Source organism: Panicum virgatum, chromosome 2N, assembly GCF_016808335.1.
Source record: "Panicum virgatum strain AP13 chromosome 2N, P.virgatum_v5, whole genome shotgun sequence".
In the NCBI taxonomy this organism is placed as follows: Eukaryota; Viridiplantae; Streptophyta; class Magnoliopsida; order Poales; family Poaceae; genus Panicum; species Panicum virgatum.
The window spans coordinates 31,014,415-31,086,503 of NC_053146.1; the positions used below are offsets into that span (position 1 = coordinate 31,014,415).

The 72,089-nt window shown below is 46.2% G+C and overlaps 1 protein-coding gene across 1 annotated transcript; it reads right to left on the reverse strand.

Annotated features, from left to right (window-relative positions):
• Positions 1–20,073: 20,073 nt before the first annotated feature.
• LOC120662529 lies at positions 20,074–20,635 on the reverse strand. Its single transcript, XM_039941660.1, has 2 exons — positions 20,483–20,635; positions 20,074–20,394 (listed from the first exon to the last, which is right to left on the reverse strand). Exons 1-2 carry the CDS (start codon positions 20,633–20,635, stop codon positions 20,074–20,076), a joined length of 474 nt encoding a protein of 157 aa, XP_039797594.1.
• Positions 20,636–72,089: the final 51,454 nt, after the last annotated feature.

Sequence of the window (72,089 nt, forward strand, 5' to 3'; positions counted from 1 at the left end):
TCGACCACGCCGCCGAGCTTCGTCCGAGCGCCGCCCGGACCTCGACGCCGGCCGCCCTGCGCCGCGCAATCAGCCTCCCCGCGCCCTCGGTGAGCCACGCCTCGGTCCGTTCTATCTTTTGGCACTAGTTTTTGTGGATCCGAAGCCCCAGCACCCCCAGAACCCCGTTCGCCGGCGATGCTCCGCCGTGCACACCCGCCACCGCCGCCACACACGCCGTTTCGAACCCCAATCCACTGCTCTGAGCGCATATGTGCATTGCGCGTGCCACGGGCTTGCCCCACGACCAAAGCCGGCCCGAAGTGACCCCTGGAGCGCCGCCTAGACCTTCTCCGGCGAGTTCCCCTGCGCGCCGCCGCGGGATTCCTCGCCGGCGTTGACCCGCCGCCGCCCCCACGCGCCCAAATCCTCCCAGCCGCCCGATCCCAGAAGCACGGCCCAGATTAGATCGGAGCCGCAGTAGATCTCGGCCGCCGGATCCAGATCCAAGCGCCCAGATCTGTAGATAACGGTTCGGCTCGCTCTTTTGCTAAAGAACCCCTGAAGTTTTCTGCAATCAACCCGCAGTCCTGAGTTATTCAAAAATAATTGCAGTTTGACCCATGTTTTTACTCGGACCCCCCTGACCTTTTTAGTTTTAGCACCCGCAGTCCAGTTAAGGTTGTTTTGCGCGTTAGCCCCTGGATCTTTTCAGTATTTATGTTTAGGCCCTCGGTTTTAGCAGAAAAGCCCCTGAAACTCCAGTTTTCTTACAAATAAGCCCCTAGAACTTGTTTTTAGCCTAGAAAGTGCGTTTTAGCTCCGTTTTTAGCGTTCTTTATGTCCACGCGATCGTTGTAACGTGTAGAATAGTTCTAGAATAGTTTTGTGCGCTGTTTTCATGTATTGTTGTACTGTTTCTTAGTCTTTGTTAATGTTTGCCTGTATGCTTATTTTGTGCATTGTTTTGGCCATGTGTTCGTGAGTAGACGTTGATCCATCTGAGGAGCCTCAGTACCAGTACCCGGAGCAGCCGTCTTCGGATCAGTTTGAGCAGCAGCAGGAGCAGTACGAGGAAGGCAAGTATAACATGAACAACCTATCACTTTAAATACAATTTCATACTGCATTTTAATACTGTATGCCTTTAAGGATTTCCTAGCCACTTTATATCCTTTATATATACCTTTGGGTTGCATTTTGGTTAGTTGTGCTAGGTTGCTGCGCTATAACACACTCTGGTCCTTTTAATTAACTTGATTAATGGTTTACTTGAACTTAATTCTGAGAGTGGCCCTCTGTGTGGATGAGTGGCTCACGTCTCGTTAAAAGATGTTTTTTGTAGAAACATGGTTTAGGGGGCCAGCACGGTGCTTACTGCCTGGTTGGCCACTCTCCATAAGGACCGGTTCATAGAGCGACAACCTGGGACAACAGCGCTACCACAAGGCTAGAATGGGATAGACTTGGCGTAATAACTAGATCTTTTTGGTTTGGAGTAACTTACCTGCGGGGCAAGAGTAGTAAGCTTCAATGGTCCCTGCTCCTCCGGCTTGGTCTGTGCTTGGATTGCGCTCCTGTGCTTGTACCCCCGGAGGTGGGCCCCATCGTCGCCGACCTAACTCTCGCGGTTACGCCTTACCAACGAGATTCTTTTTAAAGGCCTCGTAGTGAGTCGCTGGCCATCTCACCTAAGGAAGTGTGATGAACAACTGGCGTAGCTCACGACTTGTGGGTAAAGATGTGCAACCTCTGCAGAGTGTAAAACTGGTATACTAGCCGTGCTCACGGTTATGAGCGGCCCAGATCCTCCTTTTGATTAGTGAAGTTATCTCCTTCCGACGAGGGAGGTGCTTCTCGGGGTTTACCTTGGTGGCTTGGTTTTGGTTTGGTTCTCAGTAGTAGTATAATTAATTCTGATTAATTGCTATGTAACTGGGTCAATGGTAATTCATCAACTAGTAGTTAATAGCTTTAATAAAATTTGGCCAACACTTAAGAGCTAATGCAGTTGAGTCAGCCAGCCTAGAGCCTCATAGTTTGTGTTATACTTGTTGAGTACAAGTTGTGTACTCACCCTTGCCTCTTCTCTACTTTTTCCTCTTGGCTACGCTACTGCTGCTCAGTTCCTGCCGACTCGAGGGAGTTCGTCCAGCGCTACCAGGACTACGAGGACTTCTAGGTGCTTCGTCTCCCAGTCGACGTCCCTGTGGCGCCCTGCTTCGGCTTCAGAGAGCTTTATCGTATTTTGTACTTCGCTTCCGCTGTATCAGACATTTTTGTCATTATTGTAATAAATAACATTCGTATTTCGATTTATTATGTCTCATTCGTGATATGTGCTATGATATACTGTTCATTCTGTTGTATATACGTGTGACTTGATCCTGGCACGTATATGATTGCTCGGTTTATGTCCTTTTATAAACCGGGTGTTACAGAGTGGTATCAGAGCCGTATCGACTGTAGGACGAAGCCTAGATAGAACTGGTCGAGTTTTAGGACTCCTTCTCTCCAATCCTTGACTGCTGAAACTATTTTACTATTATACCCCTTGACTTCTATGACTTTTTACCCGTCTTGCCTTGATTTCTCTCTCTGAAGAATAGTTTCGTAGATTTTGGCCTGAATCAGTCATCTGACCACCATGAGTTAGCTAGGTGACCCTTTTATAATAATACGATAGCACGTTCTGCGACGCGTTGTGTTAGTCGAGTCTTTTGCTAAACTCGGCTAAGTTGTGAAAATTGTCTGCTTGTTATTATGCTACATGTTTGATTTGGATTTTTGAATGATTGCATAGCTTAGTAGTTTAAATTTGTTTAAAGAAAATCACTCAGATGTTAAAGTTAACTAATTAATAAAATGACTTAGATCGTTGGGGGTAAAACAGTCAACTCTATCCTGTCTACTTTATCATGGCTGAGTCTTTTTCCGCAAAGAGTTATCATATCCATCTGAATTTACTCCTGCAATATCCTTACTCGTGAAATCTTTTGTTCAAATCAGATGGTGAACACCAGGAGCACCGGTTCAGGTTCTGGCCAGCAGCAGGGTCAGAACAACCAGGGTACTGGGATCCCGATGCCTCCGCCTTTGACTCCGGAGCAGTACTTCCAGCTCCAGATGCAGATGATGGCTACCCTGAACAACACTGTTCAGGCTCTTCAGCACGCTCACACTCAGCCTCCGCCTCCTCCACCGCCGCAGCCTCGCGACAGGCGTGCTGAGTTCCTGAGGGGTCACCCGCCGACGTTCTCTCACACGTCCGACCCTCTTCAGGCTGACGACTGGCTCCGTGCAGTGGAGCGTCAGCTGGACATCGCCCAGTGCGATGATCGTGAGCGCGTCTTGTACGCAGCAGGACAGCTGCGAGGGGCAGCTTTGGACTGGTGGGAGTCCCACCCGGTCCATGACCGCGAGTCTCTCACCTGGCTCCAGTTCAGGGAGCGCTTCCGCAGCCACAACGTCCCCGCGGGCGTTATGAAGATGAAGCAGAAGGAGTTCCTTGCACTGAAGCAGGTAATCTTAAGAATAATCATTCAGTGTTTTCTTTTGAGCTAATGCCCCTTGTTCTATCCTTATGAATCTTGAGTTAATTTTCCGATATCCATCTATCTTTGTGAATTCAGGGGACTATGTCGGTCACGGAGTATCGTGATCGCTTTCTTCAGCTGGCACGCTACGCCCCTGCCGAGGTTGCGGATGACCGCAAGAAGCAGGAGCACTTCATGGAGGGTCTTGAGGACTACCTCCAGTACGCGCTGCTCAACCTCCGCTTCGACGACTTCAACCATCTGGTTGACAGTGCGCTCAACACTGAGCGTAAGCACTTGGAGATGGAGGACAAGAAGAGGAAGGTTGTCCCCGTTGCTTCCGGCAGCAACACTCGTCCTCGACTCCAGCAGCCTCAGCCGTACCAGCAGCAGTACCGGCCTCCTCAGCAGTACCAGCAGAGGCCACCGCAGCAGTACCCGCCTCGACAGCAGCAGGCAGGTCAGGGCCCGAGGTTACCAGCACCTCCGGCTCGTGCTCCACCAGCTCCACCGGCACCGCAGGCTCCACGTCCGGCAGCTCCTACCGGACAGCAGGCTCAGGGACCTCCTCGCACCTGCTTTCACTGCGGCCAGCCGGGGCACTACGCCAACGCTTGCCCCCGGAAGGCGCAGGCGGGACAGCAGGGACGCCCAGCTCAGCCCAGGGCGCCAGCACAGGGCAGGGTGAACCACGTGACGGCCGAGTCAGCGGCCGAGGCTCCCAACGTGGTCATTGGTACGTTCATGGTTAATTCATATCCAGCTACAGTGCTTTTTGATACTGGTGCTACGCATTCCTTCATTACTCAGTCTTTTGTCGAGCATCATGGTATTCATACTAGCACATTAAAGAGGTGCCTGTTAGTATCTTCACCGGGAGGACAGTTGAGGTCTCATACTTACTGTCCGAGAGTCAGTGTTTCTCTGAGGGGAGTAGAGTTCTGTACTGATCTGATGGTGCTAGACACCAAGGGCATTGATGTCATTCTGGGAATGGAGACTCTGGCCAAATGGGGAGTTCGGATAGATTGTGCTCAGAGGACAGTCTTGTTATCAGCTTCCAGTGGCCAAGAGGTTGTTATCAGTGCAGTAGAGCCTTCTGGATTTCTTCATCAGATGGAGGCTAGACCCACGGACGGTATTCGCGTGGTGTCTGAATTCCCGGATGTCTTTCCGGATGATCTGCCAGGTATGCCGCCTGAACGCGCCATTGAGTTTTGTATTGATCTCTTGCCTGGCACAGCTCCTATTGCAAAGCGGCCCTACCGTATGGCGCCTATAGAGCATGAAGAAGTTAAGAAGACTATTGATGAGTTGCTAGCCAAGGGCTATATCCGTCGCAGCTTCTCTCCTTGGGCTTTTCCGTTGCTGTTAGTAGATAAGAAGGATGGCTCGAAGAGGATGTGTGTGGATTATCGGGAGCTGAATGCAGTCACTATCAAGAACAAGCATCCACTGCCCCGTATTGAGGATCTCTTTGATCTGCTTCGAGGTGCTCGTATATTCTCGAAGATTGATCTTCGTTCGGGTTACTTTCAGCTGAGGATCCGTCCTGGGGATATTCCGAAGACGGCATTCACCTGCAAGTACGGGCTATATGAGTATACAGTCATGTCCTTCGGCTTGACTAATGCCCCGGCTTTCTTCATGCACCTGATGAACATGGTTTTCATGGACTATCTGGATGTCTTCGTGGTGATTTTCATTGATGATATTCTGATCTTCTCCAAGACAGAAGAAGAGCATGAGGAGCATCTGAGACTCGTATTGCAGAGATTGAGAGAGCATCAGTTGTATGCCAAGTTCAGCAAGTGCGAGTTCTGGATTGACGAGGTTCCATTCCTCGGTCATGTTATCTCTCAGGGAGGCATTGCTGTCGATCCGAGCAAGGTGAAGGATGTGCTCGAGTGGGAGACACCGCAGACAGTGAAGGAAGTCAGGTCTTTCTTGGGCTTAGCAGGATATTACCGGAGGTTCATTGAGAATTTCTCCAAGATCGCGAAGCCTTTGACTTCTTTGCTAGAGAAGAATGTGGCTTTCGTATGGACTGATGAGCGTCAGATGGCCTTTGATGAGCTGAAGAAAAGGTTGACTACGGCGCCAGTCCTGACTCTGCCAGACCAGACGAAGAGGTTCACGGTATATTGTGATGCTTCGAAGGATGGTCTTGGGTGTGTTCTGATGCAGGAGGGCAGAGTGATAGCTTATGCTTCACGGCAGCTACGCCGGCATGAGCTGAATTATCCTACTCATGATCTTGAGTTAGCCGCAGTTGTGCATGCTCTGAAGATTTGGAGGCATTACTTGTATGGGCAGCGATGTGATATCTACACTGATCACAAGAGCCTCAAGTATATTTTCACGCAGAATGAGCTGAACATGCGACAGAGAAGATGGCTAGAGTTGGTCAAGGACTATGATCTGGAGATTCACTATCATCCGGGCAAGGCCAATGTTGTAGCAGATGCTCTGAGCAGAAGGAGTTATGTCAACATGGCCGTGGCTTTCCAGATGCCTCCAGAGTTATGCGAGGAGTTCGAGCAGTTGAGTCTGGGCTTCTTGCATCATACCTCCAGTGCAGCATTTGAGGCAGTACCGACTCTAGAGGCAGAGATCCGGCAGCATCAGAAAGATGATGAGAAGCTGCAGGAGATTCGTGAGTTGCTCAAGAAGGGCAAGGCCCCACATTTCAGAGAGGATGATCAGGGTACCTTGTGGTACAAGAACCGGATCTGCGTGCCGGATGTGCATGATCTTCGGAAGTTAATTCTGAGTGAGGCCCATGATACAGCTTACTCTATTCATCCGGGCAGCACGAAGATGTATTATGATCTGAAGGAACGTTTCTGGTGGTATGGGATGAAGCGTTCAGTGGCAGAGTACGTGGCTATTTGTGACACCTGCCAGCGTGTCAAGGCTGAGCACCAGAGGCCAGCAGGTCTGTTACAGCCTTTGAAGATTCCAGAGTGGAAATGGGAGGAAATCACTATGGACTTCATTGTTGGATTGCCTCGTACTCAGAAAGGGTACAACTCCATTTGGGTAGTAGTGGATCGTCTGACGAAGGTTGCTCACTTCATTCCAGTGAACACTACTTACTCCGGTGCTAGACTTGCAGAGTTGTACATCTCTCGGATTGTCTGCTTGCATGGTGTGCCGAAGAAGATCATATCTGACAGAGGGTCTCAGTTCACTTCTCGTTTCTGGGAGCAGCTCCATGACTCGTTGGATACGAAGCTGCGATTCAGTACGGCTTATCACCCTCAGACAGATGGGCAGACAGAGAGAACCAACCAAGTGTTGGAAGATATGCTGAGAGCTTGTGCCATTCAGTACGGTACTAGTTGGGATAAGTGCCTGTCTTTTGCTGAGTTCTCATATAACAACAGCTATCAGGCCAGTCTGAAGAAGTCACCATTTGAGGCATTGTATGGCAGAAAGTGCAGGACTCCTCTCTATTGGGATCAGATCGGTGAGAAGCAGCTCTTTGGTCCTGAGATCATAGATGATGCAGAGCAGATGGTTCAGGCTGTGCGAGAAAATCTGAGGATTGCACAGAGCAGGCAGAAGAGCTATGCAGATGGCAAACGGAGAGACCTGACTTTCAGTGTCGGTGATTATGTGTATCTGAAGGTGTCTCCGATGAGAGGAATCCGCAGATTTAATGTCAAAGGGAAGTTAGCACCTCGGTATGTGGGGCCATTCAAGGTGCTAGAACGGAAAGGCGAAGTTGCTTATCGCCTGGAGTTACCTCTCAGCCTCTCAGGAGTTCATGATGTCTTCCATATATCTCAGCTGAAGAGATGTCTGCGAGTACCCGAGGAGCAGGCACCCCTGGATGGAGTCGATGTCCAGGAGGATCTGACTTATACCGAGCATCCGGTGAAGATTCTGGAGACATCAGAGAGGGTTACTCGGAACAAGCGCATCAAGATGTGCAGAGTTCAGTGGAGTCACCACAGTGAAGCTGAGGCTACATGGGAGCGAGAAGATGAGTTGAAGAAGACATATCCAGATCTCTTTGCTAGCCAGCCCAGCTAAATCTCGGGGACGAGATTTCTTTAAGGGGGTAGGGTATGTAACACCCTAATTTAAATTTCAGTATTTATTAATAAATTTAATTGGCCTTATTTAATTTTCTAAGGTTTATTGTGTTTAGTTGGCATTTAATCTAATTTTTGTTCCTAATTAATTAAAATTTATCATAGGTTTAAATTGTTGTTGCATTCATGCTGGTGCATGGCTTTATTTTGTTTGATTTGAATGCATAGGAGTTGAATTCAAATTCTAGTTTGAATTCAAATAGATTTAAGTGGTGTTTGAAATAGAAAAGTAAACCAGAAAATAGAAACCCGAAACCAGCCCGAACCCAGCCCAGCCCAACCCGTTTCCTTTTCCTTCTTCCGTTCGGCCCAGTCCGGCCCGTGGCCCACCCAACACTTCCCCCCCGGCCTGCCCAGCCGGCCTCCCCGCGGGCCCAACGCGCGCGCCAGTTCTCAGCCCGCTTCGCCCCCCCTCTCCCCGGCCCATCCCCGCGCCTGGCCCCAGCCAGCGCCCACCCGCGCCTCGCCTCTCCCTCGCTGCAGCCCGGGCCCGCCTGTCGGTCCTTCCCCTTCCCCCCCCGCAACCGCCGCTCGCGCAGCTCGCCCCGCCCGAAATCTCCGCCGGGATCACGCTGGGCACGCACGCCCAGGATCCCCGGCCTGCCTCCTTTAAACCGCCCCCAATCGTCTGCGCCCACACCTCGCCTCGCAATCGCCGCCCCTAAACCTAGCTGCCGCCGCACCGCCCCACTCCGCCGTGCCGCGGCTCTGCGCCACCGCGGCTACGCCGCTCCGCCACACCGGAGCCCCGGCCGAGGAGCGCTCCGGCTCCGCCTCGACCTCTGGGGCGTCTCCGGGCCCGCTACACCCCACCACGACCCCCGCTTCGACCACGCCGCCGAGCTTCGTCCGAGCGCCGCCCGGACCTCGACGCCGGCCGCCCTGCGCCGCGCAATCAGCCTCCCCGCGCCCTCGGTGAGCCACGCCTCGGTCCGTTCTATCTTTTGGCACTAGTTTTTGTGGATCCGAAGCCCCAGCACCCCCAGAACCCCGTTCGCCGGCGATGCTCCGCCGTGCACACCCGCCACCGCCGCCACACACGCCGTTTCGAACCCCAATCCACTGCTCTGAGCGCATATGTGCATTGCGCGTGCCACGGGCTTGCCCCACGACCAAAGCCGGCCCGAAGTGACCCCTGGAGCGCCGCCTAGACCTTCTCCGGCGAGTTCCCCTGCGCGCCGCCGCGGGATTCCTCGCCGGCGTTGACCCGCCGCCGCCCCCACGCGCCCAAATCCTCCCAGCCGCCCGATCCCAGAAGCACGGCCCAGATTAGATCGGAGCCGCAGTAGATCTCGGCCGCCGGATCCAGATCCAAGCGCCCAGATCTGTAGATAACGGTTCGGCTCGCTCTTTTGCTAAAGAACCCCTGAAGTTTTCTGCAATCAACCCGCAGTCCTGAGTTATTCAAAAATAATTGCAGTTTGACCCATGTTTTTACTCGGACCCCCCTGACCTTTTTAGTTTTAGCACCCGCAGTCCAGTTAAGGTTGTTTTGCGCGTTAGCCCCTGGATCTTTTCAGTATTTATGTTTAGGCCCTCGGTTTTAGCAGAAAAGCCCCTGAAACTCCAGTTTTCTTACAAATAAGCCCCTAGAACTTGTTTTTAGCCTAGAAAGTGCGTTTTAGCTCCGTTTTTAGCGTTCTTTATGTCCACGCGATCGTTGTAACGTGTAGAATAGTTCTAGAATAGTTTTGTGCGCTGTTTTCATGTATTGTTGTACTGTTTCTTAGTCTTTGTTAATGTTTGCCTGTATGCTTATTTTGTGCATTGTTTTGGCCATGTGTTCGTGAGTAGACGTTGATCCATCTGAGGAGCCTCAGTACCAGTACCCGGAGCAGCCGTCTTCGGATCAGTTTGAGCAGCAGCAGGAGCAGTACGAGGAAGGCAAGTATAACATGAACAACCTATCACTTTAAATACAATTTCATACTGCATTTTAATACTGTATGCCTTTAAGGATTTCCTAGCCACTTTATATCCTTTATATATACCTTTGGGTTGCATTTTGGTTAGTTGTGCTAGGTTGCTGCGCTATAACACACTCTGGTCCTTTTAATTAACTTGATTAATGGTTTACTTGAACTTAATTCTGAGAGTGGCCCTCTGTGTGGATGAGTGGCTCACGTCTCGTTAAAAGATGTTTTTTGTAGAAACATGGTTTAGGGGGCCAGCACGGTGCTTACTGCCTGGTTGGCCACTCTCCATAAGGACCGGTTCATAGAGCGACAACCTGGGACAACAGCGCTACCACAAGGCTAGAATGGGATAGACTTGGCGTAATAACTAGATCTTTTTGGTTTGGAGTAACTTACCTGCGGGGCAAGAGTAGTAAGCTTCAATGGTCCCTGCTCCTCCGGCTTGGTCTGTGCTTGGATTGCGCTCCTGTGCTTGTACCCCCGGAGGTGGGCCCCATCGTCGCCGACCTAACTCTCGCGGTTACGCCTTACCAACGAGATTCTTTTTAAAGGCCTCGTAGTGAGTCGCTGGCCATCTCACCTAAGGAAGTGTGATGAACAACTGGCGTAGCTCACGACTTGTGGGTAAAGATGTGCAACCTCTGCAGAGTGTAAAACTGGTATACTAGCCGTGCTCACGGTTATGAGCGGCCCAGATCCTCCTTTTGATTAGTGAAGTTATCTCCTTCCGACGAGGGAGGTGCTTCTCGGGGTTTACCTTGGTGGCTTGGTTTTGGTTTGGTTCTCAGTAGTAGTATAATTAATTCTGATTAATTGCTATGTAACTGGGTCAATGGTAATTCATCAACTAGTAGTTAATAGCTTTAATAAAATTTGGCCAACACTTAAGAGCTAATGCAGTTGAGTCAGCCAGCCTAGAGCCTCATAGTTTGTGTTATACTTGTTGAGTACAAGTTGTGTACTCACCCTTGCCTCTTCTCTACTTTTTCCTCTTGGCTACGCTACTGCTGCTCAGTTCCTGCCGACTCGAGGGAGTTCGTCCAGCGCTACCAGGACTACGAGGACTTCTAGGTGCTTCGTCTCCCAGTCGACGTCCCTGTGGCGCCCTGCTTCGGCTTCAGAGAGCTTTATCGTATTTTGTACTTCGCTTCCGCTGTATCAGACATTTTTGTCATTATTGTAATAAATAACATTCGTATTTCGATTTATTATGTCTCATTCGTGATATGTGCTATGATATACTGTTCATTCTGTTGTATATACGTGTGACTTGATCCTGGCACGTATATGATTGCTCGGTTTATGTCCTTTTATAAACCGGGTGTTACACTCGCAAACACCTCTTCAGCTGAGATATATGGAAGACATCATGAACTCCTGAGAGGCTGAGAGGTAACTCCAGGCGATAAGCAACTTCGCCTTTCCGCTCTAGCACCTTGAATGGCCCCACATACCGAGGTGCTAACTTCCCTTTGACATTAAATCTGCGGATTCCTCTCATCGGAGACACCTTCAGATACACATAATCACCAACACTGAAAGTCAGGTCTCTCCGTTTGCCATCAGCATAGCTCTTCTGCCTGCTCTGTGCAATCCTCAGATTCTCTCGCACAGCCTGAACCATCTGCTCTGCATCATCTATGATCTCAGGACCAAAGAGCTACTTTTCACCAATCTGATCCCAATAGAGAGGAGTCCTGCATTTTCTGCCATACAATGCCTCGAAGGGTGACTTCTTTAGACTGGCCTGATAGCTGTTGTTATATGAGAACTCAGCAAATGACAGGCACTTATCCCAACTAGTACCATACTGAATAGCACAAGCTCTCAGCATATCCTCCAACACTTGGTTGGTTCTCTCTGTCTGCCCATCTGTCTGAGGGTGATAAGCCGTACTGAAGCGCAGCTTCGTATCCAACGAATCATGGAGCTGCTCCCAGAAACGAGAAGTGAACTGAGACCCTCTGTCAGATATAATCTTCTTCGGCACTCCATGCAAGCAGACAATCCGAGAGATGTACAACTCTGCAAGTCTAGCTCCGGAGTAAGTAGTGTTCACTGGAATGAAGTGAGCAACCTTCGTCAGACGATCCACTACTACCCAAATAGAGTTGTACCCTTTCTGAGTACGAGGCAATCCAACAATGAAGTCCATAGTGATTTCCTCCCATTTCCACTCTGGAATCTTCAAAGGCTGTAACAGACCTGCTGGCCTCTGATGCTCAGCCTTGACACGCTGGCAGGTGTCACAAATAGCCACGTACTCTGCCACTGAACGCTTCATACCATACCACCAGAAACGTTCCTTCAGATCATAATACATCTTCGTGCTGCCCGGATGAATAGAGTAAGCTGTATCATGGGCCTCACTCAGAATCAACTTCCGAAGATCCTTCACATCTGGCACACAGATCCGGTTCTTGTACCACAAGGTACCCTGATCATCCTCTCTGAAATGAGGAGCCTTGCCCTTCTTGAGCAACTCACGAATCTCCTGCAGCTTCTCATCATCTTTCTGATGCTGCCTGATCTCTGACTCTAGAGTCGGTACTGCCTCGAATGCTGCACTCGAAGTATGATGCAAGAAGCCCAGACTCAACTGCTCGAACTCCTCGCATAACTCTGGAGGCATCTGGAAAGCAACGGCCATGTTGACATAACTCCTTCTGCTCAAAGCATCTGCTACAACATTGGCCTTGCCCGGATGATAGTGAATCTCCAGATCATAGTCCTTGACCAACTCTAGCCATCTTCTCTGCCGCATGTTCAGCTCATTCTGCGTGAAAATATACTTGAGGCTCTTGTGATCAGTGTAGATATCACACCGCTGCCCATACAAGTAATGCCTCCAAATCTTCAGAGCATGCACAACTGCGGCTAACTCAAGATCATGAGTAGGATAATTCAGCTCATGCCGGCGTAACTGCCGTGAAGCATAAGCTATCACTCTGCCCTCCTGCATCAGAACACACCCAAGACCATCCTTCGAAGCATCACAATATACCGTGAACCTCTTCGTCTGGTCTGGCAGAGTCAGGACTGGCGCCGTAGTCAACCTTTTCTTCAGCTCATCAAAGGCCATCTGACGCTCATCAGTCCATACAAAAGCCACATTCTTCTCTAGCAAGGAAGTCAAAGGCTTCGCGATCTTGGAGAAATTCTCAATGAACCTCCGATAATATCCAGCTAAGCCCAAGAAAGACCTGACTTCCTTCACTGTCTGCGGTGTCTCCCACTCGAGCACATCTTTCACCTTGCTCGGATCAACAGCAATGCCTCCCTGAGAGATAACATGACCGAGGAATGGCACCTCGTCAATCCAGAACTCGCACTTGCTGAACTTGGCGTACAGCTGATGCTCTCTCAATCTCTGCAACACGAGCCTCAAATGCTCCTCATGCTCTTCTTCTGTCTTGGAGAAGATCAGAATATCATCAATGAAAATCACCACAAAGACATCCAGATAATCCATGAAAACCATGTTCATCAGGTGCATGAAGAAAGCCGGAGCATTAGTCAAGCCGAAGGACATGACCGTATACTCATATAGCCCGTACTTGCAGGTGAATGCCGTCTTCGGAATATCCCCAGGACGGATCCTCAGCTGAAAATAACCCGAACGAAGATCAATCTTCGAGAATATACGAGCACCTCGAAGCAGATCGAAGAGATCCTCAATACGGGGCAGTGGATGCTTGTTCTTGATAGTGACTGCATTCAGCTCACGATAATCCACACACATCCTCTTCGAGCCATCCTTCTTATCTACCAGCAACAACGGAAAAGCCCAAGGAGAGAAGCTGCGACGGATATAGCCCTTGGCTAGCAACTCATCAATAGTCTTCTTAACTTCTTCATGCTCTATAGGTGCCATACGGTAGGGCCGCTTTGCAATAGGAGCTGTGCCAGGCAAGAGATCAATACAAAACTCAATGGCGCGTTCAGGCGGCATACCTGGCAGATCATCCGGAAAGACATCCGGGAATTCAGACACCACGCGAATACCGTCCGTGGGTCTAGCCTCCATATGGTGAAGAAATCCCGAAGGCTCTACTGCACTGATAACAACCTCTTGGCCACTGGAAGCTGATAGCAAGACTGTCCTCTGAGCACAATCTATCCGAACTCCCCATTTGGCCAGAGTCTCCATTCCCAGAATGACATCAATGCCCTTGGTGTCTAGCACCATCAGATCAGTACAGAACTCTACTCCCCTCAAGGAAATACTGACTCTCGGGCAGTAAGTGTGAGACCTCAACTGTCCTCCCGGTGAAGATACTAATAGGCACCTCTTTAATGTGCTAGTATGAATACCATGATGCTCGACAAAAGACTGAGTAATGAAGGAATGCGTAGCACCAGTATCAAAAAGCACTGTAGCTGGATATGAATTAACCATGAACGTACCAATAACCACGTTGGGAGCCTCGGCCGCTGACTCGGCCGTCACGTGGTTCACCCTGCCCTGTGCTGGCGCCCTGGGCTGGGCTGGGCGTCCCTGCTGTCCCGCCTGCGCCTTCCGGGGGCAAGCGTTGGCGTAGTGCCCCGGCTGGCCGCAGTGAAAGCAGGTGCGAGGAGGTCCCTGAGCCTGCTGTCCGGTGGGAGCTGCCGGACGTGGAGCCTGCGGTGCTGGCGGAGCTGGTGGGGCACGAGCCGGAGGTGCCGGTAACCTCGGGCCCTGACCTGCCTGCTGCTGTCGAGGCGGGTACTGCTGCGGTGGCCTCTGCTGGTACTGCTGAGGAGGCCGGTACTGCTGCTGGTACGGCTGAGGCTGCTGGAGTCGTGGACGAGTGTTGCTGCCGGAAGCAACAGGGACAACCTTCCTCTTCTTGTCCTCCATCTCCAAGTGCTTACGCTCAGTGTTGAGCGCACTGTCAACCAGATGGTTGAAGTCGTCGAAGCGGAGGTTGAGCAGCGCGTACTGGAGGTAGTCCTCAAGACCCTCCATGAAGTGCTCCTGCTTCTTGCGGTCATCCGCAACCTCGGCAGGGGCGTAGCGTGCCAGCTGAAGAAAGCGATCACGATACTCTGTGACCGACATAGTCCCCTGAATTCACAAAGACAGATAGATATCGGAAGATTAACTCAAGATTCATAAGGATAGAACAAGGGCATTAGCTCAAAAGAAACTGCTGAATGATTATACTTAGGATTACCTGCTTCAGTGCAAGGAACTCCTTCTGCTTCATCTTCATAACGCCCGCGGGGACGTTGTGGCTGCGGAAACGCTCCCTGAACTGGAGCCAGGTGAGAGACTCGCGGTCATGGACTGGGTGGGACTCCCACCAGTCCAAAGCTGCCCCTCGCAGCTGTCCTGCTGCGTACAAGACGCGCTCACGGTCATCGCACTGGGCGATGTCCAGCTGATGCTCCACTGCACGGAGCCAGTCGTCAGCCTGAAGAGGGTCGGACGTGTGAGAGAACGTCGGCGGGTGACCCCTCAGGAACTCAGCACGCCTGTCGCGAGGCTGCGGCGGTGGAGGAGGCGGAGGCTGAGTGTGAGCGTGCTGAAGAGCCTGAACGGTGTTGTTCAGGGTGGCCATCATCTGCATCTGGAGCTGGAAGTACTGCTCCGGAGTCAAAGGCGGAGGCATCGGGATCCCAGTACCCTGGTTGTTCTGACCCTGCTGCTGGCCAGAACCTGAACCGGTGCTCCTGGTGTTCACCATCTGATTTGATCAAAAGATTTCACGAGTAAGGATATTGTAGGAATAAATTCAGATGGATATGATAACTCTTTGCGGAAAAAGACTCAGCCATGATAAAGTAGACAGGATAGAGTTGACTGTTTTACCCCCAACGATCTAACTCATTTTATTAATTAGTTAACTTTAACATCAGAGTGATTTTCTTTAAGCAAATTTAAACTACTAAGCTATGCAATCAGTCAAAAATCCAAATCAAACATGTAGCATAATAACAAGCAGACAATTTTCACAACTTAGCCGAGTTTAGCAATAGACTCGACTAACACAACGCGTCGCAGAACGTGCTATCGTATTATTATAAAAAGGTCACCTAGCTATCTCATGGTGGTCAGATGACTGATTCAGGCCAAAATCTACGAAACTATTCTTCAGAGAGAGAAATCAAGGCAAGAAGGGTAAAAAGTCAAAGAAGTCAAGGGGTATAATAGTAAAATAGTTTCAGCAGGCAAGGATTGGAGAGAAGAAGTCCTAAAACTCGACCAGTTCTATCTAGGCTTCGTCCTACAGTCGATACGGCTTTGATACCACTCTGTAACACCCGGTTTATAAAAGAACATAAACCGAGCAATCATATACGTGCCAGGATCAAGTCACACGTATATACAACAGAATGAACAGTATATCATAGCACATATCACGTAAAAAGACATAATAAAGCGAATACGAATGTTATTTATTACAATAATGACAAAATGTCTGATACAGCGGAAGCGAAGTACAAAAATACGAGAAAAGCTCTCCGGAGCTGAAGCAGGGCGCCACAGGGACGTCGACTGGGAGACGAACACCTAGAAGTCCTCGTAGTCCTGGTAGCGCTGGACGAACTCCCTCGTGTCGGCAGGAACTGAGCAGCAGTAGCGTAGCCAAGAGGAAAAAGTAGAGAAGAGGCAAGAGTGAGTACACAACTTGTACTCAACAAGTATAACACAAACTATGAGGCTCTAGGCTGGCTGACTCAACTGCATTAGCTTTTAAGTGTTGGCAAAATTTTATTAAAGCTATTTACTACGAGTTGATGAATTACCATTAACCCAGTTACATAGTAATTAATCAAATTTAATTATACTACTACTGAGATCCAAACCAAGACCAAGCCATCAAGGTAACCCCGAGAAGCACCTCCCTCGTCGGAAGGAGATAACTTCACTAATCAAAAGGAGGATCTGGGCCGCTCATAACCGTGAGCACGGCTAGTATACCAGTTTTACACTCTGCAGAGGTTGCACATCTTTACCCACAAGTCGTGAGCTACGCCAGTTGTTCATCACACTTCCTTAGGTGAGATGGCCAGCGACTCACTACGAGGCCTTTAAAAAGAATCTCGTTGGTAAGGCGTAACCGCGAGAGATAGGTCGGCGACGATGGGGCCCACCTCCGGGGGTACAAGCACAGGAGCGCAATCCAAGCACAGACCAAGCCGGAGGAGCAGGGACCATTGAAGCTTACTACTCTTGCCCCGCAGGTAAGTTACTCCAAACCAAAAAGATCTAGTTATTACGCCAAGTCTATCCCATTCTAGCCTTGTGGTAGCGCTGTTGTCCCAGGTTGTCGCTCTATGAACCGGTCCTTATGGAGAGTGGCCAACCAAGCACTAAGCACCGTGCTGGCCCCCTAAACCATGTTTCTAAAAAAAACATCTTTTAACGAGAAGTGAGCCACTCAAGCCACACAGAGTGCCACTCTCAGAATTAAGTTCAAGTAAACCATTAGTCAAATTAATTAAAAAGGACCAGAGTGTGTTATAGCGCAGCAACCTAGCACAACTAACCAAAATGCAACCCAAAGGTATATTTAAAGGATATAAACTGGCTAGGAAATCCTTAAAGGCATACAGTATTAAAATGCAGTATGAAATTGTAATTAAAAGTGATAGGTTGTTCATGTTATACTTGCCTTCCTCGTACTGCTCTGGCTGCTGCTCAAAGTGCTCGGAAGACGGCTGCTCCGGGTACTGGTACTGAGGCTCCTCAGATGGATCAACGTCTACTCACGAACACATGGCCAAAACAATGCACAAAATAAGCATACGGCAAACATTAACAAAAACTAAGAAACAGTACAACAATACATGAAAACAGCGCACAAAACTATTCTAGAACTATTCTACGCGTTACAACGATCGCGTGGATATAAAGAACGCTAAAATCGGAGCTAAAACGCATTTTCTGGGCTAAAAACAAGGTTCAGGGGCTTATTTGTAAGAAAACTGAAATTCCAGGGGCTTTCTGCTAAAACCGAGGACTAAAACGTAATTAAAGCGTAGCTATAGGGGCTAACGTGCAAAAACACAAGGACAGGGACGGCGGGCACTATTTCCGGAAAGGGCAGGGGCCTAAACATTAAAAACAGGACCTGTACGTAATTATTTTTGGAAAAGGCTGGACCGCGGGTTGATTACAAGGAAGGTGGAGGTCTCTTTAACAAAATCGCCGGGGCGAACCGTTACGCGTGGTTTTCGGCCGCTGGATCGCGATCCGGTGGTCCAGATCCAATCGGATCGGATTCTAATCGTGGGCGTTGATTTAGGATCTAGCGGTCCAGGGCAAAGGGGGCGCTGGGCGGCGGCGCTCAGCCGCCGGAGCAGAGCTCCGCGGCGGCGAGCTCGCCGGAGCTGGCCGAAACGGCGTTCCAGGGGGTTATTCGAGACGCGGTTTGGCTTGGGAGCATCCTCTTGGTATGCGCAATCCACCTGTGCGCTCAGGGCAGTGGATTGGGGACCGGGGTGTGGTGCTCGCCGATGAGGGCGGCTCGGGGCGGTGAGCCTCGCCGGCGTGGTGCAATTTGGGGTCTTCAGGGGGTTCAAGGCTACCAAGACTTAGCACAAAAGAGAGAGAGAAACGGGATTTGGCTCACCAGGGGCTTGGGCGGTCGGATTACGCAGCGCAGAAGACCGGTGGCGAGGTCCGGGCGGCGCAGACGACGCGGAGCTCGGTGACGGAGATGACGCAGAGGTGTTGCAGGGGTCGTAGCCGGGGGCAGAAGCTCTGGGAAGTTCCTGGCGGTCCCGGCGGAGTCGAAGCGCTGCGCGAGCGGGACTCCGGCGCGGCGGAGGGGCGTGGCCGCAGCAGCTCTGCTCCGGGCGGAGCAACTTGGAGGCGGCGGCTGGGGTTTGGGCTGCGCTGCGGGGTGGGATAGCGGCGCAGAGGGTCGCGGGTGCCAAATAAAGGAGCCCCGGGTCTCTCGGCGTGCGGGTCTGGCGCGGGGCTCGCCGGGGATCTCGGCCGGAGATCGCGGCGGGGCGTTACGCGCGCGCGGAGACGGCGAGCCTGACCGCTGGGGTCGGCCTGTCAGCGGCTGGGCGAGTGCGCGCGGTGAGCGATGGTCGGCTGACGTGCGGGGCCCGGTTGTCAGCGGGGGGGGGGAAGCGCGCGCGGTGCGGGCGAGTCGGGCGTGGGAGGCGGGCGCGCTGGCGGCGCTGCGAGCGGGCCGTGGGCGCGTGCGCGTGGAGGAGAGGAGTGGGCCGCGTGCTTGGGCCGCCAGGGAAGGAAGGGCAGGCCGATGGGCCGCGGGGAAAGGTTTGGGCCGGGTTTTCTGGGTTTGGTTTTTGCTTTGGGTTTTCTTTTTCCTACCCTTATCCTTTCTAAATCTAATTCAAACAAAGTTTGAATTCAAATTCAAATTTGAATTCAAACCACACTCAAATAAAAGTATGCACCAGCATGAATGCAACAAAAAATTTAAACCTATGATAAATTTTAATTAATTAGGAACAAAAATTAGATTTAAATGCCAACTAAACACAATAAACCTTAGAAAATTAAATAAAGCCAATTAATTTATTAATAAATACTGAAATTTAAAATTAGGGTGTTACACTGCTAGGTAGAGCAAGAGGGGCTCGCAGGGATCCGGCGCGATGAGCACCAGAGCAGAGGACAAGAGACTATTCAGCCGGTCGAGGGCCGCCTGCACCTCCTCTGCCCAGACGAAGGTGTCCGACTTCTTGAAGAGTTTGTACAGTGGCAATCCTCGTTCGCCCAGTCGGGCGATGAAACGACTGAGGGCTGCGAGGCACCCGGTCAACCTCTGGACGCCCTTGACGCCGCAGATGGGGCACATGTTGGTAATGGCCACGATTTTTTCGCGGTTGGCTTCGATGCCACGCTTGGACACCATGTATCCGAGGGGCTTCCCCTTTGGGACCCCGAAGGTGCACTTCTCAGGGTTTAACTTGATGTTAAACCTTTTGAGGTTGGTGAACGTGGTGCTCGGGGTTGTGACCTAGTCGTCCGCGCGCGGAGTCTTGACGACGATGTCATCAACGTAGACCGCGACCGTTGCCCGGGGCGGCTCCGCCTGGTCGGGGTAGGTTGGCGGGCTAATCTGGTCGGAGAAGCAGGCCTGCATGCAACGTTGGTACGTTGCGCCCGCGTTCTTAAGCCCGAACAGCATGGTGATGTAGGAGTACAAATCGAACGGGGTGATGAAGGATGTCGCGAGCTGGTCGGATTCCTTCATTGCTATCTGGTGATAGCCCGAGTAAGCGTCTAGGAAAGACAAGTTTCGCACCTGGAGGTGGAGTCGATTATTTGGTCTATCCTAGGCAAAGGAAAAGGGTCTTTGGGGCATGGCTTGTTCAGGCTGGTGTAATCAACACACATCCTCCATTGACCATTTTTCTTCTTTACAAGGACTGGATTGGATAGCCAGTCGGAGTGGTAGACTTCCTTTATGAAGCCCGCGGCTAAAAGCTTAGCTATCTCCGCTCCTATGGCCCTATGCCTCTCGTCATCGAAGCGGCATAGTCGTTGCTGGACGAGCTTGGATCTTAGAAAAATACGGAGCTCGTGCTCGGTGACCTCCCTTGGGATGCCCGGCATATCAGACAGCTTTAGGCAAAAGTGTCCTTGTTGGCGTGGAGGAAGTCGACGAGCGCGAGTTCATATTTGGCCGACAGCTGAGAGCCGACCCGGACCATCTTGGTCGGGATGTTGACCGCGACTAACTTGGTTTCCTCGATCGGGACAAAGGTAGGAGCCTGGCTAGGCTTGCCAGGGTCGGGGTGGCAATCGGCGGTGGAGGCACGGAGTTGGCCGAGCTCCGCCGAGTTTGCGGTAGTGGTGGTGAGGTCAAAGTACTCGCGGCTGCTGACGTAGGCCTGCTCGGAGGAGCCGCTCACGGTGATGACACCATTTGGTCCCCGCAACTTGAGCTTGAGGTAGGTGTAGTTGGGCACCGCCATGAACTTGGCATAGGCGGGGGTGCCCAAGGATGGCATGGTACGCCCCCTTCCAATCTACCACCTCGAACGTGAGGGTTTCAGTGTGGTAGTTGGCCTTGCTCCCGAACGTGATTGGCAAGTCAAGATTGCCGAGGAGGTAGGCCTTCATGCCCGGCAGGATGCCATAGAAGGGGAAGAGAGAGGCCCGCAGGCAGGCCCGCGGGTTCCCCATGGCATCGAGGGTGTCGATTTAGAGGATGTTGAGGCTGCTACCCCCGTCCATCAGCACCTTGGACAGATGCAAGTTGCTAACAACGGGGTCGACGACGAGCGGGTAGCTTCCCTTTTGGGGGACGCTGACCGGATGGTCGTCCTTGTTGAAGATGACTGGCCACTTCAACTTCCTGGGGATGGCGTTCCCTGCAGAACAGACCTCTCAGAGGCATACCTTTTGTTAGCACTTGGAGCAGTCGTCCTCCAGCCCACCGATGATGACGAGGCACCAGTCCACCTCGGCGAACGGCTCCTTCGCCAGCTTCTCCTTGTCCTGATCGGCGGGTGGCCGCTTGTCGTGGCCGTCGCCTCCGGGCTTGCCGGTCTTGCAGAGTAGGCGCCTTATGAGGTCGCAGTCCTTGAGCTTGTGCTTCACTGGATAGCCGTGGTTGGTACATGGCTTCTCTAGCATCTGGTTGAAGTGGTCGCTCAGGGGAGGATGCCTCTCTTGCCGTTCGGCCGCCGCGACTTGGTCGGCGACGGGCAGTCGGCGGTTCTTCTTGTTCTTTCTCCTGTCTCTGCCCGCGGGGGGCTCGTTGGGGTTGTCTCACTTCGTTTTTGCTGCGGGCTGGTCCCGCACAAAGATGGCTCCAACCACCTCCTCACCGGAGGCGTGGTTAGTGGCGATGTCCATGAGCTCGCGAGTGGTGCGCAACTTCTGGCACCCTAGCTTGTGAACCAGGGTCTTGCAGCTCGTCCCAGTGAGGAATGCGCTGATGAAATTGGCGTCGACGACGTCAGGGAGCGAGTTGCACTGCTTGGAGAAGCGCCGAATGTAGTCCCGCAGGGACTCACCGGGCTCCTGCTTACAACTCTTGAGGTCCCAAGAGTTGTCGAGCCGGACGTACGTGCCCTAAAAGTTTTCGACGAAAACCTTCTGGAGGTCTGCCCAATTGCCGAGAGTGTCGGCAGGCAAGAACTCCAACCAGGCGCGGACGTTCTCCCCTAGGCAGATGGGGACATATTGAATGACAAACTGGTCGTCATTTGCGCCTCCGGCCCAACATGCTAGCTGGTAGTCTTCCAGCCATAGACCTAGGTTCGTCTCCCCGTGTGGCGGAACCACCCAAAAGACTGGGCCCGGGTGCACTGATCTTTGTTGCTAAGCAACTCTGACCCAATTTGGCACGCTCCGGTAGTTCATCGAGTGAAGCCTCAATAAAAGCCACGCTATTCTAGGATTGCGCAGACAACACTCACACGAAGGTGAGCCCAGAGATTACAACACAGAACATCTCATACATCTCAGAGTTATTGCAGCAGAAGGTAAATTTATTACAAACTATGTTCAGAATAGTAAAGTACTACAGAGTTCCAACTACTCAAATTATTCAAGCGTCATTATCTCAGCGGAAGCAGTAAAAGACATGTAATGAAAGGAAGCGACGCATCAATAAAGCCCGTACGAGAAACGTCACTCAGCAGGAGGGTGATTAGCACCAGCTGACGGGCCATCCCACTCAACAGACCAGCCCGGAGACAGAGTACAAGGCCAAGTCAGACTCGCAATCATATCTTCAAAGCTAGTACCTGAAAACAGTGCCACAAGCAAGGCTGAGTATACTAATACTCAATAAGACTTACCCGTCACCGGATATAACATAGTCCAATAACTAGACATGCAAGGCTTTTTGGTTTGTGGGTTTGTTTTGCCAAAAATACTACTAAGAGTTGATCCTTATTTCAGATTTTAATTTAGCCACTTTCTAGTTGTCTTAACCATTCTAAGTTTGCAACTATCTCTACTCAAACATGGTAGAGCAACCATTTAATCATACAGCAGTATTATCAACATGTTGTTCCACTTGTTACTCTGTGTGACCGAAAACATTAAACAATCTCATGCCGTGAGAGGCAGACGATTCTGAATCGAATTTCAACCTGGCCAGGGGAACCTAAACCACACGCATGGGGATTGACTTCGCTCCCACCCACGCTACTGTTCCCCTTTCTTTCCAGTCTGTGGATCTGGATCACCCTCCCCGACTACAGAGTTTGACCACTCTGCACCCGTACATCTGGACAAAAATAAAACCTACTTCTACCGAGAGGGTGACTGATCATTTCACTCGCCAGTCCAATCAGGTACTTAAGCTTACCGATTACTATATTTCTCGGTATGTGACTAGTACTTTCAAACACTTAATGAAATGAGCCACACACCACAACCTTAACCATTTTGACTACACCAGCGGGGTATCACAACTACACAACCCCGCCCGTTGTCCTTATATTTCAGCAGGAATTTAAAGTCAGTCAAATCCTATATGCTCGCAAGAGGCAGGAAACCACTCGACTTCTACCGTTCCTAATTAGCAGGGCAACTAGTCGATAAAAAGATCTGGATATCAAACATTGGTACCTAGGGATCATGCATCTAAGGTTTTCGATCAACGCCTAGAAAACGTAAATGCACAACAAAATTATTACAGTAGATATGAATAGTTAGATGAATAATAACGCTGAAAATAATGGGATTATGCACCGGGGCTTGCCTTCCTGGGCACTGTTAGGCTAAAAGTCCTCTAGGGCTTGGCCCAAGTCTTGAGCTAAGTTAGTGCAATTCAAATTAACCTCCGAAGCAATAAGAGAGTCCGCGGGAACCAGCTCGTAATCTCCGTCGTCGAGATTAACCGCGTCTATATGCAATGCAAGATTCTCATGGTTACAATAGGATAAAAGATTTCTATCCTTCATGATAAAGTTGTAGTCCAACAAAATTAACTTAATGATCTTTGTGAGTTCAATTAATGGACAGTCATTTATGGAGTAGTGATCACCACTATGTTTCTTCATGAATGAGTGTGTGGGTTGGTTTTCATTTTCAGCATTAAAACATAGCATGTTTTCACAATTTCATAACAGAAAATCTACTCATGATCTAGTGATGAAAATTTAATGTAGAACAACTCAGATAATATAGCATCCACTGTATAAATTTCAGTATCTAACCATGAAGCATTTAATCATGAAAATTTATGCAAACAGGTCACTATAAAAACTTAACAAATTTTCATAGAATGATTGACAGGGTTTCTGGTGCTACAAAATTTACAGGAGAATCTAGCTATCATCTACGCAGTACTGTAAATTTTTCAGATTTTATTTCCTTAGGTATCAGGGGTTATAAAATTTAAAAAATCATCAAGCTATTAAACAAGATAATTTCCACATAGAGTTATACAAGGAATATGGATCTCAAAATTTTACCATAAACTAGATATGGTCTAAAAAATTTCATAAAAATTATCAAGTATTAATTCTAAAAGATAAATTAATTGTGTATTTAACTTTACATAAGCTTGCATATAAATTCAAGATTGAAGATGACCAGTACTGCATGTGCAATTTTTATCACAGTAAGAATCTGCTTTGACTAAGAACATGTAAAAAATCAGGATCAAATATGATGTATTTTACCCAGATCAAAAATAGCTATCCTAGTCATGATTTAGTAAGCATGATTTATCATTGAACCAAAACTCAGTAAATATAGCCCAAACATTGCAGGCATGATTCCAGAACTAAAACAAGGCTCCAGAAATAAATCTAGATTTTTCTCAGCACAATAACTATACATGGTGAATTAAGTTGATTAAAAAATCATTAAACATGGTATATAGCAAACTAACTTTAACATTTCTGAAACTTATAGATCAGTAAGATTTCAGTTACACATGTATCCAAGAAAAATCCCAGAGCTAGATCATGTCCATGTTTGCCAGCATTAAATCATGAAGTTCATCAACATATTTGAGAATCTTGGTTGTTTAAACAAGTTAACAAATTCAACTAGGTCTCATATTTTTATCATAATCCTAATATTCTACCAGAACCAACATATCCAAAAATCAAGGTCATGCAGTGAGTAGAACTTCCGGAACAAAGATTTGGTGTTTTTGCTATTCTTTTTCATAGATTAAAATGAGTATGGTTTCTGAAGATTTGAGTGTAACAAAACTTGTAGATCTCAGTGTAATGGTTCCAGAACATTTGAGTTTATATTTTTACAATTTTTCTGTGATTTGTTAGGTATTTTTGAAGTTCACTGTCATACTCAAGAAAACTTGCATTCAGACCCTCGAACGAAAAATAAAAATTACAACCAGGTCCTTCACCGGCCTTCTTCGCAGTCGCATCTTGCCGGTGGTGTTCTGCTAGGCAGGGCTTACCGGGGCTGCGATTGGGAGGCACGTTTGGTAGAGGAGTTCGAGAGCTACCTACCAATGCCGGTGTTCGGGGTTAAGGTGGCCGGAATCGAGGTCGTCGGCGTTGATGGCGGCGGTGGCACTCGGGTCGCCGGTGGTGTGGGTGAAGGAGGGCTCGGGGTAGTCGAACGTCGAGCGCACGAGCACTGCGAGAGCGTGAGGAAGCTGCTGGGGTAGGTTTCGTGCCCGATCGTTGCCGGAATCGGCCGGTCCACGGCAACCCTTGAGCTCGCCGGCGGCGGCGCGATTGGGCGGCGGCGATTCAGTGGGTTCTAGTGGGATTTGGGGTGCGCATGAGCTTCACTGGAGTGTGGTGAGACTGCTGGTGAGGTCAGAGGGGTTAATGTGGGTCTGGGATGGCATGTCCATGCGAGCTCGAGCTCGCCGGCGATGGCGGGTGGCGGAGGAAGGGGGAAATGAGAGGGTTGCGCGACGGCGGGGGTTCTAGTCCTATTTATAGGCGGGAGGACGTCGAGGCGAAGCTAATCGGTGCCCGGGGGAGGTCGAACTGAGCCAGGACGCGCTCGGCGGCGAGGTGGCGGCCGGAGGAGGCGGCGCGGCGCATGGCGGGCAGCGTGGCAAACGCCCAAGTGGCCAGGGATGCGTCTAGGCACGAGGAGAGGCCAATGGGCCATCTAGGTGTCCTCAGCGGGCCTCCTGGGTCCAGTTGGCCGCGGACGCGCCGTGGACAAGGTCCATTGGCGGCGTACGGGCGAGCAGCGGCGGAAACAGAGAGGGAGATGGAGATAGGGACCTTTCTATAATTTACAAATTCTCAGGGATCTCTCGTTAAACTAAAATTTTCTTTATTTTTCGGGGCTCAAATGAAAAAGTGTTGAATACCAAACTTGTATAACGTTTCAAGATCTACATCTTTTGTTTTAGGTAAATTTTCATTTGAAGTCCACATCTTGAACTAATTTTAAAATTTCAAACTTGCACTAAAGGGCTTTGATTTTTATCTGATTTTTGGTGGGATTTTGCTGAAAGTTAAAATGGGCACATGTCATTTAAGGTACCATTTGCAACCCAAACTTATTTTTGTGCATATTTTTTAATAGGAATTGAATATGTTTTTAATCCCTTTACTCTCACATATTATTCTCCAAATGTATAGTTTGACTTTTATTTGACCCTTTTCTTTCTGAATTTAATTTCCAAACTCTTCTATAATTTATTTTAGTGAATTGATCTGGATTTTAATGCACAGACACCAGAGGTGTCACAGCCTACCTCCCTTAAAAAGAATCTCGTCTCGATATTGGATGATTTGATTTAGGACAGAGAATAGGATACCTAGGGTGAATCTAAGAAAACCCGGATATTGTCGGTTGAGATATTCTTCCGTCTCCCAGGTGGCTTCTTCTTCAGTGTGATGAGACCACTGAATTTTATACATCTTTACCACCTTTCGATGAGTACCTCTCTCTTTTTGATCCAGGATTCTGAGTGGATATTCAGTATAAGAGAGATCGGGTTCCACCAATATTTCCTGATGATTGATGATCTCGGTAGGGACTCGGATACATTTATTGAGTTGAGATATGTGGAAAACATCATGGATGGCTGCGAGTCGTGAAGGAAGTCGCAATCGATAAGCCATGGGTCCACATTCTTCGATGATTTCGTACGGTCCGACATAGCGAGGTGCTAACTTGCCTTTGGCTCCGAAGCATTGAACGCCTCGAGTTGGTGAAACTCGTAAAAAGACATGATCACCAACGCTGAATTTCAAAGGTTTCCTCCGCTTGTCAAAATAACTCTTTTGCCGGGATTGGGCTGCTCGGAGATTTGCTTGTATGATTCTCACTTTCTCCTCAGCCTCGATCACTAATTCAGGTCCAAATATTTTGCGTTCTCCAACCTGGGACCAACTCAAAGGAGTTCGACACCATCGACCATATAAGGCTTCAAATGGTGCCATTTTCAGACTGGCTTGATAGCTGTTGTTATAGGAAAACTCAGCTAAGGCCAAGCATTTGTCCCAGTTCTTGTCATAATGAATGACACATGCTCGAAGCATGTCTTCAAGGATTTGATTTACCCTTTTGGTTTGCCCGTCAGTTTGCGGAAGGTAAGATGAGCTTCGTATTAATTTAGTTCCGAGGGCCTCTTGGAGCTGCTCCCAAAACCGTGCCACAAACTGAGTACCACGATCTGAGATAATGGTTTTTGGTACACTGTGTAGACAGACAATTCGATTGATATAGATCTCAACATATTTCTTAGCCCGATATTCAGTATGCATCAGAATAAAATGAGCGATCTTTGTGAGTCTGTTGACAATAACCCAGATGGAATCATGATATTGAGAGGTATTGGGTAAACCCACAATGAAATCCATACTGATATCTTCCCATTTCCAGGATGGAATTGGCAGCGGTTGGAGAGTTCCAGCAACTTTCAAGTGACTAGCTTTCACTCTCTGACATGTGTCACATTCCGCGACATATTTAGCAATTTCTCTCTTCATTCGAGTCCACCAAAAATTTTGTCTCAGATCTTGGTACATTTTGGTGCTTCCCGGATGAATGGAAAATTTCGAGAGATGTGCTTCGTCCAAAATTTGTTTTCGTAGCTCATGATTTTTGGGAACGACTAGGCGATCCTCGAACCACAAAATTCCTTTATGGTCCACACGGAAACACTTGTATTTATTTTCGCCTTCTAACACTTTCTGTTTGATGATTCGACACTCTTGTCATGCAATTGTGCCATGATGACTTGGTTATGGAGCGTCGGTTCCATAGAAATGTGAGCCAGCGAACCCAGAGAAATGATTTCTAAATTCAGCTTTTGCATTTCAGCGCACAATGAGTCATTGTACGATTCTGCTAAAAGGTAGTTGCAGTGAACCATGCGACTGAGCGCATCGGCTATGACATTGGCTTTGCCTGGATGATAATGAACTTCCAGGTCATAATCTTTGATTAATTCCAGCCATCGTCTTTGCCTCATATTCAGCTCACTTTGGGTGAAAATATATTTGAGACTCTTGTGGTCGATGAAAATATTGCAATGAGTGCCCATAAGATAATGTCTCCAAATCTTGAGAGCATGAATAACTGCGGCTAGTTCAAGATCATAAGTGGGATAATTGAGTTTGTGTGGTCGAAGAGCTCGGGAAGCATATTCAATAACCCGATTGTCTTGCATTAGAACACAGCCAAGACCAGTACCCGATGCATCATAGTAAACATCGTAGGACTTGCTGTTGTCCCATTAAGCTAAGACTGATTCTGTGGTTAGATGTGCTCTCAATGTGCGGAATACTTCATCGCACTTCACATCCCATTTAAACTTGACATCCTTCTTTAGTAGTTCCGTCATGGGCTTTGCAATTCTGGAGAAGTCCGGAATAAATCTGCGGTAATATCCCGCCAAGCCAAGGAACTGCGAATCTGATGAACTGAAGTAGGAGGTTTCCAGTCCATCACTTCTTGTACCTTGCTGGGGTCAACTGAGATGCCTTCATTGGAGATAGTATGACCTAGAAATTTGATTGTGTCCAGCAAGAATTCACACTTGGAAAAATTTGTGTACAACTTATGATCTCTGAGGCATTGAAGAACAATACACAGATGTTGTTCATGTTCTGCCTCATTCTTGGAATAGATCAGAATGTCATCGATGAAAACCACGACGAACTTGTCAAGTTCCGGCATAAACACCGAGTTCATAAGATACATGAAATAAGCGGGAGCATTTGTGAGACCGAAGGACATAACCAAATATTCATAGAGACCATATCTGGTTAAGAATGCGTTCTTGGGAATATCACAAGGTCTGATTTTTATTTGATGATACCCCGAATGAAGATCGATCTTAGAGAAGATCCTTGCTCCAGCCAACTGATCGAACAGTACGTCAATGCAGGGAACCGAATATTTATTTTTGATGGTTACCGCATTGAGAGGCCGGTAATCAACACACAACCTCAGACTGTCATCCTTCTTCTTTACGAGAAATGCGGGACAGCCCCAAGGCGAAGCACTTGGGCGGATAAAACCCTTGTCCAGTAGTTCTTGCAATTGGATTTTCAGCTCTGCCAACTCTTTGGGCGGCATTCGGTACGACCTTTTCGAAATAGGTGTTGTACCAGGCTGTAGTTCAATGACAAATTCGGTATCTCGGTCTGGTGGCATACCAGGTAAATCATCCAGAAAAACATCTGCATATTCACAGACTACGGGAATATCTTCGATATGGATATCTTTCATGGCATAAGCACACGAATTGACATGTTCCGAATGAGGTAAATATAGAACTGAGTGGCCATGGGTAGGAGAATTAATTTCAACGGCTCGGGAAGAGATATCTAACAGTACCCCATGTCTATTCATCCAATCCATTCCTAGAATAACATCCATCCTTTCGAGTGGTAATAGGATTAATTTGGTGGGAATTGTTTTACTACCCAATTTAATTGGTGTACTATCAACGATTTGGTTCAATGCGACTTTACCACCCAGAGTAGAGATCATGTATGACCCTTTTGTGTGACAAAAATCTAACCCAACTCTTGCTCCAAATTTAGAACTAATGAAGCTATGAGATGCACCAGAATTGAATAAGATAATTGCGGGGTGATGGTTTATAGAGAATGTACCTGACATAATTGGTGCTCCCTCTGGAAGATCAGCTAAATTGGTGAAGTTAAGTCGGCCTTGCCTAACTTGAACAGTTTGCTTCTTGCCCTTGTTGTGATCATTTCTACGAGAAGCCTTCCTCTGATTTTGTCCCGCTTGCGGGCACATCTTTGCAAAGTGATTTGGGCTCCCATATTTAAAGCAACGGTTGCTGTGGTGGAGCATAGCGGGTTTGCTGAGGTGGCACAAAACGAGCCTACTATTGCTGCTGCTAAGGAGGTCGAATAACCCAACGCCCTGGCTGAGGGGCCTTCTGAGAGGGTGCAGCTAAAGTATTCTGCACAATACGATACCTCGGTGCAGAGGCACTCGAGGGTCCAGCAGGTGCCTTGCGTTTCTTTTTAGCGCGGTGTGCAGAAATAAGATCCTCCTGAGTGATGGCCAGATTCACCAGATCATTGAAAGAATCAGCACGGACAAGATTTAGCCTTTCCTGCAACTTGGTACTGAGGCCTTGACGGAAGTGTTCGTGCTTCTTTTGGTCGGTATCCGCATGATGACCAGCATATTGACACAAGTGATTAAAAGCCTAGGCATACTGTAGCACAGTTCGAGTGCCCTGAGTTAAAGCCAAGAACTCATTAAGCTTACGGTCAAGAAGTTCCGCTGGAATATGATGAGCTCGAAAGGCATCCTTCAACTCATTCCAATTCAACACATGGTCAGCCGGTAGCATTCCGTGGTAATGATCCCACCACATATGAGCTGATCCGCGAAGTTGCTGCGTGGCATAACGAGTCTTGTTCGCTTCGGAACAAGGAAGCATCAACAAAGTAAACTTGGACTCGATTGTCCGAATCCAAGCGTCCGCATCCAGTGGCACATCCGCTTTGGTGAATAGTGGGAGCTGGGTACTGAGAAAGTCTTGGTAGCTCGCCTCTTGCGCTTGATGAGCATGATGCCCACCTCGCGGCTATTGCTGAGCCTGCACCAACTGCCGCAAAATTTCAGTTTGAGCGGCAAGAACTTCTACAATGCCCGCGGGCGGAGGAGGAGGTGGATTGCCATTCCCTCCGGCTCCAAAACCACTGAGGCTACCTTGAGTTGAACCAACCATCTGAAACATGAGTAGTTTGCATTAGGCTCAACATTTTCAACATCTCAAATGGAAACATACAACTCAAGACATGAATAGAAGAATAAGAATTGCATCAATCGCGTTACACAGAAAACTGTTGATACGAAAATGCGCATAACAGGAGTTTTGTGCATGATATAGACTTGAAATTTTTACAGGAGATAGATAATTTCATGAACTACAACTTTGGTAGTCAACGCAAAGTCATATTCCCAGAGTAAGTTACTCGAAAAATTCAATTACTCCTCCTCTGGTTTGCTGATTTTACAGAAAACAGAGCCTCTGTAATTTGCGGATATCTCCTGATGTACACGTCCGTTTGAGCTGAAATTTTGTGAGCATTTAGATGACGAAATTTGGGACAACTTTGGTATTAAACTCATGTGCTAATTCGGAAAGGAAATAAGGATAAAAATTCGAACTAACTGCTGCGTTCAGGCTTTCAGAGTCTGCCAACATTTTTACATAAGTAGCATTAGAGGTTCATTACATCCATCAACTTCTCATCTCTACTTGAGTGCATCTAACATCAATACTAAGGGGGTTACTCAACTCTGAGTTAGCCTAGTAGCCCATGATCTAAAATTTAGGCCACACTAAGAGGAGTCTCCAAAACTTAGGAAACAGCGCCTCGGTCTACATGTTGACCGACGCCTCACTCACTGTGGGAGAGTGAGTCTTGACCGGCGCGGGCTGCGGCGCCTGCTCCTCGTAGTCCATCTCTGAGACACCCTGAATCTCCTGAGGCTCCTCCTCACCATCCACCTGCATCGGGCCGGGTGGAGCGTGAAGAGCCTCCATCTGGTGGAGCTGCCCCTGGGCGTCGTCGAGGTCAAGCTGAAGGTCGTGGAACTGGTCCTCAAGGAAGTGGAGAGTGGCGTCACGGTCCATCACCATGTCCTAAAGCTCCTGGACCTAGATCTGGAGTTGAGAGATCAAAGCACCCCTGCTCTCGAGCTCGTCACTGGCCTCACGAAGGTGCTCGTCTCTCAGCTAGACGGTCAGGTGCAGAGCCTGAGCCTGGTCAACAAGCTGAGTGGTGGCATAGCTCTGGAAAGTCTGGAGATGGTAGAGCCGTCCAGGCACAATGCGGTCATCCGGAGTGCCCCGACTGGGTCGAGGGTCGCAACTGTGTCCACGTTGGCCATCCTGTCAAGCCAAAGTGGGTTGGCTGGGTCGTGTGCAGGAAACAACCCGAACGCAGACAGAACAACCTCCAGCGGGTGCTGAGAGCAGAAAGTGGTCATCGCCCTCATAGCGGTGGTCTCCCAAGTGTCCAACAAACGGTGTCTGATCACCTGGGTCACAATCAGCTCCCACCCGTTGAGCGGGTGCTGCGGAATAACAATCGTCACGCTGCAATGGCGAACCCCATCTTCCATGAAGTCATGGCTATCGTAGAGCGGTGGCTGGGGGTAACCGGCTGCACTCAAGAGCTCCCAGAGATGGTGAGGAAGTCTGTCCCAGTGCAAACAAGCTGAGTACACGTGCCCCTGCTCGTCGATCACTGCCAGCTCGTCTATCTGTCCCAACAAAAGACCAATGGATCAGCTGATGGTTAAACAAAGAATGGCTGATTCTGGACAGTTAAAGAAATTGATCAAAACAATAGATAACATTCTCTAAGAATTCTCAAAAATTTACAGAAGATGCCTAAGATAGTGTGGAACATTTCATCTAGTCAACAATAAGACCAATTCAGATCCTAAAAAGGTGATATGCTCAAGGTTTCAAAGAGATGTCAAACCAGAAATCTATTTGTCCAGAGAGGGTGAAATTTGACCAGAACTACAAAACCAGTTGACCAAGATAATTCAAATTTTTATGGTAAGTTCTTCATCAAGTTACCTACAACTTTTGTATTGTACAATGTTTCAATTGAGCAACTTAGGATGGTCGAAAAATTCAGTTTATGCAGACTGCTAAAAGTTGATAGATTTACAGAAGGTTGATATAAATTCGAAAACTCTACGGTAGGAGGATTAAAAAATTCTCAAATTTTTACAGTAGCTCGATAGTTTATGCAGTTACATTTCATCTTAAAGGCCCAACTTGATTTGAGAAGATCTTCATGCCTTAAAAATTCGAGGAACCCAACATTTCCAGAATTCACAGACTGTCTAGATGTTCCTTAGGACTGTGTTTCAAAATTTTCGATTAGGATTTCTTTTGAATATTTCTTTGCTGAGGATTTGAGGAATGAATGCAGATCCTAATCGTCCTCACCAAAGAAAAGAATTGTCAAGTAGCCTTAGTCTTACGCGGTTAGCTTCGGTGGCACACATAATACGTCTCTTGCTATATAACTACTCGATATAAATATCTAGCCTAGGATTCGATTTCGAGTTAGCGTACCTGCAGAAAACTGACAGTATATAAAATGAACCTTTCGTGCCAGCACTCACGAAAGCGTTCCCATACATTACCGATCACTATAGAACCGGCATCCATACAATTTCCACCGTATGGACAACGTTAAGCATACGTCATCGAAACAACATATTGACTGAGTACCGTCTTTGACGGGGAATTGAATTCCAATTTCGAACCATTACTCCCCATATATTCAAGCGATGGTTGGTATATGGGCAGCAGCTCAAGTAGGCCACTACTTGAGCTCCAGTGTTCGACTCGCATCACTGACGGGAAGGTCAGACTCCCTCAGCTGACTGAGCAAGCATACCTCCGCGGCGACGATGTAGTTGCAGAATTTAAATACTGAAAGTAATGTGCTTGGAGTTAGCCATATAATATAAGACACCTGATTATACCCATAAGATCACCTAGGGCCTTACGTTCTAGACTTGTCCTTGGAGATCCTAGACATTTCAAAAACTTAGTAGTTTTGAAGTCAAGTTTTAGTTTGTTGTTTTGAAAACAAAGGCTGCCATCTCTGGTAGGCTGTCGGCGAGCTTTGATGAAGACTGTGCCCGAGTGTACTGATCTTTGTTGCTAAGCAACTCGGACCCAATTTGGCACGCTCCGGTAGTTCCTCGAGTGAATCCTCGATAAAAGCCTTGCTATACCAGGATCGCGCAGACAACACTCACACGAAGGTGAGCCCAGAGATTACAACACAGAACATCTCATACATCTCAGAGTTATTGCAACGGAAGGTAAATTTATTACAAACTATGTTCAGAATAGTAAAGTACAATAGAGTTCCAACTACTCAAATTATTCAAGTGTAATTGTCTCAGCGGAAGCAGTAAAAGACATCTAACGAAAGGAAGTGACGCATCGATAAAGCCCGTACAAAAAACGTCACTCGCCGGGAGGGTGATCAGCACTAGCTGACGGGCCATCCCACTCAACAGACCAACCCGGAGGCAGAGTACAAGGCCAATTCAGATTCGCAACCATATCTTCAAAGCTAGTACCTGAAAACAGTGCCACAAGCAAGGCTGAGTATACTAATACTCAGCAAGACTTACCCTTCACCGGATATAACATAGTCCGATAACTAGACATGCAAGGCTTTTTGGTTTGTGGGTTTGTTTTGCCAAAAATGCTACTAAGAGTTGATCCTTGTTTCAGATTTTATTTTAGGCACTTTCTAGTTGTCTTAACCATTCTAAGTTTGCAACTATCTCTACACAAACATGGTAGAGCAACCATCTAATCATACAGCAGTATTATTAACATGTTGTTCCACTTGTTACTCTGTGTGACCGAAAACATTAAGCAATCTCATGTCGTGAGAGGCGGACGATTCTGAATCGAATTTCAACCTGGCCAGGGGAACCTAAACCACACGCATGGGGATCGACTTCACTCCCACCCACGCTATTGTTCCTCTTTCTTTCCAGTCTGTGGATCCGGATCACCCTCCTGACTACAGAGTCCGACCACTCTGCACCCGTACGTCCGGACAAAAATAGAACCTACTTCTACCGACAGGGTGACTGATCGTTTCACTCGGTGGTCGAATCAGGTACTTAAGCTTACCGATTACTATATTTCTCGGTATGTGGCTAGTACTTTCAAACGCTTAACGAAATGAGCCACACACCGCAACCTTAACCATTTTGACTACACCAGCGGGGTATCACAACTACACAACCATGCCTGTTGTCCTTATATTTCAGCAGGAATTTAAAGTCAGTCAAATCCTATATGCTCGCGAGAGGCAGGAAACCACTCGACTTCTACCATTCCTAATTAGCAGGACAACTAGTCGATAAAAAGATCCGAATATCAAACATTGGTACCTAGGGGTCACGCATCTAAGGTTTTTGATCAACGCCTAGAAAACATAAATGCACAATAAAATTATTACAACATATATGAATAGTTAGATGAATAATAATGCTAAAAATAATGGGATTATGCACCGAGGCTTGCCTTCCTGGGCACTGTCAGGCTGAGAGTCCTATGGAGCTTGGCCCAGGTCTTGAGCTAAGTTAGTGCAATCACTAGGAATGGTTAATCCTTAGCAACAGCGCCAGAAATGCCTGTTGGCAGTCCTTAGTGCAATCACTAGAAATGAGGGCGCCGAACCCATCCTAGCAACTGCACCCAAGGGGTGCCACTCTCGTGGTATAATCAATACGATTACAGATGGATCCGCAAGCGCACGGATATACCTTTGTAGCATTTTATCAGGAGAGTAAGGGTATCGTCATTTATTTGTGTCCCAAAGGACGGCAGTGGCAAATGTATTGTACTTAACATTAACCATGACATTGTGCCTCAAGCAATAGGCAATACTCTAACAGGGGTAAGTACAGATAAAGAATAAGCAAGGGTAATATGACACAGCACACATCCACACTCCAAGAGGAAGGAATAAAGGAGAGAAACTATAAAACAAAGAACTACTCTATCCTAATTCAAGTTAGCTGGAGCTTAGGCTAGGTTAGGTGTCCTAGTGCTTCTATCCAAAGCTGGGGTCATGTTAGATCATGGTTAGGACTGCAGGTGCCAGGAAAATGGGATAGCGGGGAGAAGGTCCTGCACCAGAGTACATCCATTCCCGTTACCTCTTTGCATGAAATCCTACACCGAACCCGAACATCGGGGAGTACGCTAAACGCAACACCGCTATTACGCCGGACGGACAGGGCTATCACCACCTGCCGTCTACCCCAGCCACACCGTGGAGCACGGTCATATCCGAAGGATCCCGCATACCCGAGCACCACGCTCGTGTATGAACTCACTACTCTAGTGCCCCCAGGTCTCCCACCCTTCGGATGGACGAGTAAAACACTAGAGCAAGCCCGAAAGCACAATGGACCTCTATCCGTACCCGGATCATCTGGCCTAACCAAGACCGTAGCATAACTTATGAACGATCTAAGCATGGATTGATAAACTATCAAGATAGTAAAGCAACCATGGCAAAACTCTATATTATGAATAGAAGTCTGACAAGTCGGATACAAAGCCATACTAGGAGCCGAGGATTGCTCAACGACCCCGAGGACGACTTGCTCGCTAAAGAGAACTAGCCTAGCTCCACTACCTAGCTAAGAGAGCAAGAGAGAGGAGAGCCTTCTTGGAGAGAATGGAATGAAGTGTGTGTGTGTGTGTTTGAGGGGTGAGAGGGGGCCCTATTTATACTAGTGGAGGTCGGTTCCCGCCAAATGCACGTATGGAAGGTAATCAGGAGACTTGGGGCCGACTCCTCCTCGAAATGCTTCTCTGGCAGGCTGACATGTGGGCCCTGATATCTTTCCTTGTATGCATTATGTGTGGTGCGCCCTTTTGCTCTGCCAGATGGGCCCTCCTTGTAAGTGGGTGACGCCGGACGCGATATTCTGCATAGTTGTATGGCGTCTGCTACTTGTTTTCGTCTTATTCCGCTCCTGCTCATCTGAAATGTACAAAACTCGAAAACAATTGTGGAGCAAGATTAGTGATATAAATATGCGAGTAAGGCATGCAGTTTTCCTTTATTATTGAGTATAGTTGACGGGTGAAAATGACACTTAAGCACCATCAACAACTCCCCCAAGCTAGCCCTTTGCTCGTCCCGAGCAAAGTTTTAGACTTAGGTTGTTGATCAGGAGTTGCTACAATGTCATATTCCTGACTTATGCCCAAGGCACAACCGAGTGTTCTTACCTTTATTCTGAATAAGTTGGCCTTGTTCGCACCTTTTACGTTACTCCTGTGGGGCTTATAGCATCATCCTCATCTTTGGTGGTTGAGGGTCAGAACGGCTTGTAGAGTACCACTTACCACTCCTTTGTTAAACCGTCAATCCGGAGGTTTTATAAAGTTTTTGAAAAGAAATTTGTAAGTTCCTCGGGTGATCTCTCGGATCGCTCAAATGTGATTCATTCCTTACCAAGGCCCCCCTTTTTTTATGTGCCTTTCTTTTTCAACCCCACTTCTAATAGCTTCTTTTTTGGTGGATCTGTAGGTATGGACGATATGATGGCAACCTTGCTTCTCATATTTCGCTATGTCAAAGACCGGATCCAAAGGAGAAACAAGTCATAAGCCTTGATCAAGATGTGCAAGTGTGTGGATATTTTTGGTGGATAATGGATGAGAACTCCTTTATATGAATTCTCTTTCCCTTGTAATGTTTTTTGTATGGGCTATATTTTCTTTCTCTATCTCTCTCTCTCTCTCTCTTTATTTTTTGACACACCTTGTGGGTGTGTGCATACCTTCTTTGGGTATGCATCTTTTCTCTTTTTTTTGACATGTCTTGTGGACATGTGGCATACCTTCTTTGGGTATGCATCTTTTATTTCTTTTTGTATAGCCCATACATCATGATGATAACTTTGGAGAGAGATAAACATGGTACAACATGGAGTTTTATTTGTGGATGGATGGATGTACTTGCTATCTTCCTGGTGTTAGAAGTATAGCATGTGAGTGGTCATGTACGTGATCTTGATCATGGGCGTATGAAGTGATTCTCACAAAGGGTCACAACAATTTAACAAAGCTCAATGAGAAGACAAGTTGCATATGTAGAAAAGGATTTTCAAACTAGTAACTCATATGGCACTGGATAGGAATTGCATATCACCGAGGAACTTTATTTTATTTTTGTATTTTTGAAAAGAAATACTCCGGATATCAAGCATCACGTAGAAGATCATAGCAACTCTTTTCAGCCATATCATAACCCACAACAACCTAGATTCGAATTCTGCTTTTTGCTACCCAAAAGTTTCAAGCTTAAGGTTTGAACATCTAGCCACCAAATTCAGAACTTAGGGAGAGCACAAGGTTGTAACTAGGCATATGAAAGGAACTAACAGAGCAACTATTCATCATCTCAACAAGGAAAAACTACACATGCTTACTACACATACTGGAAAGCAAGTAAATATTTTTGGGTTTTTAAAGGTTTTGTCAATTTTTATTTGATTTTAGTTATGCAAATTTTTATGTATTTTCAGAATTTTGCAAATTTTTGTTTGGTTTCATGCAAGGTTTTGAAAGCAGTAAAGATAAAGTTTGATACAAGATACATCTCATGGGGGTCCTCCCCCAAGCTAGCTTTAGGCTCACTGCTGCTGGTTGGGATTAAACCCAGCCCAACGGTAGTAGGCCCTCCACTCCTCCTGGGATTGCTGTTGTTGCTGCTCTAGGTTGTGGATCCTCTCGCCTGTGTATCGCTGCCAGTTTTGAGTTGACTCGATGTGCTGGCCCAGCGACTCGTCGATGTTGGTGGTGCGCATGTTCAGCTCGCCCATCTGCCGAGTTAGAGTGGCAAAACTTCTGGACGAAGTTGTATGTCGCTGGGGTCCGCAGGAGCTGGAACTGGTGGACTGGTGCCCTGAGGCCTGCCGTGCCCACTCAGTGGAGCTGGCACTCTGCCGTGACGAACCTCCAGCCTCATATTGCAGTGGTTGAGGCTGAGGATGCTGCTGCATGAATTCCTCCCTTCTGGCCCTGCTTCTTGTAACCCTGCTAGGAAGACCAGAAACACTATGCCGGCAGCTCTCCTCTTGTGGAACAAGAGGGATGGTTAGCGAATGATAGTTATACAAATGATACCCCGCGTTTGGCAACATGATTCCATTTGCATAACCAAGCGAAAAGAAAATCAATGAGTCATCTGGGCCTTTCTTGAGTGTGTGGCCTTGAACCAAGTACGCCTCATCGATCATAACACGGGGCTCCTCAATGAAGGGAATGGGGTTCCCATCTAAGATTCCCATGTTTGATGCAATGCGGGTAACCAAAGAAGTGCATTCAATAGGACCCGTCATCCGAAAATTTGTGAGCCATTGCTTAACCATTGCTTGTGCGGGGGAGATTCGGATTTTGTTGACCATGGTGTTTAATATCATCAACTCATCGTTCCGCACTGGCCGTGGATCATCCCTAAAACCTGGATTGGATGCATTCGTTGCGAAAAATTCGGACACGACTTCGTTGCATGAACTTTTGCATTAATTGCACCAGTTCAGCCCATTTTGCACCGAGTTTCATGCAGTAACGGAATGGTCCCAAATGCACCCAAACACTACGAAACGCAAAAAAGTTGAGTTTTGGGTCCAATGGTGTGGATCAGGTGCATTCATTGCCAAAACATCCGATGCAACTTCGTGGCATGAACTTTTACATTAATTGGACCAGTTCAGCCCATTTTGCACTGAGTTTACTGTCGTAACAAAACAATCCCAAATGCACCCAAACACTACGAAATGCAACAAAAGTTGAGTTTAGGGTCCAATGGGGTGGATCAGGTGGGTTCTGTGCGAAAACATCCGACGCAACTTCGTGGCACAAACTTTTGCATTAATTGCACCAGTTCAGACCATTTTGCACCGAGTTTACTGCCATAACAAAACAATCCCAATTGCACCCAAACACTAAGAAATTCAACAAAAGATGAGTTTAGGGTCCAATGGGGTGGATTGGGAGCGTTCGTTGTGAAAACATCCGACGCGACTTCGCGGCACGAACTTTTGCATTAATCGCACCAGTTCAGCCCATTTTGCACCGAGTTTCGTGCAGTAACGAAATGGTCCCAAATGCACCCAAACACTATGAAACACACCAAAACATGAGTTTAGGACCAGATGGCGTGGATAGAGTGGATTTGTTGCAAAAAATTCTAACGCAACTTTGTGGCTTGAACTTTTGCATTAATTACAACAGTTTGGCCCGTTTCGAACCGAGTATCGTAAAGTAACAGAACAGACCCAAATGCACCCAAACACTACGAAACAAAACAAAACATGAGTTTAGGGTCCAATGGGGTGGATCTGGTGCATTCATTGCGACAAATTCGGACACGACTTCGTGGCACAAACTTTTGCATTAATTGCACCTTTTCAGCTCATTTTGCACCGAGTTTCATGCAGTGACAAAATGGTCCCAAATGCACCCAAACACTATGAAACACGACAATAGATTAGTTTAAGGTCCAATGGGGTGGATTGGGTGCGTTCGTTGTGAAAACATCTAACGCGACTTCGTGGCACGAACTTTTGAATTAATTGCACCACTTCAACCCATTTTGCACCGAGTTTCATGCATTAACGAAATGGTCCCAAGTGCACCCAAACACTCTGAAATGCACCAAAACCTGGAGTGGATTGGGTTGATTTGTTGCAAAAAAAATTCTAACGCAACTTTGTGGCTTGAACTTTTGCATTTATTACAACAGTTCGTCCCGTTTTCAACCGAGTATCGTAAAGCAACGGAACGGTCCCAAATGCATCCAAACACTACGGAACCAAACAAAAGTTTGCGGTCCAATGGGGTGGATCGGGTGCATTTGTTGCGATAAATTCAGACATGACTTTGTGGCATGAACTTTTGCATTAATTGCACAAGTTTAGCCCATTTTGCACCGAGTTTCATGCAGTAACAAAATGGTCCCAAATGCACCCAAACACTAGGAAACGCAACAAAAGTTGAGTTTAGGGTCCAATGGTGTGCATCAGGTGCGTTCGTTGCGAAAACATCCGATGCAACTTCGTGGCACGGACTTTTGTATTAATTGGACCAGTTCAGCCCATTTTGCACTGAGTTTACTATAGTAATAAAACAATGCCAAACGCACCCAAACACTACGAAACGCAACAAAAGTTTAGTTTAGGGTCCAATGGGGTGGATCAGGTGCGTTCGTTGCGAAAACTTCCGACGCAATTTCGTGGCACGAACTTTTGCATTAATTGCACCAGTTCAGACCATTTTGCACTGAGTTTACTGCCGTAACAAAACATTCCCAAATGCACCCAAACACTAAGAAATGCAACAAAAGATGAGTTTAGGGTCCAATGGGGTGGATTGGGTGCGTTCGTTGTGAAAACATCCGATGCGACTTCGTGGCACCTACTTTTGCATTAATTGCACCAGTTCAGCCCATTTTGCACCGAGTTTGTGCAATAACGAAATGGTCCCAAATGCACCCAAACACTATGAAACACACCAAAACATGAGTTTAGGACCAGATGGCGTGGATAGGGTGGATTTCTTGCAAAAAATTCTAACGCAACTTTGTGGCTTGAACTTTTGCATTAATTACAAAAGTTTGGACCATTTTGAACCGAGTATCGTAAAGCAACAGAACAGACCCAAATGCACCCAAACACTACGAAACAAAACAAAACATGAGTTTAGGGTCTAATGGGGTGGATCGGGTGCATTCATTGCGACAAATTCGGACACGACTTCGTGGCACGAACTTTTGCATTAATTGCACCAATTCAGCTCATTTTGCACCGAATTTCATGCAGTAACGAAATGGTCTCAAATGCACCCAACCACTACGAAATGCAATAAAAGATGAGTTTGGGGTCCAATGGGGTGGATTGAGTGCGTTTGTTGTGAAAACATCTGACGCGACTTTGTGGCACAAACTTTTGCATTAATTGCACCAGTTCAGCCCATTTTGCACTGAGTTTACTGTCGTAACAAAACAATACCAAATGCACCCAAACACTAAGAAATGCAACAAAAGCTGAGTTCAGGGTTCAATGAGGTGGATTGGGTGCGTTTGTTGTGAAAAAATCCGACGCGACTTCGTAACTTTTGCATTAATTGCACTAGTTCATCCCATTTTGCACAGAATTTCATGCAGTAACGAAATGGTCCCAAATGCACCCAACACTATGAAATCCACCAAAACATGAGTTTAGGATCAGATAGCGTGGATAGGGTGGATTTGTTGCAAAAAATTCTAACGCAACTTTGTGGCTTGAACTTTTGCATTAATTTCAATAGTTCGGCCCTGTTTTGAACCGAGTATCATAAAGCAACGGAATGGACCCAAATGCACCCAAACACTACGAAACAAAACAAAACATAAGTTTAGTGACCAATGGGGTGGATTGGGTGCATTCATTGCGAAAAATTCGAACACAACTTCGTGGCACGAACTTTTGCATTAATTGCACCATTTCAGCTCATTTTACACCGAGTTTCATGCAGTAACAAAATGGTCCCAAATGCACCCAAACACTATGAAACACGACAAAAGATTAGTTTAAGGTCCCATGGGGTCGATTGGATGCGTTCGTTGTGAAAATATCTAATGTGACTTCGTGGCACGAACTTTTGAATTAATTGCACCACTTCAACCCATTTTGCACCGAGTTTCATGCAGTAATGAAATGGTCCCAAGTGCACCCAAACACTATGAAAGGCACTAAAACCTGGAGTGGATAGGGTGGATTTGTTGCAAAAAATTATATCGCAACTTTGTGGCTTGAACTTTTGCATTTATTACAACAGTTCGTCCCGTTTTCAACCGACTATCATAAAGCAACGGAACGGTCCCAAATGCATCCAAACACTACGGAACAAAAACAAAAGTTTAGGGTCTAATGGGGTGGATTGGATGCATTCGGTGCGAAAAATTCAGACACGACTTCGTTGCATGAACTTTTGCATTAATTGCACCAGTTCAGCCCATTTTGCACCGAGTTTCATGCAGTAACGGAATGGTCCCAAATGCACCCAAACACTACGAAACGCAAAAAAAGTTGAGTTTTGGGTCCAATGGTGTGGATCAGGTGCATTCATTCCGAAAACATCCGATGCAACTTCGTGGCATGAACTTTTACATTAATTGGACCAGTTCAGCCCATTTTGCACTGAGTTTACTGTCGTAACAAAACAATCCCAAATGCACCCAAACACTACGAAATGCAACAAAAGTTGAGTTTAGGGTCCAATGGGGTGGATCAGGTGGGTTCTGTGCGAAAACATCCGACGCAACTTCGTGGCACAAACCTTTGCATTAATTGCACCAGTTCAGACCATTTTGCACCGAGTTTACTGCCATAACAAAACAATCCCAAATGCACCCAAACACTAAGAAATTCGACAAAAGATGAGTTTAGGGTCCAATGGGGTGGATTGGGAGCGTTCGTTGTGAAAATATCCGACGCGACTTCGTGGCACGAACTTTTGCATTAATCGCACCAGTTCAGCCCATTTTGCACCGAGTTTCGTGCAGTAACGAAATGGTCCCAAATGCACCCAAACACTATGAAACGCACCAAAACATGAGTTTAGGACCAGATGGCGTGGATAGGGTGGATTTGTTGCAAAAAATTCTAACGCAACTTTGTGGCTTGAACTTTTGCATTAATTACAACAGTTTGGCCCGTTTTGAACCGAGTATCGTAAAGCAACAGAACAGACCCAAATGCACCCAAACACTACGAAACAAAACAAAACATGAGTGTAGGGTCCAATGGGGTGGATCGGGTGCATTCATTGCGACAAATTCGGACACGACTTCGTGGCACAAACTTTTGTATTAATTGCACCATTTCAGCTCATTTTGCACCGAGTTTCATGCAGTAACGATATGGTCCCAAATGCACCCAAACACTACGAAACGCAACAAAAGATGAGTTTTGGGTCCAATGGGGTGGATTGGGTGCGTTTGTTGTGAAAACATCTAACGCAACTTTGTGGCACAAACATTTGCATTAATTGCACCAGTTCAACCCATTTTGGACTGAGTTTACTGCCGTAACAAAACAATTCCAAATGCACCCAAACACTAAGAAATGCAACAAAAAATGAGTTCAGGGTTCAATGAGGTGGATTGGGTGAGTTTGCTGTGAAAAATTCCGACGCGACTTCGTGGCACGAACTTTTGCATTAATTGTACCAGTTCAGCCCATTTTGCACCGAGTTTCATGCAGTAACGAAATGGTCCCAAATGCACGCAAACACTATGAAACGCACCAAAGCATGAGTTTAGGATCTGATGACGTGGATAGGGTGGATTTGTTCCAAAAAATTCGAACGCAACTTTGTGGCTTGAAGTTTTGCATTAATTTCAACAGTTCGGCCCGTTTTGAACTGAGTATCGTAAAACAACGGTATGGACCCAAATGCACCCAAACACTACAAAACAAAACAAAGCATAAGTTTAGTGTCCAATGGGGTGGATCGGGTGCATTCATTGCGAAAAATTCGGAAACATCTTCGTGGCACGAACTTTTGCATTAATTGCACCATTTCAGCTCATTTTGCACCGAGTTTCATGCAGTAACGAAATGGTCCCAAGTGCACCCAAACACTATGAAATGCACCAAAACATGGAGTGGATAGGGTGGATTTGTTGCAAAAAATTCTAACACAACTTTGTGGCTTTAACTTTTGCATTAATTACAATAGTTCGTCCCGTTTTCAACCGAGTATCGTAAGGCAACGGAACGGTCCCAAATGCATGCAAACACTACAGAACAAAACAAAAGTTAATGTCTAATGGGGTGGATCGGGTGCATTTGTTGTGAAAAATTCGGACACGACTCCGTGGCATGAACTTTTGTATTAATTGCACAAGTTTAGCCCATTTTGCACCGAGTTTCATGCAGTAACGAAATGGTCCCAAACACTACGAAATGCAACAAAAGTTGAGTTCAGGGTCCAATGGTGTAGATCAGGTGTGTTCATTGCGAAAACATCCGACGCAACTTTGTGGTACGAACTTTTGCATTAATTGGACCAGTTCAGCCCATTCTGCACTGAGTTTACTGTCGTTACAAAACAATCCCAAATACACCCAAACACTACGAAACGCAACAAAAGTTGAGTTTTGAGTCCAATGGCGTGGATCAGGTGCGTTCGTTGCGAAAACTTCCGATGCAACTTCATGGCACAAACTTTTGCTTTACTTGCACCAGTTCAGCCCATTTTGCCCTGAGTTTGCTGCCGTAACAAAACAAACTCAAATGCACCCAAACACTACGAAAAACTACAAAAGTTGAGTTTAGGGTCCAATGGGGTGGATTAGGTGCGTTCGTTGCGAAAACATCCGATGCAACATCATGGCACGAACTTTTGCATTAATTGCACCAGTTCAGCCCATTTTGCACTGAGTTTACTGCCGTAACAAAACAATACCAAATGCACCCAAACACTGAGAAATGCAACAAAAGATGTGTTTAGGGTCCAATGGGGTGGATTGGGTGCGTTCATTGTGAAAATTCCGACGCGACTTCGTGGCACGAACTTTTGCATTAATTCCACCAGTTCAGCCCATTTTGCACCGAGTTTCGTGCAGTAACGAAATGGTCCCAAATGCAAACAAACACTATGAAACGCACTAAAACATGAGGTTAGGATCAGATGGCGTGGATAGGGTGGATTTGTTGCAAAAAATTCTAATGCAACTTTGTGGCTTGAAGTTTTGCATTAATTACAACAGTTCGGCCTGTTTTGAACAGAGTATCGTAAAGCAACGGAACAGACCCAAATGCACCCAAACATTACAAAACAAAACATAAGTTTAGTGTCCAATGGGGTGGATCGGGTGCATTCATTTCGAAAATTTCGGACACAACTTCATGGCACGAACTTTTGCATTAATTGCACCAGTTCAGCCCATTTTGCACTGACTTTCATGCAGTAACGAAATGGTCCCAAATGCACCCAAACACTATGAAACGCACCAAAACATGAATTTAGGATCAGATGGCGTGGATACGGTGGATTTGTTGGAAAATTTCTAATGCAACTTTGTGGCTTGATGTTTTGTATTAATTACAACAGTTCGACCCATTTTGAACCGAGTATCGTAAAGCAACGGAATGGACCCAAATGAACCCAAACTCTACAAAACAAAACAAAACAAAACATAAGTTTAGTGTCCAATGGGGTGGATCGGGTGCATTCATTGCGAAAAATTCGAACACAACTTCATGGGACGAACTTTTGCATTAATTGCACCATTTTAGCTCATTTTGCACCGAGTTTCATGCAGTAACGAAATGGTCCCAAATGCACCCAAACACTATGAAACGCGACAATAGATTAGTTTGAGGTCCAATGGGGTGGATAGGGTGTATTCGTTGTGAAAACATCTAACGCGACTTCGTGGCACAAACTTTTGAATTAATTGCACCACTTCAACCCATTTTGCACCGAGTTTCATGCAGTAACGAAATCGTCCCAAGTGCACCCAAACACTATGAAATGCCCCTAAACATGGAGTGGATAGGGTGGATTTGTTGCAAAAAAATTCTAACACAACTTTGTGGTTTGAACTTTTGCATTTATTACAACAGTTCGTCCCGTTTTCAACCGAGTATCGTAAAACAACGTAACGGTCCCAAATGCATCCAAGCGCTACGGAACAAAAAAAAAGTTTAGGGTCCAACATTTTGGATCGGGTGCCTTCGTTGCGAAAAATTCGGACACGACTTCGTGGCATGAACTTTTGCATTAATTGCACCAGTTCAGCCCATTTTGCACCGAGTTTTATGCAGTAATGAAATGGTCCCAAATGCACCCAAACGCTATGAAACACGACAATAGATTTGTTTAAGGTCCAATGGGGTGGATTGGGTGCGTTCGTTGTGAAAACATCTAACACGACTTCGTGGCACAAACTTTTGAATTAATTGCACCACTTCAACCCATTTTGCACCGAGTTTCATGCAGTAACGAAATCGTCCCAAGTGCACCCAAACACTATGAAATGCCCCAAAACATGGAGTGGATAGGGTGGATTTGTTGCAAAAAATTCTAACACAACTTTGTGGCTTTAACTTTTGCATTAATTACAATAGTTCGTCCCGTTTTCAACCGAGTATCGTAAGGCAACGGAACGGTCCCAAATGCATGCAAACACTACAGAACAAAACAAAAGTTAATGTCTAATGGGGTGGATCGGGTGCATTCGTTGCGAAAAATTCGGGACACGACTTCGTGGCATGAACTTTTGTATTAATTGCACAAGTTTAGCATATTTTGCACCGAGTTTCATGCAGTAACGAAATGGTCCCAAACACTACGAAACGCAACAAAAGTTGAGTTCAGGGTCCAATGGTGTAGATCAGGTGTGTTCATTGCGAAAACATCCGACGCAACTTTGTGGTACGAACTTTTGCATTAATTGGACCAGTTCAGCCCATTCTGCACTGAGTTTACTGTCGTTACAAAACAATCCCAAATACACCCAAACACTACGAAACGCAACAAAAGTTGAGTTTTGAGTCCAATGGCGTGGATCAGGTGCGTTCGTTGCGAAAACTTCCGATGCAACTTCGTGGCACAAACTTTTGCTTTAATTGCACCAGTTCAGCCCATTTTGCTCTGAGTTTGCTGCCGTAACAAAACAAACTCAAATGCACCCAAACACTACGAAACACTACAAAAGTTGAGTTTAGGGTCCAATGGGGTGGATTAGGTGCGTTCGTTGCGAAAACATCCGATGCAACTTCATGGCACGAACTTTTGCATTAATTGCACCAGTTCAGCCCATTTTGCACTGAGTTTACTGCCGTAACAAAACAATCCCAAATGCACCCAAACACTGAGAAAATGCAACAAAAGATGTGTTTAGGGTCCAATGGGGTGGATTGGGTGCGTTCATTGTGAAAATTCCGACGCAACTTCGTGGCACGAACTTTTGCATTAATTCCACCAGTTCAGCCCATTTTGCACCGAGTTTCGTGCAGTAACGAAATGGTCCCAAATGCAAACAAACACTATGAAACGCACTAAAACATGAGGTTAGGATCAGATGGCGTGGATAGGGTAGATTTGTTGCAAAAAATTCTAATGCAACTTTGTGGCTTGAAGTTTTGCATTAATTACAACAGTTCGGCCTGTTTTGAACAGAGTATTGTAAAGCAACGGAACAGACCCAAATGCACCCAAACATTGCAAAACAAAACATAAGTTTAGTGTCCAATGGGGTGGATCGGGTGCATTCATTTCGAAAATTTCGGACACAACTTCATGGCACGAACTTTTGCATTAATTGCACCAGTTCAGCCCATTTTGCACTGAGTTTCATGCAGTAACGAAATGGTCCCAAATGCACCCAAACACTATGAAACGCACCAAAACATGAATTTAGGATCAGATGGCGTGGATACGGTGGATTTGTTGGAAAATTTCTAATGCAACTTTGTGGCTTGATGTTTTGTATTAATTACAACAGTTCGACCCATTTTGAACCGAGTATCGTAAAGCAACGGAATGGACCCAAATGAACCCAAACTCTACAAAACAAAACAAAACAAAACATAAGTTTAGTGTCCAATGGGGTGGATCGGGTGCATTCATTGCGATAAAAATCGAACACAACTTCATGGGACGAACTTTTGCATTAATTGCACCATTTTAGCTCATTTTGCACCGAGTTTCATGCAGTAACGAAATGGTCCCAAATGCACCCAAACACTATGAAACACGACAATAGATTAGTTTGAGGTCCATTGGGGTGGATAGGGTGTATTCGTTGTGAAAACATCTAACGCGACTTCGTGGCACAAACTTTTGAATTAATTGCACCACTTCAACCCATTTTGCACCGAGTTTCATGCAGTAACGAAATCGTCCCAAGTGCACCCAAACACTATGAAATGCCCCTAAACATGGAGTGGATAGGGTGGATTTGTTGCAAAAAAATTCTAACACAACTTTGTGGCTTGAACTTTTGCATTTATTACAACAGTTCGTCCCGTTTTCAACCGAGTATCGTAAAACAACGCAACGGTCCCAAATGCATCCAAACGCTACGGAACAAAAAAAAAGTTTAGGGTCCAACATTTTGGATCGGGTGCCTTCGTTGCGAAAAATTCGGACACGACTTCGTGGCATGAACTTTTGCATTAATTGCACCAGTTCAGCCCATTTTGCACCGAGTTTCATGCAGTAATGAAATGGTCCCAAATGCACCCAAACACTATGAAACACGACAATAGATTTGTTTAAGGTCCAATGGGGTGGATTGGGTGCGTTCATTGTGAAAACATCTAACACGACTTCGTGGCACAAACTTTTGAATTAATTGCACCACTTCAACCCATTTTGCACCGAGTTTCATGCAGTAACGAAATCGTCCCAAGTGCACCCAAACACTATGAAATGCACCAAAACATGGAGTGGATAGGGTGGATTTGTTGCAAAAAAGTTCTAACACAACTTTGTGGCTTTAACTTTTGCATTAATTACAATAGTTCGTCCCATTTTCAACCGAGTATCGTAAGGCAACGGAACGGTCCCAAATGCATGCAAACACTACAGAACAAAACAAAAGTTAATGTCTAATGGGGTGGATCGGGTGCATTCGTTGCGAAAAATTCGGACACGACTTCGTGCCATGAACTTTTGTATTAATTGCACAAGTTTAGCCCATTTTGCACCGAGTTTCATGCAGTAACGAAATGGTCCCAAACACTACGAAACGCAACAAAAGTTGAGTTCAGGGTCCAATGGTGTAGATCAGGTGTGTTCATTGCGAAAACATCCGACGCAACTTTGTGGTACGAACTTTTGCATTAATTGGACCAGTTCAGCCCATTCTGCACTGAGTTTACTGTCGTTACAAAACAATCCCAAATACACCCAAACACTACGAAACGCAACAAAAGTTGAGTTTTGAGTCCAATGGCGTGGATCAGGTGCGTTCGTTGCGAAAACTTCCGATGCAACTTCGTGGCACAAACTTTTGCTTTAATTGCACCAGTTCAGCCCATTTTGCTCTGAGTTTGCTGCCGTAACAAAACAAACTCAAATGCACCCAAACACTACGAAACACTACAAAAGTTGAGTTTAGGGTCCAATGGGGTGGATTAGGTGCGTTCGTTGCGAAAACATCCGATGCAACTTCATGGCACGAACTTTTGCATTAATTGCACCAGTTCAGCCCATTTTGCACTGAGTTTACTGCCGTAACAAAACAATCCCAAATGCACCCAAACACTGAGAAATGCAACAAAAGATGTGTTTAGGGTCCAATGGGGTGGATTGGGTGCGTTCATTGTGAAAATTCCGACGCGACTTCGTGGCACGAACTTTTGCATTAATTCCACCAGTTCAGCTCATTTTGCACCGAGTTTCGTGCAGTAACGAAATGGTCCCAATTGCAAACAAACACTATGAAACACACTAAAACATGAGGTTAGGATCAGATGGCGTGGATAGGGTGGATTTGTTGCAAAAAATTCTAATGCAACTTTGTGGCTTGAAGTTTTGCATTAATTACAACAGTTCGGCCTGTTTTGAACAGAGTATCGTAAAGCAACGGAACAGACCCAAATGCACCCAAACATTACAAAACAAAACATAAGTTTAGTGTCCAATGGGGTGGATCGGGTGCATTCATTTTGAAAATTTGGGACACAACTTCATGGCACGAACTTTTGCATTAATTGCACCAGTTCAGCCCATTTTGCACTGAGTTTCATGCAGTAACGAAATGGTCCCAAATGCACCCAAACACTATGAAACGCACCAAAACATGAATTTAGGATCAGATGGCGTGGATACGGTGGATTTGTTGGAAAATTTCTAATGCAACTTTGTGGCTTGATGTTTTGTATTAATTACAACAGTTCGACCCATTTTGAACCGAGTATCGTAAAGCAACGGAATGGACCCAAATGAACCCAAACTCTACAAAACAAAACAAAACAAAACATAAGTTTAGTGTCCAATGGGGTGGATCGGGTGCATTCATTGCGAAAAATTCGAACACAACTTCATGGGACGAACTTTTGCATTAATTGCACCATTTTAGCTCATTTTGCACCGAGTTTCATGCAGTAACGAAATGGTCCCAAATGCACCCAAACACTATGAAACGCGACAATAGATTAGTTTGAGGTCCAATGGGGTGGATAGGGTGTATTCGTTGTGAAAATATCTAACGCGACTTCGTGGCACAAACTTTTGAATTAATTGCACCACTTCAACCCATTTTGCACCGAGTTTCATGCAGTAACGAAATCGTCCCAAGTGCACCCAAACACAATGAAATGCCCCTAAACATGGAGTGGATAGGGTGGATTTGTTGCAAAAAAATTCTAACACAACTTTGTGGCTTGAACTTTTGCATTTATTACAACAGTTCGTCCCGTTTTCAACCGAGTATCGTAAAACAACGCAACGGTCCCAAATGCATCCAAACGCTACGGAACAAAAAAAAAGTTTAGGGTCCAACATTTTGGATCGGGTGCCTTCGTTGCGAAAAATTCGGACACGACTTCCTGGCATGAACTTTTACATTAATTGCACCAGTTCAGCCCATTTTGCACCGAGTTTCATGCAGTAATGAAATGGTCCCAAATGCACCCAAACACTATGAAACACGACAATAGATTTGTTTAGGGTCCAATGGGGTGGATTGGGTGCGTTCGTTGTGAAAACATCTAACACGACTTCGTGGCACAAACTTTTGAATTAATTGCACCACTTCAACCCATTTTGCACCGAGTTTCATGCAGTAACGAAATCGTCCCAAGTGCACCCAAACACTATGAAATGCCCCTAAACATGGAGTGGGTAGGGTGGATTTGTTGCAAAAAAATCTAACACAACTTTGTTGCTTGAACTTTTGCATTTATTACAATAGTTCGTCCTGTTTTCAACCGAGTATCGTAAAGCAACGCAACGGTCCCAAATGCATCCAAACACTATGGAACAAAAAAAGGTTTAGGGTCCAACGGTTTGGATCGGGTGCCTTCGTTGTGAAAAATTCGGACACGACTTCGTGGCATGAACTTTTGCATTAATTGAACCAGTTCAGCCCATTTTGCACCGAGTTTCATGCAGTAACGAAATGGTCCCAAATGCACCCAAACACTACGAAACGCAACAAAAGATGAGTTTGGGGTCCAATGGGGTGGATTGGGTGCGTTTGTTGTGAAAACATCTGATGCGATTTTGTGGCACGAACTTTTGCATTAATTGTACCAGTTTAGCACATTTTGCACCGAGTTTCATGCAGTAACGAAATGGTCCCAAATGCACCCAAACATTATGAAACGCACCAAAACATGAGTTTAGGATCAGATGGCGTGGATATGGTGGATTTGTTGCAAAAAAATCTAATGCAACTTTGTGACTTGAACTTTTGCATTAATTACAACAGTTGGGCCCGTTTTGAACCGAGTATCGGAAAGCAACAGAACAGACCCAAATGAACCCAAACACAACGAAACAAAACAAAACATGAGTTTAGGGTCCAATGGGGTGGATCGGGTGCATTCATTGCGACAAATTTGGACACGACTTCGTTGTACGAACTTTTGCATTAATTGCACCATTTAAGCTCATTTTGCACCGAGTTTCATGCAGTAACGAATTGGTCCCAAATGCACCCAAACACTATGAAACGCAACAAAAGATGAGTTTGGGGTCCAATGGGATGGATTGGGTGCGTTCATTGTGAAAACATCTGACGCGTCTTTGTGGCACGAACTTTTGCATTAATTGCACCGAGTTTACTGCCGTAACAAAATGCTCCCAAATGCCCCCAAACACTATGAAACACACCATAACAAGAGTTTAGGATCAGATGGCATGGATTGGGCGAATTTGTTACAAATCTAATGCAACTTTGTGGCTTGAACTTTTGCATTAATTGCAATAGTTCGGCATGATTTGAACCGGGTATTGTAAAGCAACGAAACGGTCCCAAATTCACCCAAACACTACGAAACTAAACAAAACATGATTTTAGGTTCCAATGGGGGTGGGTCAGCTGCATTCGTTGTGAAAAATTCGGACATGACTTCGTGGCATGAACTTTTGCATTAATTGCACCAGTTCAGTCCATTTTGCATAGAGTTTCATGCAGTAACGAAATGGTCCCACATGCACCCAAACACTATGAAACGCTACAAAAGTTGTGTTTAGGGTCCAATGGGTTGGATCAGGTGCGTTCGTTGCGAAAACTTCTGACGCAACTTCGTGGCACGAACTTTTGCATTAATTGGACCAGTTCAGCCCATTTTGCACTGAGTTTACCGCCGTAACAAAACAATCCCAAATGCACCCAAACACTATGAAATGCACCAAAAGATGAGTTTAGGGTTCAATGGGGTGGATCGGATGCATTCGTTGCGAAAAATTCGGACACGACTTCATGGGACGAACTTTTGCATTAATTGCACTAGTTCGGCCCATTTTGGACCGAGTTTCATGCAGTAACGAAATGGTCCCAAATCCACCCAAACACTATGAAATGCGATAATAGATGAGCTTACAGTCCAATGGGGTGGATTGGGTGCGTTCGTTGTGAAAACTTACGACGCGACTCGTGGCACAAACTTTCGCATTAATTGCACCATTTCAGCCCATTTTGCACCGAGTTTCATGCAGTAACGAAATGGTCTTAAATGCACCCAAACACTACAAAACACAACAAAAGATGGGTTTGGGGTCCAATGGGGTGGATAGGATGGATTTGTTGCAAAAAATTCTACCCCAACTTTGTGGCTTGAACTTTTGCATTAATTACAATAGTTCGGCCCGTTTTGAACCGAGTATCGTAAAGCAATGGAACGATCCCAAATGCACTCAAACACTAAGAAACAAAACAAAATATGAGTTTAGGGTCCAATGGGGTGGATCGGGTGCATTCAATGCAAAAAATTCGGACCCAACTTTGTGGCACGAAGTTTTGCATTAACTGCACCAGTTCAGCCCATTTAGCACCGAGTTGATGTAGTAACGAAAAGGTCCCAAATGCACCCAAACACTACGAAACGCAACAAAAGATGAGTTTAGTGTCCGATGGGGTTGATTGGGTGCGTTCATTGTGAAAACTTCCAACGCGACTTCGTGGCACGAACTTTTGCATTAACTGCACCATTTCAACCCATTTGGCACCGAGTTTCATGCAGTAACGAAATGGTCTTAAATGCACCCAAACTCTATGAAACGCACCAAAACATGAGTTTAGGATCAGATGGCATGGATAGGGTGGATTTGTTGCAAAACAAATTTAACACAACTTTATGGCTTGAGATTTTGCAATAATTATAGCAGTTCGGCCCGTTTTGAACCGAGTATCGTAAAGCAAGGGAACGGTCCCAAATGCACCCCGGAGCAAAAAAAACATGAGTTTAGGGTCCAATGGGGTGGATCGGGTGCATTCATTGCTAAAAATTCGGACACGACTTCGTGGCACGAACTTTTGCATTAATTGCACCAATTTATCCTATTTTGCACCGAGTTTCATGCAGTAATGAAAACGTTACAAAAGCACCCAAATGCTATGAAACACAACAAAACTTGAGTTTACGCTCAAATGGGGTGGTTTGGGTGTGTTTGTCGTGAAAACTTCCTACGCGATTTTGTAGCACGAACTTTTGCATTAATTACACATGTTCAGTCCACTTTGCACTAAGTTTCATGCAGTAACGAAATGGTCTTAAATGCACCCATACACTATGAAATGCACCAAAAATGAGTTTGGGATCACATGGCATGGATAGGGTGGATTTGTTGCAAAAAATTCTTACATAAATTTGTGGCTTCAACTTTTGCATTAATTACAACAGTTCAGCCCATTTTGAACCGAGTATCGTAAAGCAACAAAATAGTCCCAAATGCACCCAAACACTACGAAAAAAACAAAACATTAGTTTAGGGTCCAACGGGGTGGATCGGGTGCATTTGTTGCGTAAAATTCGGACACGACTTCGTGCCACGAACTTTTGCATAAATTGCACCAGTTCAGCCTATTTTGCACCGAGTTTCATGCAGTAACAAAAAGGTTCCAAAAGCACCCAAACGCTACGAAACGCAACAAAAGACGAGTTTACGCTCAAATGGGGTGGATTGGGTGCGTTTCAAAGTGCTCGGGTGCATTTGGAAATGTTTCATTACGACAGTAAACTAGGTGCAAAACGGGCTGAAGTGGTGCAATTAATGCAAAAGTTTGTGCCACAAAGTCGCGTCAGATGTTTTCACAACGAACGCACCCAACCCACCCCATTGGACCCAAAACTCATGTTTTGTTGCATTTTGTAGTGTTTGGGTGCATTTGGGACCGTTTCGTTGCTTTATAATACTCGGTTCAAAACAGGCCGAACTGATGCAATTAATGCAAAAGTTTGTGCCACAAAGTTGCATTAGAATTTTTTACAACAAATCCACCCAATCCACACCATCTGACCCTAAACTCATGTTTTGGGGTATTTCATAGTATCTGGGTGGATTTGGGATCATTTCTTATTGCACGAAACTAGGTGCAAAATGGGCTGAACTGGTGCAATTAATGAAAAAGTTAGTGCCACGAAGTCGCTTCAGAACTTCTCACAACGAGCGCACCCGATCCACACCATAGGACCATAAACTCATGTTTTGGTGCGTTTCACAGTGTTTGGATGCATTTGGGATTGTTTTGTTACGTAAGTAAACTCAGTGCAAAACCGGCTGAACTGGTGCAATTAATGTAAAGGTTCGTGCCACGAAGTCGCTTCGTAATTTGTCATAACGACTGCACCCGATCTACCCCATAGGACCCTAAACTCATGTTTTGGAGTGTTTCATAGTGCTCAAGTGCATTTGAGAATGTTTCGTTGCGGCAGTAAACTCGGTGAAAAATGGGCTGAAGTGGTGCAATTAATACAAAAGTTCGTGCCATGAAGTGACATCGGAATGTTTTGCTGCAAACGCACCCGATCCACCCCCATTGGATCCTAAACTTATGTTTTGGTGCATTTCTTAGTGTTTGGGTGCATTTGGTACCATTTCGTTACTGCATGAAACTCGGTGCAAAACGGGCTAAGTGTGGTGCAATTATTGCAAAAGTTCGTGCCACGAAGCCGTATCGGAATTTTTCGCAACGAACGCACCTGATCCACACCATTGGACCAAAAACTCAATGTTTTGTTGCGTTCGTAGTGTTTAGGAGAGGGGTCTCCTTCCCCGCACAAAGTGTCGTTGCCTCTCCACACCAAGTCGGAGGGTCACACGACGAGTACACAAGATGCTTGCCGCAGCAAGACTTTCACTCAAGCTAGTTCTCTCAAGAACTAAGCCTAATCAAGCACTAGGCACTCTCACAAGTGTGGTTAAGCCTATATGATGTACAATGAAGCTATAAGGTGGTTGGAGGTGTTCTTCAAGTGTAGCAGGCTTCAGCAACTCCAGCACTCCCAAATGACCCGGCCTTGGGGGTATATATAAGCAGCACAAGCAAATATAGCCGTTGGAGAAAAGCTGCCAGAAAAATACTTAACGCCGGTTAATCCGACGCACCTCCAATAGCCATCGTCGGTTCAACCGGTGATACTAAACTGCCCGCCTCAAAAACTAGACGTTACGTGTACGGGCAATCAACCGATGCTGCGTCGGTTTAACCAGTGAGTGTAGTTGTCCTGTGAACTCTGAAAAACCAACTCTCTGGACAACTGCACCGACATTCACCAAGACCCAATCGTCGGTTCATCTGGTGTATAGACCTTGCCTCAGCTTCTAGGTCCATTGCACCGACGTATTCAACTTCCCTAACGTCGGTTCAACCGGTGAAACCAAAATTCCTGGTGTGCTCCAAGTCAATGTACCGACGTATGTGATTTTCTCAGCGTTGGTTTAACCGATGATACTAAAGTATCTCTGTCTTGATTTCTTTGACTTGGGTTCTTCACAGTCTCTTCAATTCTTGCCGCAGGGGCTCCCCCTCGACCCCCGTCTGCTAATAGGTTAGCGGAACCACCGTAGGGGCGGCCCTTCGGGCATAGCTACGCCTATCTTCTCTTTGTCATCACTTGAACCTAAAAGCCTGAGAATGGTCATCTTAACAATCATATTAGTCCAAGTGTTGTGTGTGTCATCAATCGCCAAAACATTATATTGAAATATGGCATGAGAGGCCATTTTTGCTACAATCTCCCCCTTTTTGGTGATTGATGACAACACAACCAAAGAAAGCAAGATGAATTACAAGAATATAAAATTGATACCAATTTGAAAAGTTAGAAACTACTTAGGTTGCTCGGATGACATTTCAATGCTCATTTAAAAAGCCACCGAAATTTGATTAGCCCATAGGACGAAATGCTTCCGGCTTGATAGCAATTGTGAAACAATGGCTTGTGGCCAATGTAAGACAATTGTGTGGTTTGAACCATACGAGCAATGAAAAAATTTTGTACCTTAGTCCATGGGATCATCAAATTGCACTTCTCCCCCACATTGACTAAGTACCTCCCCCCTATCACCATGCATCCTTTTGCATTGCATTTTCCATTCCTCCCCCTTGCTAATGGCATCATTTACTCCAAACTATTTGCTTGCTTTTAGGGTGCATTTCTCCCCCTTTGTCATCAAACACCTAAAAGCTTCATAACCACTAGCAACAAAGAGCATTAGTAGCAAAAGAAATTCACTAGTGATAGAGTGTTATACCAACTAAATTCAGCATACCTCCCTTTGTTTGAACAAGCTCCCCCTTTTTCAAAGCTTGTGGCACCTCCTATTTTGACACCAATTGTGATGCAAATTGTGAATTGTAGGGGTAGTGTTCAAAAGAAATTGAACTCATGGAGATAGCTCTAGGTGACTACAACAAATAGCACTTGTAAAGCATATTAGTCACACAAACATAAGTTATAGAGTTAGCTCCCCCTAAATGTGTGCATTAGTGTTTGAATCACTTTAAACAAATGTATGCACTCGTAATTCACATAATGGGGATTTAACTTTATAACTTGCTAATCATAGCACCATAAGCAAGCAATTGATATCAAAAGCATTTTTACCACGAGTATGAGAGATATCAAATTGCAAGATATGCTATGGAAAACATATGCCATGTGAGGGAAACAAATAAGCTCATGTAGGTTGCAACAAGATATGATAAAGCATAGACAACCTACCATATGAAATTTCTAGGAAAGCATATCAAAAGAAAGATACCAATAGTAAAGATAAGATCATGCAATCCTAGAGAGGCATTGAGCTACAATGATGCATGAAGGATATCAAATGAAATTGAGATTATCCTTTTACCTTGCTCATTACCTCATATGTAGGGGAGGGGAATTTGGGTCACTAATCTTTAATCCACAACTTGGCTTTAATTCAACTTTGCATGATGCATCCCTACTTATGCATCCCAAACCTTGCCAAGCCTCCAAATTCCCCGTAGCACTTGTTTGGTGCCTAAGTCTTAGGGACCCAAACCTTTTGAGAGCCATCCATGGTATGAATAATATCCTTGGGCACCCAAATAGGCTAGTTCCATCCATATGTTCTCCACCCCATGACATGAGCCACCACCTTGCCATTCTTCTTCTTTTCAAGTATGTAGTGGTTGTTCTTTTCCTTGTTCTTGTGGGTGGGCTTGGTGTACATGTATGAAGCCTTCAAGTATGGAGATGTGTTTTTCTTGATCTCCTTAGCCTTCTTGTGTCCCTTCTTGCTCTTGTTCAAGTTCTTGGGCTTGCCATTTTCTTTGCCCTTTGCCTTGCCATCTTTCTCCTTGCATTGGTAGGACTTGTGGCCTTCTTTGCAACACTTGAAGCAAGTCACGGTTTCTCCCTTCTCAAGCTTCTTCACGCCCGCGGAGGTGTTATCTTGAGAAGGTTCGACTTGCTCTTGAGTGTACTTTCCTTTGAGCCGCCTCAAGTCCGCCATTAGCCTTTCTACCTCTTGTTTGAGCTCATCATTTTCCTTAGCAATGAGATCATCACATGTTTCTACAATCACATCCTCATTGCAAGGGGTTAGATCACAAGAGGTAGACGCATCTACCTTGATGATAGGAATACACAAGGAATATTGCAAGGAAAAGATTTATTCGATGATGATTCACTTTTAGATTCAAGACTCTCATATTTCATTTTAAGCTCTTCATGCTCATTGTCTAACAAATTGTATTTGTTTAGCAAGTTCTCATATCTTGAGACAAATGAAGCATGAACTTTTTCTTTAGCCTTGAGAGCTTTGATTTCTTCATTTTGTTTAGTGAGATATTCTTGTTGATTATGGAGAAGTGTCATCATCTCACTAATTTCATCGGTTTCAACATCGGATTCATCATTGGAGGAGGAGTCATCACTTACATCATTATTACCTAGTGCCATAAGACACATGGGAGGTGGTGATAATCTTCGAGGGAGATGGGTGGTGGAGCTCTTGGTATTTTTCTTGGTACTTGAGCTTTCACCACTTTTCTTGGGCTTGTAGATGGCGGAGAGAGCTTGGGATCTTGACTTGTTCTTTTTCTTCGCCATCTTCTCCATCCCAACCGCACTCCCTCTAATGAGTGTTTTGTACCCAAGCTCATAGAGCTCATGTACATGCTCGGCAATCTTGCGGTGGTGGTATAGCACGGCCCTTGGATATTCTTCATCACTTGAACTTGATTCATCATCACTATCTTCCTCATCCTCTTCTTCTTGTTCACTTGAGCTTGATGAGTCTTGTCGCCTTGGTTGGTGCTTGCATGAGTGCTTGGCGGTGAGACTCTTTTTGCTTGAAGAAGAGGTGGACTCTTGCTCTTTCTTCTTTGTCAACCCCATACTATATTCATGGGCAATGATTTGATTGATGACTTGGTTGGGTGTAAGCTTGACCAAGTCTTCCTTTTGCAAGAGTGTATTGATGATGTCGTAGTCGGGCTTGCGAAGGCTTTGGAGAATCTTGCGGTTGATTTCTTCATCTTTAACTTGATTGAGACCTAAGGCATTAATTTCATTGACAAGAGTATTTAATCGTGAGTACATGTCATGAGCATTTTTATTAGGAAGTTGCTTAAAACTACTAAGCTCCTCGCCGAGAATATGATATTTTTGATTTGCAACATCCTTCGTGCCCTCATGATTTTCGACAATTTGCTTCCATAGCTTATGAGCATTTTCATTTGCAAATACACGATTAAACACACTATCACATAGAGAAGACAATAGAATTGATTTTGCAATGGCATCATATTGTCTTTTGGCCTTATTCTCATTTTTCATGCCTAATTCGGTGACACGCCAAACATCAAGCCCACGGGCTTGCAGCTGTGCTTGCATAAGCACTTTCCAACATGGAAAACCCGTGCCATCGAAAAACGGAGCCCTATCGGTACTCATCCCTTCTCCGGACATGATACTCACTCGACGGTGAAGTCGACGGGTCTCCTACGAGCTTTCTCACAAATTTACCTAATGGAATTGGCTAATCCTCGTAATAGGTGTGAGACCAAGCTTTGATACCAATTGTAAGGATCACCGGGGTGTCCGACCCTAGAGGGAGAGGGGGTGAATAGGGTCGCTAATCGCTTTCTATCCTAGGGCTCAATCTATTTGCATGAGATAAACCTAACACGTCCTACACATGCTAGTTATGACTAAGGTTTATCTATGCTACTCTCTACTTACCCCTAAAAGACTTGCAACCTATAGCCAATCCTAATCAAACTAACTAGGAAAGTAAAGGCACGCAAGATAGAGTAAATGTGGAAACGTAATACGGTAAGTAAAGAGGTAAGGGAGAGAATATGCAAACTCCCGTGAAGACACCAAGACACACGATTTAATGTGGTTTGGTTATGACACCAAGTCCCTCCCTACGTCCACGGCCACTTGTCCAACACGAACAAGTGTGATGCCGAGTCTCTCCGCTTGATCACCGTCTTGTAACACCCTAATTTAAATTTCAGCATTTAATAATAAATTTAATTGGCTTTATTAAATTTTCTAAGGTTTATTGTGTTAGTCTTGCATTTAATCTAAATTTTTGTTCCTTAAATAATTAAAATTTTATCATAGGTTTAAAAATTTGTGTTGCATTCATGCTGGTGCATATTTTTATTTGAGTGTGGTTTGAATTCAAACTTGTATTTGAATTCAAACTTTGTTTGGTTAGAAATAGAAAAGAAAAGAAATAGAAAGAGAGAAATAGAAAACAAACCCACAACCAAACCCAACCCAACAGCAACCCAACCCGGCCCTTTCCTTCTCCCGCATGGGTCCAGCCCGAGCCGGCCCAGCCCGCAGTGCCACTCCCCCGGCCCAAAACCCAGCTTGGCCCAAGCGCCACGGTTTTTCCCATCTCAGCGTGACCCACTCCTCCCTCTCCCCGCGTGACCGCGGCCCAACGCGCACCGAGCCGCTGCAAACCGGCCCCACTAGCCAGCACCCGCGGCCTGCCTCCGCCCGCTCGCCTCGCGCCGCAGAGTGCTCGTCCCCTTTCGCTGACAGCCATGGCCCGCACATCAGACCTTCCTTCTTCCTCGCGCCGCGGCCTCTGCTCCCTGGGCCTCCGCCGCTCCGCGCTCTCCCCTGCTGCTGGCCCCGCTCCACCCCACGCCCCAGCCTCGCAGACCCCACGCCAGCTCAGTCCACACCCCTCCTTTTAGAAGCCAGCCCGGGATCAGATAGGGCTCGATCCCGAGTCCTCTGCGCAATCCCCGCGCCGCGATTACCGCGTGACCCGCACGCCAAGGCTGACCCGCCTCTTCTTAAGCGCCACGACATGCCCGCTGGATCCCATCTACGCCGCAGCCACCGCCCTAACCACGAGAGCAGCACCAGCGCCGTCGAATTTCCGCCAAGAGCGCCGCGCAGGTGAGCTTGGAGCTCGCCGCAATTACTCGCCGCCGGTGCCACTCCGGTCCTGATAATCCCTCGGCCGGCTTTGCAGACTCGCCAGGAGTCGATCCGTAGCGCCCAGACGCCAGAGCTCCTCCTGCAACACACTCCTCCCCGAGCTCCGCGCCGACCCGCCGCCCGGACCTCGCCGCCGACCTTCTGCACCACGCCTCCCTCCGTTTCAGGCCCGCGGTGAGTTTCACCTCAATCCCCTCTTCCTCCTAGCGTAGGTTCTATAGCTCTAGGGCTGTTCCCGAGGCCGGAACGCCAGGTCCGGCATGGCGCCGCCGTGCGCAGGGGACCACCGCCGTGGGTGGAGGTCGCCGCTGTGCCGTAGTCCAGTGTTGAGGGCCTAGCTAAGATCTTTTGTGCTGCGCACATCCCCTGTCCGAGTCACACCCAGAGCCGCGCCCGAAATCGCGCCAGCACGAGCGCGCCGGCGAGCGTCGCCGCCCAGGACCGCCGCCGCAGCTGCTGACACCGTCCAGAGTTTTCCCGTGCCCCGACAAGTGCCCAGGAGGTTCACGCGTGCCTCTGTCGTCCCTCCCGACCCAGACCTCATCCCTTTTGACCCCAGGAAGGCCGAGAATGGTCATCCCCGGCGCAGCGCCACCGCGGGAGCGTCGCCTCCGGCGACTCGCGCCGCCGTCCCGCGAGCCAACGGATCAGATCCGCCCGATTCGATTTGGACGGCCACGATTAGATCCCGCGCCGATCTGTTCTTAGCCCTCAGATCTAGATCCAGTGGCCAGAAACCGCGCGTACCGGTTCGGCCCGCTCTTTTTGCATAAGAGACCCCCAACTTCCTTGAAATGAACCCGCGCTCCACACCAGTAGAAAAATAATTCCAAACCCGCCCCTGCTTTTACGTTTTAGACCCTGGGTTTCTTTAAAATACAACCTGCCGTCCAGCCTGGTAGTTTTTGCGAGTTAGACCCTGGAGTTAACGTTTAATTATGTTTAGGCCCTTGATTTTAGCAGAAAAGTCCCTGGAACCCCGTTTTTCATACAAATAAGCCCCTGGACCTTGTTTGTAGCCTAGATTACTCGTTTTAGCTCCGATTTAAGCGTTCTTTATGTCCACGCGATCGTTGTAACGCGTAGAATAGTTTTAGACTAGTTTAGTGTGCTGTTTTTATGTATTGATGTACTATTTCTTAGTTTTTGTTAGTGTTTGCTTGTATGCTTATTATTGTGCATTGTTTTGGCCATGTGTTCGTGAGTAGACGTTGCTCCATCTGAGGAGCCCCAGTACCAGTACCAGGAGCAGCCGTCTTCCGAGCACTTTGAGCAGCAGCAGGAGCAGTACGAGGAAGGCAAGTATAACATGAACAACCTATCACCTTTAAATACATTTTCATACTGCATTTTAATACTGTATGCCTATAAGGACATTCCTAGCCACTTTTTATCCTTTATATACCTTTGGGTTGCATTTTGGTTAGTTGTGCTAGGTTGCTGCGCTATAACACATTCTGGTCCTTTTTAATTAAATTGATTAATGGTTTACTTGAACTTAATTCTGAGAGTGGCCCTCTGTGTGGCTTGAGTGGCTCACGTCTCGTTAAAAGATGGTTTTTGTAGAAACATGGTTTAGGGGGCCAGCACGGTGCTTAGTGCTTGGTTGGCCACTCTCCATAAGGACCGGTTCATAGAGCGACAACCTGGGACAACAGCGCTACCACAAGGCTAGAATGGGATAGACTTGGCTTACTAATTAGGTCTTTTTGGTTTGGAGTAACTTACCTGCGGGGCAAGAGTAGTAAGCTTCAATGGTCCCTGCTCCTCCGGCTTGGTCTGTGCTTGGATTGCGCTCCTGTGCTTGTACCCCTGGAGGTGGGCCCCATCGTCGCCGACCTAACTCTCGCGGTTACGCCTTACCAACGAGATTCTTTGTAACGGCCTCGTAGTGAGTCGCTAGTCATCTCACCTAAGGAAGTGTGATGAACCTCTAGTGTAGCTCACGACTTGTGGGTAAAGATGTGCAACCTCTGCAGAGTGTAAAACTGGTATACTAGCCGTGCTCACGGTTATGAGCGGCCCAGATCCTCCTTTTGATTAGTGGGGTTATCTCCTTCCGACGAGGGAGGTGCTTCTCGGGGTTACCTTGGTGGCTTGGTTTTGGTTTGGTTCTCAGTAGTAACATGGTTAATCTTGATTAATTACTATGTAACTGGGTTAAAGGTAATTCATCAACTTGTAGTAAATAGTTCTAATAAAATTTTGCCAAGACTTAAAAGCTAATGCAGTAGAGTCAGCCAACCTTAGAGCCTCATAGTTTGTGTTATACTTGTTGAGTACAAGTTGTGTACTCACTCTTGCCTCTTCTCTACTTTTTCCTCTTGGCTACGCTACTGCTGCTCAGTTCCTGCCGACACGAGGGAGTTCGTCCAGCGCTACCAGGACTACGAGGACTTCTAGGTGTTCGTCTCCCAGTCGACATCCCTGTGGCGCCCTGCTTCAGCTTCAGAGAGCTTTATTCGTATTTTATACTTCGCTTCCGCTGTATCCGACATTTTTGTCATTAATGTAATAAATAACATTCGTATTTTGATTTATTATGTCTTATTCGTGATATGTTCTATGATATACTGTTCATTCTGTTATATATACGTGTGACTTGATCCTGGCACGTATATGATTGCTCGGTTTATGTTCTTTTATAAACCGGGTGTTACACGTCTTGCGTTCGCCACCAAGGCTCCCGGCAAGCAAAGGATAAGTGACCCCAAGTCACCAAGACAAGGCCACCGCCACCGTCTCTCTCGAAGTGTCACCCACGGCACCATCTTCACTATCAGAGCTTCTCACCAAGAGAGGTCTCCTTCCCCGCACAAAGTGTCGTTGCCTCTCCACACCAAGTCGGAGGGTCACACGACGAGTACACAAGATGCTTGCCATAGCAAGAATTTCACTCAAGCTAGTTCTCTCAAGAACTAAGCCTAATCAAGCACTAGGCACTCTCACAAGTGCGCTTAAGCCTATATGATGTACAATGAAGCTCTAAGGTGGTTGGAGGTGTTCTTCAAGTGTAGCAGGCTTCAACAACTCCAGCACACCCAAATGACTCGGCCTTGGGGGTATATATAGGCAGCACAAGCAAATATAGCCGTTGGAGAAAAGCTGCCAGAAAAATACTTAACGCCGGTTAAACCGACGCACCTCCAATAGCCATCGTCAGTTCAACCGGTGATACTAAACTACCCGCCTCAAAAACTAGCCATTACGTGTACGGGCAATCAACCGATGCTGCGTCGGTTTAACCGGTGAGTGTAGTTGTCCTGTAAACTCTGAAAAACCAACTCTCTGGACAACTGCACCAATGTTCACCAAGACCCAATCGTCGGTTCATCCGGTGTATAGACCTTGCCTCAGCTTCTGGGTCCATTGCACCCACGTATTCAACTTCCCTAACGTCGGTTAAATCGGTGAAACCAAAATTCCTGGTGTGCTCCAAGTCAATGTACTGACGTATGTGATTTTCTCAGCGTCGGTTCAATCGGTGATACTAAAGTATCTCTATCTTGATTTCTTTGACTTGGGTTCTTCACAGTCTCTTCAATTCTTGCCGCAGGGGCTCCCCCTCGACCTCCGTCCGCTAATCAGTTAGCGGAACCACCGTAGGGGCGGTCCTTCGGGCCTAGATACGCCTATCTTCTCTTTGTCATCACTTGAACCTAAAAGCCTGAGAATGGTCATCTTAACAATCATATTAGTCCATGTGTTGTGTGTGTCATCCATCGCCAAAACATTATATTGAAATATGGCATGAGAGGCCATTTTCGCTACAACCGATCCACACCATAGGACCATAAACTCATGTTTTGGTGCATTTCACAGTGTTTGGGTGCATTTGGGATTGCTTTCTTACGGAAGTAAACTTAGTGCAAAACCGGCTGAACTGGTGCAATTAATGCAAAGGTTCGTGCCATGAAGTCACATCGGAATTTTTCGCAACAAATGCACCCGATCCACCCCATTGGATCCTAAACTCATGTTTTGGTGCGTTTCTTAGTGTTTGGGTGCATTTGGGACCATTTCATTACTGCATGAAACTCGGTGCAAAACGAGCTGAGTGTGGTGCAATTATTGCAAAAGTTCGTGCCATGAAGCTGTATCGGAACTTTTCACAACGAACGCACCTGATCAACCCCATTGGACCCAAAACTCATGTTTTGTTGCATTTCATAATGTTTGGGAGCATTTGGGACTGTTCCGTTGCTTTATGATACTCGGTTCAAAACAGGCCGAACTGTTGCAATTAATGCAAAAGTTCGTGGCACAAAGTCACATTAGAATTTTTGCAACAAATCCACCCGATCCACACCATCTGACCCTAAACTCATGTTTTGGTGCGTTTCGTTGTGTCTGGATGGATTTGGGATCATTTCTTGTTGCACGAAACTTGGTGCAAAATGAGCTGAACTGGTGCAATTAATGCAAAAGTTCGTGCCACGAAGTCGCTTCAGAACTTCTCACAACGAGCACACCCGATCCACACCAAAGGACCATAAACTCTTGTTTTGGTGCGTTTCACAGTGTTTTGGTGCATTTGGGATTGTTTTGTTACGGAAGTAAACTTAGTGCAAAACCGGCTGAACTGGTGCAATTAATGCAAAGGTTCGTGCCGTGAAGTCGCTTCGTAATTCCTCAGAACGACTGCACTCGATCCACCCCATAGGACCCTAAACTCATGTTTTGGAGCATTTCATAGTGCTCAGGTGCATTTGGGAATGTTTCGTTACGGCAGTAAACTTGGTGCAAAACGGGCTGAAGTGGTGCAATTAATGCAAAAGTTCGTGCCATGTAGTCACATCGGAATGTTTCGCAACAAACGCACCCGATCCACCCCCATTGGATCCTAAACTTATGTTTTGGTGCGTTTCTTAGTGTTTGGGTGCATTTGGTACCATTTCGGTACTGCATGAAACTCGGTGCAAAACGAGCTGAGTGTGGTGCATTTATTGCAAAAGTTCGTGCCACGAAGCCGTATTAGAATTTTTCGCAATGAACGCACCCAATCCACCCCATTGGACCGAGAACTCATGTTTTGTTGCGTTTCGTAGTGTTTGGTGCATTTCGGACCGTTCCGTTGCTTTATGATACTCAGTTCAAAACTGGCCGAACTGTTGCAATTAATGCAAAAGTTCGTGCCACAAAGGTGCGTTTGAATTTTTTTGCAACAAATCCACCTGATCCACACCATCTGACCCTAAACTAATGTTTTGGTGCATTTCGTAGTGTCTGGGTTGATTTAGGATCATTTCATTACTGCACAAAACTCGGTGCAAAATTGGCGGAACTGGTGCAATTAATGCAAAAGTTCGTGCCACGAAGTCGCTTTCCAACTTCTCACAACGAGGGCACCCGATCCACACCATAGGACCATAAACTTATGTTTTCATGCGTTTCACAGTGTTTGGGTGCATTTGGGATTGTTTTGTTACGGAAGTAAACTCTGTGCAAAATCGGCTGAACTGGTGCAATTAATGCAAAGGTTCGTGCCACGAAGTCGCTTCGTAGTTTCTCATAATGAATGCACCCGATCCACCCCATTGGACCCTAAGCTCATGTTTTGGAGGGTTTCATAGTGCTCTGGTGCATTTGGGAATGTTTCGCTACGATTGTAAACTCGGTGCAAAACGGGCTGAAGTGGTGCAATTAATGCAAAAGTTCGTGCCATGAAGTCACATCGGAATGTTTCGCAACAAACATACCCGATCCACCCCCATTGGATCCTAAACTTTTGTTTTGGTGCGTTTCTTAGTGTTTGGGTGCATTTGGGACCATTTCGTTACTGCATGAAACTCGATGCAAAACGGGCTGTGTGGTGCAATTATTGCAAAAGTTCGTGTCACAAAGTCGCATCGGAATTTTTTGCAATGAATGCACCCGATCTACCCCATTGGACCCAAAACTCATGTTTTGTTGTGTTTTGTAGTGTTTGGGTGCATTTGGGACTGTTCCGTTGCTTTATGATACTCGATTGAAAACAGGCTAAACTGTTGCAATTAATGCAAAAGTTCGTGCCACAAAGTCGCATTAGAATTTTTTGCAACAAATCCACCCGATCCACACCATCTGACCCTAAATTCATGTGTTTGGTGTGTTTCATAGTGTCTGGGTGGATTTGGGATCATTTCTTATTGCACAAAACTAGGTGCAAAATGAGCTGAACTGGTGCAATTAATGAAAAAGTTTGTGCCACGAAGTCACTTCAGAACTTCTCACAACGAGCGCACCCGATCCACACCATAAGACCATAAACTCTTGTTTTGGTGCGTTTCACAGTGTTTGGGTGCATTTGGGATTGTTTTGTTATAGAAGTAAACTTAGTGCAAAACCGGCTGAACTAGTGCGATTAATGCAAAGGTTCGTGCCGCGAAGTCGCTTCGTAATTTCTCATAACGACTGCACCCGATCCACCCCATAGGACCCAAAACTCATGTTTTGGAGCGTTTCATAGTGCTCAGGTGCATTTGGGAATGTTTCGTTACGGCAGTAAACTCAGTGCAAAACGGGCTGAAGTGGTGCAATTAATACAAAAGTTCGTGCCATGAAGTCACATCGGAATGTTTTGCAACAAACACACCCGATCCACCCCCATTGGATCCTAAACTTATGTTTTGGTGCGTTTCTTAGTGTTTGGGTGCATTTGGTACCATTTCGGTACTGCATGAAACTCGGTGCAAAACGGGCTGAGTGTGGTGCAATTATTGCAAAAGTTCGTGCCACGAAGCCGTATCAGAATTTTTCGCAATGAACGCACCCAATCCACCCCATTGGACCCAGAACTCATGTTTTGTTGCGTTTCGTAGTGTTTGGGTGCATTTCCAACCGTTCCGTTGCTTTATGATACTCGGTTCAAAATAGGCCGAACTGTTGCAATTAATGCAAAAGTTCGTGCCAGAAAGGTGCGTTTGAATTTTTTGGCAACAAATCCACCCAATCCACACCATCTGACCCTAAACTAATGTTTTGGTGCGTTTCGTAGTGTCTGGGTTGATTTAGGATCATTTCGTTACTGCACGAAACTCGGTGCAAAATGGGCAGAACTGGTGCAATTAATGCACAAGTTTGTGCCACGAAGTCGCTTTCGAACTTCTCACAACGAGGGCACCCGATCCACACAATAGGACAATAAACTTATGTTTTCATGCGTTTCACAGTGTTTGGGTGCATTTGGGATTGTTTTGTTACGGAAGTAAACTCAGTGCAAAATCGGCTAAACTGGTGCAATTAATGCAAAGGTTCGTGCCATGAAGTCGCTTCGTAGTTTCTCATAATGACTGCACCCGATCCACCCCATAGGACCCCAAACTCATGTTTTGGAGGGTTTCATAGTGCTCGGGTGCATTTGGGAATGTTTCGCTACGACAGTAAACTCGGTGCAAAATGGGCTGAAGTGGCGCAATTCATGCAAAAGTTCGTGCCATTAAGTCACATCAGAATTTTTCGCATCAAACACACCCGATCCACCCCCATTTGATCCTAAACTCATGTTTTGGTGCGTTTCTTAGTGTTTGGGTGCATTTGGGACCATTTTGTTACTGCACGGGCTGAGTGTAGTGCAATTATTGCAAAAGTTCGTGCCACGAAGCCGTATCGGAATTTTTCGCAATGAACGCACCCGATCCACACCATTGGACCGAAAACTCATGTTTTGTTGCATTTCGTAGTGTTTGGGTGCATTTCGGACCGTTCCGTTGCTTTATGATACTCGGTTCAAAACAGGCCGAACTGTTGCAATTAATGCAAAACTTTGTGCCACAATGGTGCGTTTGAATTTTTTCCAACAAATCCACCCGATCCACACCATCTGACCCTAAACTAATGTTTTGGTGTGTTTCATAGTGTTTGGGTTGATTTATGATCATTTCATTACTGCACGAAACTCGGTGCAAAATGGGCGGAACTGGTGCAATTAATGCAAAAGTTCGGGCCACGAAGTCGCTTTCTAACTTCTCACAACGAGGGCACCCGATCCACACCATAGGACCATAACCTCATGTTTTCATGTGTTTCACAGTGTTTGGGTGCATTTGGAATTGTTTTGTTACGGAAGTAAACTCAGTGCAAAACCGGCTGAACTGGTGCAATTATTGCAAAAGTTCGTGCCACGAAGTCGCTTCATAGTTTCTCATAACAAATGCACTTGATCCACCCCATAGGACCCTAAACTCATGTTTTGGAGGGTTTCATAGTGCTCGGGTTATTTGGAAATGTTTCGCTATGACAGTAAACTCAGTGCAAAATGGTCTAAAGTGGTGCAATTAATGCAAAAGTTCGTGCCATTAAGTCACGTCAGAATGTTTCGCAACAAACATACCCGATCCACCCCCATTGGATCCTAAACTTTTGTTTTGGTGCGTTTCTTAGTGTTTGGGTGCATTTGGGACCATTTCGTTACTGCATGAAACTCGATGCAAAACGGGCTGTGTGGTGCAATTATTGCAAAAGTTCGTGTCACAAAGTCGCATCGGAATTTTTTGCAATGAATGCACCCGATCTACCCCATTGGACCCAAAACTCATGTTTTGTTGTGTTTTGTAGTGTTTGGGTGCATTTGGGACTGTTCCGTTGCTTTATGATACTCGATTGAAAACAGGCTAAACTGTTGCAATTAATGCAAAAGTTCGTGCCACAAAGTCGCATTAGAATTTTTTGCAACAAATCCACCCGATCCACACCATCTGACCCTAAATTCATGTGTTTGGTGTGTTTCATAGTGTCTGGGTGGATTTGGGATCATTTCTTATTGCACAAAACTAGGTGCAAAATGAGCTGAACTGGTGCAATTAATGAAAAAGTTTGTGCCACGAAGTCACTTCAGAACTTCTCACAACGAGCGCACCCGATCCACACCATAAGACCATAAACTCTTGTTTTGGTGCGTTTCACAGTGTTTGGGTGCATTTGGGATTGTTTTGTTATAGAAGTAAACTTAGTGCAAAACCGGCTGAACTAGTGCGATTAATGCAAAGGTTCGTGCCGCGAAGTCGCTTCGTAATTTCTCATAACGACTGCACCCGATCCACCCCATAGGACCCAAAACTCATGTTTTGGAGCGTTTCATAGTGCTCAGGTGCATTTGGGAATGTTTCGTTACGGCAGTAAACTCAGTGCAAAACGGGCTGAAGTGGTGCAATTAATACAAAAGTTCGTGCCATGAAGTCACATCGGAATGTTTTGCAACAAACACACCCGATCCACCCCCATTGGATCCTAAACTTATGTTTTGGTGCGTTTCTTAGTGTTTGGGTGCATTTGGTACCATTTCGGTACTGCATGAAACTCGGTGCAAAACGGGCTGAGTGTGGTGCAATTATTGCAAAAGTTCGTGCCACGAAGCCGTATCAGAATTTTTCGCAATGAACGCACCCAATCCACCCCATTGGACCCAGAACTCATGTTTTGTTGCGTTTCGTAGTGTTTGGGTGCATTTCCAACCGTTCCGTTGCTTTATGATACTCGGTTCAAAATAGGCCGAACTGTTGCAATTAATGCAAAAGTTCGTGCCAGAAAGGTGCGTTTGAATTTTTTGGCAACAAATCCACCCAATCCACACCATCTGACCCTAAACTAATGTTTTGGTGCGTTTCGTAGTGTCTGGGTTGATTTAGGATCATTTCGTTACTGCACGAAACTCGGTGCAAAATGGGCAGAACTGGTGCAATTAATGCACAAGTTTGTGCCACGAAGTCGCTTTCGAACTTCTCACAACGAGGGCACCCGATCCACACAATAGGACAATAAACTTATGTTTTCATGCGTTTCACAGTGTTTGGGTGCATTTGGGATTGTTTTGTTACGGAAGTAAACTCAGTGCAAAATCGGCTAAACTGGTGCAATTAATGCAAAGGTTCGTGCCATGAAGTCGCTTCGTAGTTTCTCATAATGACTGCACCCGATCCACCCCATAGGACCCCAAACTCATGTTTTGGAGGGTTTCATAGTGCTCGGGTGGATTTGGGAATGTTTCGCTACGACAGTAAACTCGGTGCAAAATGGGCTGAAGTGGCGCAATTCATGCAAAAGTTCGTGCCATTAAGTCACATCAGAATTTTTCGCATCAAACGCACCCGATCCACCCCCATTTGATCCTAAACTCATGTTTTGGTGCGTTTCTTAGTGTTTGGGTGCATTTGGGACCATTTTGTTACTGCACGGGCTGAGTGTAGTGCAATTATTGCAAAAGTTCGTGCCACGAAGCCGTATCAGAATTTTTCGCAATGAACGCACCCGATCCACACCATTGGACCGAAAACTCATGTTTTGTTGCATTTCGTAGTGTTTGGGTGCATTTCGGACCGTTCCGTTGCTTTATGATACTCGGTTCAAAACAGGCCGAACTGTTGCAATTAATGCAAAACTTTGTGCCACAATGGTGCGTTTGAATTTTTTCCAACAAATCCACCCGATCCACACCATCTGACCCTAAACTAATGTTTTGGTGTGTTTCATAGTGTTTGGGTTGATTTATGATCATTTCATTACTGCACGAAACTCGGTGCAAAATGGGCGGAACTGGTGCAATTAATGCAAAAGTTCGGGCCACGAAGTCGCTTTCTAACTTCTCACAACGAGGGCACCCGATCCACACCATAGGACCATAACCTCATGTTTTCATGTGTTTCACAGTGTTTGGGTGCATTTGGAATTGTTTTGTTACGGAAGTAAACTCAGTGCAAAACCGGCTGAACTGGTGCAATTATTGCAAAAGTTCGTGCCACGAAGTCGCTTCATAGTTTCT

What these genes read in the sequence shown, in the direction of transcription:
- LOC120662529 (XM_039941660.1), bottom strand. Translation starts at nt 20,635, where the DNA reads ATGGGGAACCCGCGGGCCTGCCTGCGGGCCTCTCTCTTCCCCTTCTAT. An exon ending in AAACCCTCACGTTCGAGGTG is followed by an intron (nt 20,395 to 20,482) that starts GTAGATTGGAAG and finishes ACCTACCTCAAG; the next exon opens with CTCAAGTTGCGGGGACCAAA.